Genomic DNA, 71269 nt, shown 5'->3' with positions numbered 1-71269 from the left:
GTTGTTTCCTTCATCAGGACACAAACAGAGCTGTGCTCTACAGACAATTTCCCTCATCATGGTCACAAACCTCCAGTAACCGCCTCCTTCACACAGCTGCCAGAGTTGAAGCAGCATCATCCACTCTGGAGGATGTACTTCAGATCAGATGCTGTGGTGTTTACAGGAAGAGCTCAGCTCACGAGACTCGGAACAGTGAAGACGGACCTTTGAGTGTCTGTCTGGTAAATTCAAATTCAATTCAAAGATACATTATTAATCCCAGAGGGAAATTAGAGTTTCAGTACACACAATTCTGAGATCAGACATACATACATAGACACAAGACAAGAATTGGTGACTGTGGTCATTCGCAACCCTGAGTCGCGCTACCTTAATAGAGATCAGAGGGTTTATATGAGGATTGGGTCAGGTGGAGGGAAAAAAGGCACTTCAGAGTTACCCTCCACAAGGAGGGCAGCTTTGCTATGCAAACAACACCTCAGACAGAAATGCAACAGACTTCAGACATTACACAACATAAGTGTCCACTAGGTGGGGCGGTAGGGTTCGGGACTCTCCACACGTCAGTGCATGCAGCCACGATAAGCAGCACTCCCCACCAAGCACGTGTTTGAGCATTCCAGGCCCATTACTTCATCTGTGATGGGGCCGCTCGGCATCCAGCATGAGTTTTACAGCAGTGGTGACAGGCCAGCCTGTAAAATCCTGTTTAAGCCCATAAATATTAATGAGGCTGAAGGATCCGCCAGCGTTGACGGCCAGAATCAGGAGGGACTCTAACAATGTTTATCCTGAGAGATGGACTCGATGTGAGGACTTGTCCTGACCAGCATCAGACTGTCACACGGCCCAAATGAAGAAAAAAGATCAGAAAGAGGCCGCCATTTAAACCTGCACCAGTTGTGGCCGTGCAATGTGGTGGACAGAAAAAAAGAACTAAATTTAATCTCTGAGCTGATGCCTTCAGCTCAAAAGCTGCATTTTAGCCTCAACTTATGAATAGTTGAATTTCCCAGCTCTCATCAGTCTTATTCACAACCACTGCAGGTGGGTATTGTCAGTGAAAAATACACAAAATCCACACACGTTCCTGCACCAAACAGAGGCGACTAAAAGAAATCAGCAGCCATTATTAGGGGATGAACAGAGAAAAGAATGGCCGCTGAGGAGCTGGGGGCTGAGCTAAGATCAGGGAGAACAATAAGAGTTAGTTGTAGCAACACCTCATAAGAATCCAGTTTCCTTAGGAGGTCATTATGATCATGTCCGAAGGTATTCCTGCATTTTCTGACCCTGATCATGATCAGCGATTTTATTAGAAACAACCTGTTAAAACCCCGAAACTAGGAATTCAGTTGGTTTATGTAGCATCATCTCACTCTAAACACATCCCAAAGGGATGTACAGAAGGGAAAATTTATATCAGAACAGGTCCAGAGTCAAGTCGGGGGGGGGGGGGGGGGTGTCACAAAACAATAAGAGCACATGATGAGGAGGATGGGAGTGTGTGGGAGGACGAAGGGATGGGCAAGCACAGTGATGCTGAGATGTGTGTTTTTGAGAGTTGTGATTTGAAACTTGGACATTGATTTTCTTTCTGCAAGTTACACAATGCAAGGTTGATGTTACATTTCTGATGTTATGTGTTACAAAACATGAATTACATGCTACAAAATGAAAGTTACAAAACACGTTACAAGTTACAAAACGTGCAAGTTACATGTGATATTGTCCCAATCCTGGCTCCACACTTAATGAACACACACATATACTGAACCCACACAAAATGAACATTTTTTTGATGTTTATTGCAACATAACGGTAACAGTCGTTATGATGTCAAATTTGTGGGAGTGCACTTTTCCATTCGAGCCGCAGTAACGTCTGTGGAATAAATAATAATAAAGATAACAAATCCTCCAGTGAAGAGCAATTAGGTACCTGCTAGAACGGCAGGTCCTTCAACCAAACAAAAGCTCTCGACACTCTAAATGTAACCAAGAAGGAGATCTACTTCACAAAAGAGATTAACTCTAAACTCTAAACCAAAATGTAATCCAAACACAAGATACTACAAAAGTTTAATCCCAGTGACTTCCTTCAGTTGCGGTAAAGGCGAAGCAGTGGCTTTGACCACGGAAGTTGTTGTCCGATGCAATTTCTGTTGGCCAACTGAACATGATGATGATGATGATGATGATGACAATGACGATGACGATGATGAAGAGGATGATGATGTTGACGATGATGATGATGTTGACAATGATGACAATGACGATGATGAAGAGGATGATGATGTTGATGATGATGATGTTTACGATGATGATGATGACAATGACAATGATGTTGATGAAAATGATGATGTAAAGATGATGAAAATTACAATGATGATGATGATGATGATGACGACAATGACGATGATGAAGAGGATGATGATGTTGATGATGATGTTGACGATGATGATGTTGACAATGATGACAATGACGATGATGATGATGATGACAATGACGATGATGAAGAGGATGATGATGTTGATGATGATGATGTTTACGATGATGATGATGACAATGACAATGATGATGATTTTGACGATGATGATGATGCTGACAATGATGACAATGACGATGATGATGATGATGATAATGACGATGATGATAATGAGGATGAGGATGATGATGTTGACAATGATGATGGCAATGATGAAGATGATGAATACGATGATGATGACGATGATGAGGATGATGATGTTGGCAATGATTACGATGATGATGAGGATGAGGATAACGAATACGATGATGATGATGATGATGATGATGATGATGATGACGACGATGATGAGGATGATGATGATGATGATGTTAACAATGATGATGACAATGATGAGGATGAGGATGACGAATACGATGATGATGATGATGACGATGATGAGGATGATGATGTTGGCAATGATGATGATGATGTTGACAGTGATGATGATGATGTTGACAATGATAATGATGATGACAATGACGATGATGACAATGACGATGATGATGATGACGATGATGATGAAGATGACAATGACGATGATGAGGATGACGATAATGAAGATGACAATGACAATGACGATGATGAGGATGACAATGATGATGATGATGATGACTATGATGACGATGATGAAGAGGATGATGATGTTGATGATGATGATGTTTACGATGATGATGATGACAATGACAATGATGTTGATGAAAATGATGATGTAAAGATGATGAAAATTACATTGATGATGATGATGATGTTGACGATGATGATGTTGACGTTGATGATGATGATGACAATGACAATGATGATGATGATGATGATGAAGATGATGATAATGATGATGACGATGATGACAATGGTGATGATGATGATGATGACGACGATGATGATAGTGAAAATGACAATGATGATGTTGACGTTGACGATGATGAGGATGACAATGATAATGATGATGATTTTGACGATGATGATGATTATGATGATGATGATGATAATGACAATGTTGATGATGATGATGATGTTGACGATGATGTTGATGTTGACAATGATGACAATGACGATGATGATGATGTTGACAACGATGATAATGATGATGATGATAATGATGATGAGGATGATGATGATGATGATGTTGACAATGATGATGACAATGATGAGGATGATGAATACGATGATGATGATGATGATGACTATGATGAGGATAATGATGTTGGCAATGATGACAATGATGATGAGGATGAGGATGACGAATACGATGATGATGATGATGATGATGACGATGATGATGAGGATGATGATGATGATGATGATGTTGACAATGATGATGACAATGATGAGGATGAGGATGAGGATGACAAATACGATGATGATGATGATGATGATGACGATGATGAGGATGATGATGTTGACAATGATGATGATGATGTTGACAGTGATGATGATGATGTTGACAATGATAATGATGATGATGATGATGACGATGACGATAATGATGATGATGACGATGACGATAATGATGATGATGACGATGACGATAATGATGATGATGACGATGACGATAATGATGATGATGACAATGACGATGATGAGGATGACGATAATGATGATGACAATGACAATGACAATGATGAGGATGACAATGATGATGATGATGATGACTATGACGATGACGATGATGATGACAATGACGATGATGACAATGACGATGACGATGAAGATGACAATGACGATGATGAGGATGACGATAATGATGATGACAATGACGATGATGAGGATGACAATGATGATGATGATGATGACGATAATGATGATGACAATGACAATGACGATGATGAGGATGACAATGATGATGATGATGATGACTATGACGATGACGATGATGATGACAATGACGATGACGATGAAGATGACAATGACGATGATGAGGATGACGATAATGATGATGACAATGACGATGATGAGGATGACAATGATGATGATGATGATGATGACAATGGCAATGACGATGATGAGGATGACAATGATGATTATGATGATGACTATGATGACAATGACGATGATGAAGAGGATGATGATGTTGATGATGATGATGTTTACGATGATGATGATGACAATGACAATGATGTTGATGAAAATGATGATGTAAAGATGATGAAAATCACATTGATGATGATGATGATGTTGACGATGATGATGTTGACGTTGATGATGATGATGACAATGACAATGACGATGATGAGGATGACAATGATGATGATGATGATGACTATGATGACAATGACGATGATGAAGAGGATGATGATGTTGATGATGATGATGTTTACGATGATGATGATGATGACAATGACAATGATGTTGATGAAAATGATGATGTAAAGATGATGAAAATTATTGACAGTGGAAGTACTAAGTGGGCGGAGGAGTGAGCATGCGCCGACGGCCGATCACCGGACACACGGCAGCGTTTGAAGCTGATGGCAGCTCGTTAACAAACATCCACAAACAATTAAGACACATTTTTGCCTAATTTATTTACTGACAACGCAAAAAAATAATCTGGTAAGTATAACTCACTCAATCTGGAGGTAAGTGAAGAAAATTCAGAAAGTTTACTAAATTATATTGACGAAGTTTTTGAGTTATTCGTCATGGGTCCGAAGAAATCAGCGGCTGAGGCTGAAACACCTGCTGGGACCAAGAGGAGCCGTCCTCAGGACTCGCCTGAGGCCTCATCTCCCCGGAAGGACATTTTAGAATTATTAGATTCTATAGATAAGTGGCTTCTGGGATTTGAGGGGCGACTTCATCTGCTCGAGGTTCTTCACCAGGAGTTTCAGAACCTCCGAACATCTCTGGAGTTCAGCCAGGATCAGGTTGAGCGGCTCGCTGCTGAGAACGCGTCTCTGCGGAAGTCCGTTTCTTCCCTGGAAGAGGGAATAACGCGGATCACCCAGGACAACAAAACTCTGAAGGAGACGGTTTTGGATCTTCAGGCCCGCAGCATGAGGGATAATTTGGTGTTCGCAGGTCTGCCGGAGCAGACAGGAGGGGCAGAGAACTGCGAGCATACAATAAAGAACTTTCTCCAGACAGAAATGAAGATACCCGAAGAAAAAGTTAAAAACATCACATTTCACCGGGTACATCGCCTTGGAGCCAAAAGAGGAGACAGCAGAAGACCTCATCCCATCGTGGCTAAATTTGAACATTTTAAGCAGAAGGATCTTGTTAAAAGTAACGGAAGAGAGCTCAAAGGGAAAGATTTCAGCGTCATTGATCAGTTCCCGAAGGAGATTCTGGATCGGCGCCGGGTCCTCTTTCCGCTCCGAAAAAAGTTTATCCAGGATGGGAAGAGAGCTGTCATCTCGGTGGATAAGCTTTATGTGGACAATAAACTTTACAAGGAGCGAGGAGTGACTGACTGGCTGTATTAGCCCAACATCAGGTCAGACATTTATTATTCTTATAAGGATTCACTGGGTTTGATCACGTCAGGATTAAACAGCTGCTAAATCCGTTTTGTAGATGATAAGATCACCTGTTAATCACCACTTCACACCCGTACCACCTTTTCTTTTTAGTTCTTTCTTCTTTTTTAACCTGTATCTGTATTTTCCCTTCCTCTTTACCTGCTTCTGTACCTTTACACCTGAATGGCACAACCACACAACTTTCCAACACTGCGTCAGACTCGACACACACACACGCACACACACACACATGCACACACACACGCACACACACACACACATGCACACACACATGCACACACACACACAAGCGCACGCGCACACACACACACACGCACACACACAAACATGCACACACACACGCACACACACACACACACACGCGCACGCACACACGCGCGCGCACGCACACGCACACGCACACACACACACACATAGATATATTAAATTCACAGCACAATATCATAATTTATGCGTCAAATAATACAACCACAAACACTGTTGGATCTTTATTATTATTATTATTATTATTATTTACGTTTTTATTTATTAACATACTATTTATACATTTATATACTTATTCCATCTTATTCACATGAAGGCGTCATATTTTAGCTACTCACCCACACATCTATGGGTGCACTAAGGTTTGTCTCATGGAACGTACATGGGGCTGGCGCTAGAGAGAAGAGATTAAAAATTTTTGATCAGTTAAAGAGAGTGCAAGCAGACGTAATATTGTTACAAGAGACTCATAGATCTGCCACATCCGCAGATGAACTTAAGACACGTGAGTTTCCCAGCATGTTCTCTGCCTGCTATAACTCTAGGCAAAGAGGTGTAGCCATTTTAATACACAAAAACATCAATTTCACAGTATTGGACACAGTTTATGATCCAGAGGGTAGATTTATAATGTTAAAATTATCTGTACAGAACCAACGCTTATGTATCGTCAGCATATACTGTCCAAATATTGATGACCCTCCATTCTTTCATAATTTTTTTCTCTGTACTCTCCGAACACTTGGACTGTCCACTTATACTTGGAGGTGATTTTAATTTTTGGATGAATTCCTTAACAGACAGGCTCAGTACAGCTGGGACTCAGCGCAATTGGCAATCCACTAACATAGTTAAACAGTACATGAGTGATTATGGGCTTTGTGATGCATGGTGATCTCTTCATCCTAACCGTAGAGAGTATACTTTTTTATCACACGTCCATCACTCTCATTCACGTTTGGATTATTTTCTAGTCAGCAGCTCATTGTTGGCTGACATTTCAGACACTGAGATACACCCCATAGTTGTCAGCGACCATGCTCCGGTCTCATTAACTCTGGTAAATAAGAAGACAATCCCACCAAGCAAAAACTGGAGGTTTAATACATCACTGCTTAAAGACGAAGGTTTTATAGAATTTTTTTAAAAGGAGTGGGCTTTATATTTAGAACATAATGACCTGCCTGGAACATCAGCATCTATTCTTTGGGAGGCAGGAAAGGCAGTGATGAGAGGTAAAATAATCTCTTTCTCATCACATAGGAAAAAAACAGAAAACAAACATATTCAGGAGTTAGAGGAAATCATTAAGTCTTTAGAGGCGTCCACAGAAGAAGAGTTAATGAGCAAATTACGTAAAGCTAAATTAGAACTTCATGGAATTATTGACAAAAAGACACAATTTTTAGCACAAAGACTACGAATAGAAAACTTCAAACATAGTAATAAATCAGGTAAATTCTTAGCTAGCCAATTAAAAATAAATAAAGAGAAAACTACCATATCTGCTGTTAAAGACTCAACCGGGAATATAGTTAATGACCCTGAAAGAATAAACAACACCTTCAGAGACTTTTACCAAACTTTGTACTCACCACAGATAAACCCATCAGATAATGAGATCAATGAGTTCCTTGACAGGATAACACTTCCTAAATTATCAGACAGCCAAGTTACAGTCCTGGACTCTCCACTAACATCAGCGGAGCTCCAGGAAGCCCTTAAATCCATGACGAATAGGAAAGCTCCAGGTCCAGACGGGTTCCCAGTAGAATTCTACAAATAATTCTGGATCATTCTGGCTCCAACATTTTTCAGAATGGTGAGGGAAATCGAAGAGAGCGGCAGATTACAGCCAAACATGAATTCAGGCAATATTAGTCTCTTGTTAAAACCAGGCAAAGACCCAGCATTTCCAACCAGCTATCGCCCAATTTCTCTTATTAATGTTGATCTCAAAATAATTTGTAAAGCCCTGGCCAAAAGATTAGAGAAGGTAACCCCCTTCATAATACACCCTGACCAAACTGCTTTCATCAAGGGTAGACAGTCATCCACAAACTCACGTAGATTACTTAATTTGATAGATTTCTCTTACAGTAGAAACATAGAAACTAGTATATTATCTCTAGATGCAGAAAAAGCTTTTTATAGAGTTAACTGGAAGTTCTTATTTGCAACTTTACATAAATTTGGTTTTGGGAACTTCTTCATAAACTGGCTACAAACATTATACAGTTCACCAACAGCACGTGTCAGGACGAACGACCAAATATCAGCTAGCTTCTGTCTTCAGAGGGGGACCAGGCAGGGATGCCCACTCTCCCCCTCACTGTTTGCTATCTTTATCGAACCACTAGCAGCAGCAGATAGGCAAACAACAGATATTAAAGGGATAAAGTGTAAGAAAACAGAACATAAGATCAGTCTTTATGCAGATGATGTTTTACTCTTTCTCCAGAATTCTCAATCCTCTCTCTCCCAAGCAATAGAACTGATAAACTCTTTTTCAAGAGTTTCAGATTACTCTATAAACTGGTTAAAATCCACAGTTCTACCAATTAATTTCTCATTTGTCAATTGGCATAATTGGAGTCAGGGAATATCACATACCTGGGAATTAATATCTCTCCCAAGTTAGCAGATCTAACCAAACTAAACTACATCCCACTTTTAAGGAAGGTGGAAGATGATCTTGCAAGATGGAAATCCTTACCAATATCACTCATGGGGAGAGTTGCTACAATTAAAATGATGGTCTTACCCAGAATAAATTACTTATTCTCGATGATCCCAAACAAACCACCAGCTGACTGGTTTAAATCTCTGGACTCCTCAATTACTAAATTCCTTTGGCAAGATAAACCTCCACGAATTAGCTTAAAAACGCTTCAGAAGACCAAAGACAGAGGAGGACTGGATCTACCCAACTTTTATTATTATTTCTTAGCCAACAGGCTGCAATATATACCAAGATGGTTGCAAGATAACCCACTAGATGAGTCCTGGTTAGATATAGAACAGACACTTTGCAATACGATAGAGCTTTCAGACTTACCATTTATTAGCTCAAGCATAAGAAAACATGAAGGCTTCAAAAGTATTAGTATCAGCACCTCTCTGACAGCATGGTGGGAGTATCTTAAAATGACCGAGTCTTCACTAGTACCATGCAGACGCACACCTATCTGGAATAATCCTGACATTTTGCAAAAAAACTAAATGATGAACCTTCCGGACCGGAAAAATAAAGGAATCCTATACCTGGAACACATATATGAAGGATTGGACTTCATCCCATTTAATCAAATAGTCTCCCAATTTGGAATGGATAAGAATAGCTTTTTAGAATATCACCAAATTAAATCTGTAGTCAAACAAAAATTTAAGCTCAATAAAATAGAATTACAAACACCACCAAAGGTATTAGACTTCTATAATCTCAACCCCCCAAACTACTGTCTAAAGTATATAAGACACTGTCCAAAATAGACGATAAAATTGCAATCCCTATTGAAAAATGGGAGGTGGATCTATCAGTTAGCTTTGACCAGGACTTCTGGTCCCAAACTTGTTTAAAAACTTTTAAAATGATCAGACACCCCAATTTACAATTAATTCAGTACAAAATTCTACACAGAGTACACTATACAGGTCATCGGATGTTCAAGATGGGGTTTGTGTCGTCCGACACCTGTACACACTGCACAAACAACATTCCTGACAATTACATTCATGCACTGTGGTCCTGCCCACCTGTCCAGGAATTTTGGGGTAGAGTATGTGAGGATCTGTCAAAATGTCTGAAATGTCATATCCCAACTTCCCCCTCTCTTTGTTTACTGGGAAAGCTGGACGATGTCCCGATTGAAACATCTTTGGTTCACGTGGTTCTGACTGCCATATGCATCGCTAAGAAAACTATCCTCTTGAATTGGAAAAATAAAGAAACTCTCTGCATTAACCAGTATAGAAATCTTTTGTTAGATCATATTGCACTTGATATAGCCTCTGCTTCCACTTCAGATGAATCTCTCTGGGCTTCTTTGATCGGTTCCATCACTTAGCGAAGGTGGGGGGCCGTTGATGTTGTCCTGCGGGATGGTGTGGGTGGGGGGGTGTGGGGTCTGAGTTCTGAGTATCCGGATGTTCCCTGGAGGTGGGTTCACTGGGGGTGTCTGGGACTGGGGGGCCGTTGCCCCCCTCTGGAGGTGCTTGGGTTGCCTCGGGGGGTGGGCTGCTGGCAGTTGTGAGTGGGGCCCCTTGGGGATAGTGGCGGCGGCCATGGGTCACTGCCTGGCGGCTGCAATGCCCCTGGACGGGTCTGGGTGGGGGCCTGGGGGCTCGGGGTTTGGGGGTGGCCGGCCCCGTGTGGGGATCTGGGCGGGGCCTTGGGGGTCGGGTCCTGGCAGGTATGCTGCCGGGAAGAAGGCAGGAACACGCAGCAGTGCCAGGCCCGGGTTCGGGGGCCTCAGGTAGACATTGGCTCCTCTGCCATTCCATCACAGGGGAGGGGGAGGTCCAGGAGGGGGAGGACCCAACCTTACCTGGATGTCCCATGTTTTATATATTCTGGAAGTTGTGCAAATGCAGGGATGGGCATAGATATTCTGCTGGGGTGGGGCTGGGTTGGTGCCCTCGGACTCCGTGGGGCTCTGTAATGCTGCTGCTTTGGGCCCTGGCAGGATGGGCTGGGGTCTCCATGCCCTGGGTGGCGGTTTGACAACAGAGGTGCCTATTGAGGCCAGTAGGGGAGCTGGCTCCCTGGAGGGCTAAGCCTAACCAGCCATTCCTCCCCATCCCCGCATATTTCTCTCCTCCTGCTCCCTCACATCATCACACAAACATACACATAGGACCTTGGGGGGTGGGCAAGTCAGGGAGTGCGGGTATGGACCCCATTTCCGCATTCCTGTGGCAACCTGCCCCCCAATTTTATTTGCACCTTATACACTTCCACTGACGACATTCCACACAAACACACACTTAGGGCCTTGGGAGTGAGCACATTCAACGGCATTTGGCAGGGGGATATTTCAGCCTCCTCCCGAGTGCCGGTGCCCACTTCCAATTTTAAACCGCACTTAGACACTGATGGCTGAGGGTGCAAGTGGGGTGGTGCGGTGGCATCGGCTGGCATAGGTCGGATGATGCCCGCACTGCCCACTCACCACAGCCATGGAATACACCTCATGATCACACAACACTATATTGGAGCAGGCGGAAGGAGACTAGGGGTCTTAGCCACCTCTGTTGTTGCTAGGCTTCCTGGGGCTGGAGGCTAGGAAGGAGATCTGGCCGTCTGGTTGGGGTCTGAGGTGATGGGTTGCTGTGCTCAGCGTTGGGCGGGGGAGCCTGCTCATCAGCACCCCAGCAGAAAGGGTCAAACTCTGGTTGCCGGTGATGGTTGTACCCCATGTGCAGCAGTACCGGGACCAGAGTGAACAGGGTGTGTATGGGGAGCATGAGTGGGTGTCCTGCGTGCATTTTTGTAAGTCTTGGGTTGTATGTGCATGTGTGAGCATGAGGGAGGGAGTGTGTGACTGTGTTTGTGTATGACTGTATATGTCAGGTGGGGCCTTTGACTCCTCCCCTCTCATGGAACTTCTCTTGATGATATAGATCTTTGTCCCCCCTCCCCCTGCCACACCTGGTGTGAGGGGTTGTGCCATGGTCTGCCTGAGTGTTCATGGCAACCGGGTCTGGGGGTTTAAGGTTTTGGCATCTGCCTGATAGATCCCGGTGGCTGCCTGGTGGGGTCTGGGTCCCTGGGCTCTGCTGGGTCCCCGGCGGGGATGGTCGACTCTGGGTCCCGGGTCGCTGGGTCCCGGGCTCGGCCGGCTAGGGGGTGGGAGGCTGCGGGCGGGCCTGTGGGCTTGCCGCTGATGTCTCCCGGGACTCTGCCGGCTGCTGGTTGTGGCCCCCCGGGGCGATCCTCTGTGCCTCTCGAGGGGGGCGGGGGCCTTCCTGGTTGCAGTCTCCTTGGGGTTCCTGTGTTCTGGGGCAGTGCCTAGATCTCTGGGACTTGGAGCCCCCCCCCCCCCCCCCCCCCCCCCGTCTCCTGCGCATCTTTGGGGGGTGGATCTGTGGTCCCTCACACTCTCTATTGGACGCTCCTATAGAGAAACCTTACATAAACAAGCGCGTGTACACACACAGGTGCTCACATGGTGCTCTCATAAGTATGGGCATGGGCACGTTCAACACATGTCTTAAGACTATGGTGGGCACTTAATGCACTGTGATTTATTATCGTGATTCTTCAGTTAAACAATGTTGATTATATATTTTTTTCATCAAGTTGACGCAGTGATAGCTAGATCTTGTTGTATTGTTGTTGTGTCCTTTTTTTGTCCTGTTGTTTTTTTTTGTCTTTTTCTGCAGGTCTAGAAGCAGACTCTTGTTCATTGTTTAATTTTGTGGAACCCCCCCCCCCCCTCCTCCTCCTCTCTCCCCACCTTTTCTTTTCCTTTCTCTTTCACCTCTGTCTCCGTGTCTGGTCGGAATTACAAAGCATTCAACAACAGTAACAATAAAGTTTTAAGTATCAGGCGTGACATTAAAAGCAGACGCTTTGATGCTCCACCTGAGAGTAAAACTGTAAGGCTTGTTACCAGCATTCAGACATCAATTCTGCTTACTTCACAGCCAGACAGGACACGGTAAAAAAAAAAAAAAAAAAAAAGATGATGAAAATTACAATGATGATGATGATGATGTTGACGATGATGATGATGATGTTGACGCTGATGATGATGATGACAATGACAATGATGATGATGATGATGACGTTGACGATGATGAGGATGAGGATGTTGATGATGATGATGTTGATGATGATGATGATGATGTTTACAATGATGATGATCACAATGATAATGATGATGATGACGTTGACGATGATGAGGATGACGATGATGAGGATGATGATGTTGATGATGATGATGTTGATGATGATGATGATGATGATGTTTACAATGATGATGATCACAATGATAATGATGATGATGATGACAATGGTGGTGATGATGGTAATGACGATGGTGATGATGATGATGATGATGATGATGATGATGTTTACGATGATGATGATGATGATGTTTACGATGATTCTATGCTCTGATCATGCGTATGAACAGCATCTAGTGGTAGAACAGGGGACAACAATTCTGAAGGTCTCAGCCATTCATGCATGCTCCTCATTCACACATGATCTTACTCAATAAGTAATTATGTCTGTGAAGAAACAGCTTTACCACATAAGTGATGTTAGAACCTATAAAAGACACGTGTGACAGACGGGAATTTGATGTTGCTCCATATCACTGATTGTTGGTTTAAATCTGTGTTGCATCTTATAGTTTAGTCACCATCAGCACCTCAGAGGTGTGCTACTTAAGGCTGGACTTGTTATTTTACAGCACCTTAGAAAACAGAATGTTTTTCATGATTTGTCACTTCTCTTGAATGTTTCAGCTTCACTGAGGCGTGACCTGGACTTGAGGAGGACGCTGTGACATTCACCATCTCAGGCTGTGTTTAGTACGCTGGGCTGATCACTTTCAGTCACTTTAACAGCAGCTAGAACACCAAATCATCATGTTTCTCTGTCTAATAGCTTGTGATTTTCTCTTCCTCTAGCTCCAACTTCTAGTTTGTGGCTCTGGATTGAACTTATCATCTCTGAGTTTGTTTCTGAAGAAGTCTTATTTAGGTGGAGTAGGTTAATATTGTGCTTGCTGTTGATCAAAATGCTGCTCATAGGAAACATGTTTCTCTAAAGAACCCAGAAAAGACTTTTACTTGTAAATCAACACCTGACACTTGACACAAAGCAATAGTTTATAGCTCTAAATGGCATGTTTGTCATCATTTAAATGGTAATTTTCTGAGAAGGTACTCAAACTTTGAGGAAACAAATTTTTTCTCAAATCAATATGTAACTAAAAGCTTGGCATTCCTCAGGAATGCAAATCACCTGCAGCTATACCACAACATATTAAATAATCAGCTTAGAGTTTGTGTTGTGAATGACTCTTAGCTACTATTACTTGAAACTTAAGATCAGTACCTGTAACATTGACTGACAAGAAGTACTTTGTGTTGGTTAATGTGGCGTAGCTGTGGTGACCATCTAAATCAAATCAAATCAACTTTATTTATAAAGCGCTTTCACATTCCCAAAGCGGACAAACAAAGCGCTGTACACCAATAAAAAACAACACAGCAATAAAACAAGCAAATATAACCATTAAATACAATAAGAATTCCCGAGTACAGTTTAGCAATCCAGATCAGTCCTGTTTCCAGAATCAGATCCAGAAACTTTACAAAGTGATGATCTAAATACTCTTTTCTTGTGGAACCTAATAGAACACGTCACTCTCAGACTGCAGGTTTACTGGAAACAGGATGGGAGGCAGATCTTTTAGTTATCAGGCTCCTCTCCTGTGGAAACAGCTCCCAGGTTCAGTCCATGAGGCAGACACCTTGTCTACATTTAAGACTAGGCTTAAAACATTTTTATTTGATAGGGCCTATGGTTAAAATCTGATGTTAGCCTAGATCTGGACAAGTGGGGGAGTAGAGGGAGGTGGAGTGTACAGTCGGTAAAGACGGCTCTCCCTTGCCCTGCCTCCAACATGCCTCCATCTAAATAGGATAGATTATCCTGAGTTATCTCTGTAGTTATGCTGCTATAGCCTTAGACTGCTGGAGGACATACTGACCACTTTTCACACTCTGCTACTTTCTGCCACGACTTCTTTCTTTTGCATTATTTTCCTGCCATTTCAGCTGTTAACCCTCCCACTGTCCTGACGGGTGTGACCCTCACGAGGAAAGTTGACCATTGAGCAGGGTTGATGGTGTACGGTTTGGTAAATTGAGCGCTTAAAGAACTCAATATATATATTACCGGTACCTCTACTTATGACCAATAAGCTGTGATACTCTATCTAAATATAGAATATCACCCTGCCTTGTCTTTATTGTGCTTTAATCAGAAGATTCTAGGATTCTTTATTTATTAGGGGATTGTACACACTTTGTTTTGATTCAGAAAACAGTCAGATTTATAAAAGTAAGAATTTATTTTACAAACAATTAAAACATGACAAGTTAACTAACATTTACTGTGATGGATGGAACTAGATGTGATGTATGGACCTATGTGTGAATGCGATGTTAGTCAGAACTTCCGTATCTAGGAGAACTGAGTTCTGGATGTAAAAGAATTTGGTTTGCGTTAAGCTATGAAGTTGATTGTTATCAAAATCACATCCAGATGCAATCTCACTGTGTTCTACGTACCCAAGTGGAGACGCCCTTTTAAGATCCGAGATGTCAGAGGGGGTCGGAGGCCCCCAGGTACCGAAGTCCGTAGATTAACTGCAGTACGACCAGGTCAGTCCAGAGTCATCTCCAGGTAACGACAGTTGGAACTAGTTTGGGTCTCAGGAATAACTCTTAAGGAGTTGAACAAATCAGCTTGTTCTGCAGGAACTGTTTTGTTGTGTCAGCTTCGCAGGTGCAAAAAGGTTTAGGCGACGTGTCAAAAGCTTTGGTGGGTTAAAGAGGTTTTTGCTTCAGGTGGCCGGCCTGAAGCTTCTCTAGAACTGAAGAATCACCAGAGTGATCTGGTTTTAATGTTCTCATGTTATGATTGTGTAGCCAACCAGAGGTTGACAAGTTTGAGGATATTACCAAGAATCTCAGAAACACGACGCCTTCTTTGATCTGGAGGCTCTGATCTGGGGCGAAGGCTAATTATGTGTCATGGATTTAACTTTACCTTCCTTTGTTCTTGTGTGAGTGCAATATGGTTATGACCTTGTCAAGTAAACATGCTGAAACAATCACTGAGCACAGATTAATGAACATTTGCGGGGCGACAGTGGCACAGGAGTTAAGGGCTCGCCCCGTAATCGGAAGGTCGCAGGTTCGAGCCCCGCTCAGTCTGTCGCTGTCATTGTGTCCTTGGGCAAGACACTTAACCCACGTTGCCTGCTGGTGGTGGCGCCAGTGCTCGGCAGCCTCGCCTCTGTCAGTGCGCCCCAGGGCAGCTGTGGCTACATTGTAGCTCATCCCCACCAGTGTGTGAATGTGTGTGTGAATGGGTGAATGACTGATTGTGTTGTAAAGCGCCTTGGGGGGTTCCAGGACTCTAGAAGGTGCCATATCAAATACAGACCATTTACCATTTACAAGGGAGCACCAGACTATCTCCTATGTGCCCCCGCAGGCCCGTTTAACAAGGCAGTTGCCTAGGGCCCCGAGCTGGTCACTGTTTATGAAATAAACGCAGTAACAAACTGTGTAAGCTCGGCGAGCTGGCCCTTTTACGCACACCTTCCAGAATGTTCTGATTTTCCTGTCAGAACACAGAATATTTACCCTTAGGGGTCAGTAAACATGCTACTGAGGATTTGGCCTTCAAAGTCCATGGCGCTTCGGACGATCTTGGATCTTTTGTTTCTTCAGAACGGAGCGTGCCGTGTTGCTCTTTGAGATCTTTCACCCTAGTTCATGTCGTCGCCCGGGTTCTGCTTAAGTTATCTGGTAATACTGCAGATCTGGGTGTTTCTAAAAACCTCAATGAGTTAAGTGATTGGTCAGCTGGGTGGGGGCGATTTCCTTGGTTTGGATTGCAGATTTGATTTTAACATTTGAAAACAGAACTTTGCATTTACTCTGGCCTGTTATGAAACATGAGAAAGCACAAACAGCTTGCTCTGTGCTGGACTGTAGCAGTTCTCCTTCTTCCAGCCACAGGATGGGTTCATAAGAAGCGGATGTCTCCAGGCTGAGCTGGCTAGCTTCCCGCACGCTTCGGCCTCGTGTCAATCCCGTGCGTCTGTGCAGGAATTAGAAAATATTGCAGGAACAAAGCTAACCCATCTAGACACCAAATCAAGACCGTATCAGAGCGGTTATGTGGAGGTGGGCTGGGATTAATTAGGATTTTAATTACAGTCTGGATGCACCTTCCCGGTTCGGAGTTTAACCACTAGGGAGCGCCGTGCTCTGAACAATGCAGCAGGTGTCTGATCAGCAGTGAGTGGTCTAAACTCAGTCTGTTAAATCTGCTGTAGCGCCGGAGATTTCAAAGTAAGAGCCTCTTTTTGCAAGACAACAGGAAAAAAAAGAAACCCTTTCAGCCAGCTGATAGCCATCACGCGTCGCTCCTGCTCGGTCTTGCTGCACCAACTGATGATGTGAACTTTCCAATAACATGGTCTCTCCACACCGAGGGGAAGCGTGAGCTGTAATTACACACCGCTGGGACGTAGAAAATGAGAGGGTGGGCTGTAGTGTCGGCAGAAGTAGAAACAGCTGCATCTAGTGGAGTAATTCCGTTTCCGAGCTCTGAGGGAGTCCAGGGCACGAGCGCTCTGGATGTCGACGCTCCACTCGGGAAGCTCACTTCCTCTCCTGGCGGCACCCCAAACCCGAACAACACATCCACATGGACACGACTCGTTCAGAGCTAAAGAGCTGATCAGAGAACGAACCAGAGTTGCAACTCCTTTATTATCATGGAAAATAAACTTACAAACAACAGAAATACTACAAACTGTACCACTTCATTAGCTTGGTTAGAAGTATTCAGCTCTACAGTCAGACACAGGCTTATTCCCTCCAATCAGATCATAGAAAACTATTTCCAAGCTTACTTCTGAACGTCGTAAGCACACTAGCAGAGACGTAACCTCAACAGAGGCACCAGAGCTGGACTGCTGTATCTGTACCACTCATGAGTTCCACAACGGTTTACAGGAATATCAAACTTCATAAGAGTGGCCGAAGCCTAGAAGACCGAGGGACTGAGAAGTCTCCCAGCGGTCTAGCTGATCTGTTGGGGTTCAGACGCTGGAGCTGTAGGTGTAGCATCGCCAGGAGAAACCTCGCCTCCGTATCTGTCCTGCAAAGAACGTCCCAAAAACTGCCAGTACTCCTTACGAATGGTGTCTTTTTCCTGCGCCAGAAGCTTGCAAATCTGCAGGATTGAGCAGAGGGATCAGAAAAGATGAGCAGAAGTTTAGCTCCAGCATCCAAGTCTGCAAAAGTTCTTCATCTACTCACCTCTAAAGCCTTTTCTAAAGTTTCCTGACAGCCTTGGTCCAGACTGTCCTTCGGGACGCCGTTCTCTAAGGCGTCCTCGTAGCAATCGAACAGAAAAGCGAGAAGATAAGGTGAGCAATGCGTCTCTTTCAGCTCCAGGACCTTTTCCAGCAGACCTGGCTGAGATGAGAGACCTCTGTCTTGCAGCATCCTTGGGGGAGCAGAGACAGAAGAAGAAATATTGTCATTGATTTTTAATAACTAAATCTCTACTTTGTGAAAGCCCCTGTGGCTTGCCAGACACTGGGTATGAGCACCGAGACCTCACGCCCAGGTGTTCTCTTTACTCAGAGGGAAAGATGTAACATCAGAGCAGAAACGTATCTGAACAGCTCGTTCCTTTTCAGGCGTTAAAAAGGTTTAAATCTGTTATTTTCTGCATCTTACCCTTTCAGGTAATTCCACACACTTTCATTGTGAGGAGCTTTCCTGATCTGGTTCAGACAATACCTTCCAAAACATGAGCAGAGTCGTTAAAAATAGAAATCTGAAGACTCGGACACCATCGAACTGTCCGTGTTTGAACTCACTGAGTCTCTCGCTCCACCACAGCTGGTTCTGAGAATCCTGTAGTGTGAGAAATAACAAAATGTCTCTGGTTCCACGCAGAGTTGTTTCTCACATCGTCCTCCAAAAGACTCTCCACAAACGCCAGCTCCTTGTCCCACAGCTTGTACTCCTGGAGATAAATAAGAGCAAGCGTTGGACGTGACCATGAAGCAAACAGGATCTGGTGTGTGGGCGTGGCTCCTACCTGGATGACCCACTGCCTGTGCTGCCACGCGTGGTAGTTCTTTGCATCTTGGCTGAGAATTTGTGCGATGAACTCCAGTTCCTCTGAGGGGTCACCCAGCCACTCCACCACCATACGTCTGTGATGCCTGGAGAGAATTTACAACCGGAGGTGTTCATCTGAAAGGTTCTCAGTCATCCAGGTCAGCGTCTTCCTACTGAGGTTAAACAAATGTCCTGAAAGGAGCCACTCGTCAGGAAGGAACTCAAAACTCCGGGATTCACGAGTGCTTTTCGGTTTTATCCATCGTCTTTCAAAGTTCTGAAATATTGTCGCTGAATTCAAATAAGGTGAGTGTAGGATGTGTTTCCATCAAAGAGCACGTTCACTCGTTTTTAGTGGTGGGAGAGGAAGAACAAATGCTTTGTGAGTCGATCTCTGTAGGGGAGAAAACGCTCTGTTGCTCCTGCTTCAGGAAGTGGAAGCGAGCCAAAGAAGATGGGAGAAGAACACGGCAGGATTTGGGAGTCTTACTTCCTGGTATGTGGACATCTCTCCTCTGATTGGCTAAGAGCAGCACAACTCTCCCACCGACTCGGTTTGCTCTGCAACGTTGATGTTTTACCGCCACAAATAACAAGTCTGGAGGAGTTCTGCTGTGTGGTGGAGTTGCTAATGCCAACAGTTAGCTTCTACTAGTCGAGACGTTCTCTGCGGTTTCCTGAACGCTAAGCCAACGAAAGCCTTCCCCGTCACGAGTCAAGACGGGACGGGTGAGTCCATGAATGTTAATTTTCTTTGTGACGTAGACCTGACTGGCTTTTTAAATCCGAGCGTTTCCCCGTCTATTAGCTTTTGTTGACTAATACAGGAAATGGGGTAGAAGACTATTTACATTCAGCCTGCATGTGAAACTCGGTGACTGAGCCGATCAAAAAAAAAGTAAGAAAAAAAAATGGTGAACTTGCTCTTTAAAAACAAAACAGTTCAATGATTTCGCAAATAACTTAGCTAAAAACGTTAACAGAGAATGTTGTGCAAATCTCACGTTCAGCATCCCTTTGTGCTGCGATGAGTCTCTAAACAGTCCAAACATGAAAATGCACCCGTCCTGCTGCCAGGGTTTAGCTCCAGGAATTATTTGCCTAAAACAAGACGTTTCAAGCAGTGCCTTATTGTGAGGTCACAGACAGGGAGGGACCCCGGCATAGAACCCCCTATTCACATTAAAGTGACAGAGCCCAAAAACGACTTATTCTGGAAGGTGCTGAAAATATCAAGGATAAAAGTGCTGAGATTGCTTTAATTAATCGTGTTGTGTATCAATCGCAGGACTGCTATAACCTTTCCAAAAGTTATAACAAGTCTACTTCAAAGGGTCATATCAAGGAAACCCTAATATTTGGAGCTTTTTACCTTGTGGTTGTGAAAATTGCCCCCAAACCCATGTTTGGCTGCTTCATGCATTTTCTTTTCTCAGCTGCAAGTTTTCAGATTTGTGGAAAAGCCTGCAAAAGCATCGATGTACACTAAAGGCGTCACCAGGCCCAGCTCCTCCGCCTGAACTAGTCTCTCATCTGAAATCTGCCTCCCCTGGAAGTAGGTCACTAACGCCCACTAGGGCTGCTCAATAAATTGAATTTTAATCCCAATCACGATCTGAGTTTTGAACCATTATGAAAATAAAACGAGCTGATTTGCTCCTCCCGCCTGTGCTGCTCCGAGTGCAAATCAAGCGTTCCTCCCACAGCGTTGCCAAGTTAGCAACTTTTGTTGCCATTTCCCCCTTCTTGACTTTTTAAATCTTAAAAGTACCTAACGGACACCCCAGTAACATTACTGATAACCCTTAGCTACTTTCTGTGTTGACATTTCCAGCAGGTTAGAAAAAACTCCGCCCGCGCTCCGATCCCGCCTCCAGGAAATTAGGAAAGGGAATGATGTTGTGATGTGTCGGTCACAAAAGAAATGGCTCCCTCTTGAATTAACCGGAGTGAGTGACACACACTGTACCTGCAGGCTCCTGAGCCGCTAAAACCAATAGTGTATAGCGATGCCCTACTCCTAAAAACGACGACATGTGCGCGACTGCGCATGCGGCGCGCTAAACACACGCACAGCTTCCCCTGGATTGCTGTGAGACTGGGTTGATGGGTTGCAGGCCCCCTCTTATCGCTGTGGCTGGCACAATTATTACAAGATGGGACCTGTAAATAAATGTCAAATCAAATCAATCAATAGTTTATAAATAGAAATAAGTTCCTCACGCTGATGAATAACAATGAATCTCTCTGAGGACACGTTGCTAGCGTACGCTCTCCTACAGCGTCGTGACAGGACTAAATAAATGCTCTGAAACATTTAGTGAAGTCATTAAAACATATGTGTTTGTATGCTTTTATGTTAGAAATACCACTGTATAATTCTCTGTCAGTATTTGCAAGATATTGGTTGGATATTTGGGTCTGTACTGGTCAGGCTTAAATGACTTAAACTATGATATACCAGCCTGTTTATACTCATGAGTTTTTTATGTGATTATCTTGTTTCTTTTTCTTACTTATTTTTCTCCTGGTTGTTTATTTATTCGGGTCAGGGCACAAACACATAAAAACAACATTTATTGAAAAATCGAGATCTCAATTTCAGTCACAATAATCGTGATTTTTATTTTTGCCACAATCGAGCAGCCCTAACACCCACTTTCTCCTGACTGCGGGACCAGTGGAGGTTTGATTTCCTGCTGCTGTTGAGAATGTGACCTTCATGTGACAGACGACTGCTTTAAACCTCCGCTGGAACCAGAGTGGAAATTCTGCACTGGGGACTAAACACTGCCCGAAAAGCCATGCGTCCTGTCCACACAGATGGTGCTTTTACACAGATATTCACCCAAACATTTAACTGAGGATGTTTTTCTCCCCAGCACCAGTCTCCTTAAACCCAAACCAGGTGCGTTACCCTGTCTTCTTCACGAGCGCGTCTCCATCCACCTGCTGCAGAAACAGAAACCAGGATCCGTGCTGCAAACCCGAAATGAATCTGCGTGTTTCCAGTAAAGACTTGGACACGTTAGTTGAATGATTTGTGCAATAATCAGATTTTTATTTTACTTCCACAAAATGCAAGTTCTGGATTAGATATGACAGAAACGGGGACGGCTTACCATCATATTTAAAATGTGGTGCTGGTTAATTAGGAGTGCTTTTTTTAAGTCAGGTAGTCTAAATGAAGGCGGGGAGGCTCGCTCGCTGTTGCACACATGCACAGTGGGCATTATTTTCCTCCAACAATCCGAATAGCTGTGTACATGCACGTCAATCGGAACGACGATCGGACAAAACCACCTCTATCAATCGGATTGAATTTTCATTCCATTCGGAGCGAATAGGATCATAACATTCCGATTGACATGTTTACATGCAGAACTTTTGATCTGATTGGGCGTTCAATCCGATTAAATGTGCGCATGTAAACGTGGCTAACGATGCATGTTAATCACAATATTCTCTGTAAATAACTGATGCAAAAACCAGCGCAAGGTGAAAGTTCATAAACAATCTTTGGAGGATTCTCTATAGGAGACTGGGGCTACAGATTAGTCTCGGTTGCTTCTCATTAGTACGCTGTTTCTCCAAACTAAAGTTGATCAAGACGGAAGATCAGAATGCCAAAAGGCTAAAACATCGTTTAAACATTTGCCCCAAGCAATTCCACAGTACAGCTAAACAAGGGACTGCTCATCAGAAACAGCAAGACTGTTTTTGGAGTGCACATCAGGGGAAATAACTCACCAGACTTGGTAGTTCTTGGGTTGCTCCTCAATGATGTTGGTGATGTACCTCATCTCCTCCCTCAGGTCTTTGGATAACGCCTGCAGCAGGACTCTCCTGTAGTGCCTACACAGGTCCACATCAAGAGTCAGCTGGGACCATACCACATGCATTTATCGTACACAAGTAGGGGTGTAACGTTCACACGGGGAGGGGTGGGGGTGGGGTGGTGAACCGTTTCAGTGCTGCCTGTTCAGTTCGGTCCACCTGCGTACCGTTTTGTATTTTTCCCTGTTAAATAATGAATTTTAATTTATTTGTGTGATTTAAAGAGCAAGTCACTCCAAATCAACTTTTTTTTCTGATAAACTATATACATGCGTGTCTAATCGTGCTGCAGACACGTGTCGTCAATAGTTTTGCACAAATTTAACTTTTCTACCTAAAACTGTCAGTGTTGCGCCGTTGTCAGGTAAAAACTCAGCACTGCATTTGAATTTAAATCTGCCATCGTTATTGGCTAAGAGGTACCCTAGAACATTAGCGGTACCATATGATGTCACAATGTCATTGTGAGCCTGTGTGTGTGTGTGTTTGTTAGCGGCTCTGCCCTCTCGGTCTGCTAGGCAACAGCATTTGTTGCATTTATCAAACAGGAAGTGGGAGTGGAGTAATACTCTGGGGGGTAGGGGGGTGACTTGCTCTTTAAGTGCAGGGGATAAAAGTTCCTAGGTGAGCTTCCGCATGGACGCTGTATTGAGTGACGCATGATGGCTGCACGTGCCCAATCTCCATTTAAAAATGGTGATCTGCAAATTCTGATCAACGCCTCTCAGAGCGGATCAAACCAGCTGGCCGTCGCTGCTACTGGAGCCTGTGGAGACGCTGAACGGAGCGTTGCGTCGCCCCTCCCGCCCTTTTCTCACACTGTGCACGCCCGCAGCGGCAAAAATGTAAACAAACACATCTGCTAAACTTTTCTGCTGTGACAACTGATGTAAAGTTTTACTTCTACAATGGAAAATACGGACGGAGGAAGCTCGTTATTTAAAACGAGTTTTAAAGAAGAAACTCTGGGCGGTGTGAGGTGAGTTTTTAAGGCTGGCTGCTGAAATAAAAACACGGAGCATCAACAGTCAAACACAACTCGTCTGTATGAGCGTGACACTCATAGCTGCACCAATAACTTGTGAAACAATTAAAGACATGCTACATCAGCAGCCTGTGATGACACCTGGTTCTGTTCACTATAGTAGCCACTTCAGAAATTAAATAAATATAATAGTAATAACAATAACAATAATAATATTGTGGCAAGGTGGATAAACGAGGGCCCGGGCGGGATTCGATCCCCAGACTCCCGGGTGAGAGTCATACGCTCTAACCAGTCAGCCAAAGGGACATCCCCTTGGCCAAGTAGCCAGGGCGCATGATCAATCGGGACATTTTGACAGGACACTCACACTGTCACAATATTATACCGGAAATTAATCAAACAGAGCTCTTCAAAACACTGAACCGAACACGATTTCAGCATACCGTTTCACCCCTAGTTACAGGTACTTTTTCACCCTAACCACCCACATCATGAGGTGTAACTTTACACGGGTGGTTTTAAATATTCTACAAAGCAACTCTCTGACGTCTATTCTTAATTGTGAACTTCACACAAGATCCTTTCAGCTTTCATTCAGTCATAAGCTCCTTCTCCCACAGGGAGGTAGTGCTCACCATACTGTGTAATTAGCAGCGTTCAGCTCGATGGCCTCTGCAGTCAGTGCAAAAGCTCTCTCACTTCGTTCATCTTTTTTCAGGAGTGCACGGAAGTAGTCATACACATCTGAAACTGGAGAGGACAAAAGTCGTTTTTAGGTGATGAAACTTCTGAATCTCGTGTTTGTCGCACAGCAGTGACCGTTGGGGACCGTGTGATAATCCCAGTGTGTCACTCTGGCGTTTAGGATGGCTTACACTTCTCAGAGTAGGCGATCTTCACTACAGGGTTTGGTCCATCATCTTGTGGAACTGGCTCCAGATCAGCCCACTCCTTCCGGTCTCTGAAACAGAAACATACAGCTGCATTTCCTGCTTACGTACGGGAATGATGCTACAGCAAACTTAACAAATAAATACGGCGACACGTTTCTATTGGGAACTACAAGTAAACGGCTGCTAGACCCGTTTTTTCCTCCAAGTGTTATAAATAATACAGCTAACACTTAGCAGAAGGCTACTTACCCATATCAATGTTTAAGACTCCACACACGATAAAAATAATGCTAAAAACTGAGCTCGGATAAGCTAAATGTATAATCGAAAGACATTACAACTGGAGACAAATAACTCGTTTGAACAAAGTTAAACAGCCAGTCGACAAGCTACCGATGCTAAGTTAGCCAGCACTCTGAAAAACAACCGAACTCTACCTGTAAAACATGTACTGAGTGGGGTCAACTCCATAATCCCCTCCGAACTGGTCCTCGGTTTCTACATCAAACGCGTTGTCTTCTTTCACCTCCGCGGGCTCATTTGAAGTCTCTTCAACACTTGCCATGGCTAACTTTTTTTTAGCTAAATCTGTTTATCTGCGAAGAAATACGTCACATCCGGTGTGGTGAATGCTGCGTTCGGGTACTGCGGGAAAAAACAGCTTCCTCTTCCGCTCTTCCATTTTAACCCATCTAAGCAATTTTCAAATGCTGGGCCTATGTACAGATGACGATGGTCATAAAATTAGAATATCATGACATTTGATTTATTTTAATAATTCCATTCAAAAAGCGAAACTTGGATATTCGGTTCATTCATTACACTGACTGAAATATTTCAAATTTGTATTTCTTTGATTTTGATGACTATAACTGAGAACAAAGGAAAATCCCAAATTCAGTATCTCAGAACATTAGAATATCATTTAAGACCAATGCAAAAAAAAAAAAGAAAAAAAAAAAAAGAAAAGGAGTTTTAGAAATGTTGGCCAACTGAAAGAATGAGCATGTACAAAACTCTATATTTAATTGGGGCTCCTTTGGCCCAGATTCCTGCAGCAATGTGGCGTGGCACATCTGTGTCACCGCCCAGGTGTTAGGAGAGCTCATGTGACTCAGCTCTTCTGAATGGTTGGGTCTGGCAGATTGCATCTTCCTCTTCACAATACTATATTCTATGGGGTTACGGTCAGGTGAGTGCTGGCCAATCAAGAACAGGGATGTTTATGTATTTAGCAGACGCTTTTGTCCAAAGCGACTTACAAGTGATGATACCATGGTGCTTAACCAGACACTGGTAGCTTTGGCACTGTGTGCAGGTTTCAAGTCCTGTTGGAAAATGAAATCTGCATCTCTATAAAGTTGGTCAGCTGCAGGAAGCCTGAAGTGCTCTAAAACTTCCTGGTAGACGGCTGTGTTGACCTTGGACCTCAGACAACACAATGGACCATTGCCAGCAGATGACATGGTACCCCAAATCATGTGGAAACTTTACACTGGACCTCAGGCATGTGCAGGAGAGGCAGAGCGCTGAAGCACCTGCCCCTTTTGCCTGAAGTGCCCTGCTTCCAATCTTCCATCAGACTTTACCGTCTTAGTTGTAATAGGTCTGCAAAGATTTTTCCTTTCATGTTGCTTCGGTCAGTGGGTTTACGTGTAAACATCTGTGGAGCGCTGTAAAACATCCGATGCTATAATTTTTCTGCTGAATTTTGGGACAGCTGAGCCTCAGTGAGAAGAGACTTACTGTTACTCTCCCTTATGTGACAGCTTTGACAAACAAACACTAGAAATAAGCACATTTTACATCTATGAGGACAACTTGGAGATAAAAAGCATCCACATGTTCTCAATCCTGCATAAAACTGGATTTATGGATCTATAAACTTTGTTTTATTCTTTGATGACATGCATTTTAAATATTCACATATGCTAGAAATGAATTCTTCAAAGCAAGGTCAAGCTGAAATTTATTTTCATCAACAACTCTGGACATTATAAAAATAAATAGATGATTTACAGTCAGTGGGTTGTTGTACAAACTTATCAAAATTATGCGTCGGTCAGAATTAAAAACTAAACACATGCATAACCAACATTCCATGAATGTGCACATGTTCTGAATACTTGTTGCTAACATTTGCAAAATAACTAAATCTGCTTTTTCAACAGAACCAGTTGATAGAATAAAAAACCCATTCATGGCAGACTGAGACATGTTTAATATGCTTCTTCCTGATCAGCTTTGCGTAACGGCTTGACCAAACGTTTGCTCAGTGATCAGCATCCTGCTCCAGACCGTGCTTCTCTGTGTAACGTCTGGAAGAGAGACGAGATTCCACAGTTATGAATGAGTTTATAGAATTTGGCCTTCTGCCTTTACAGTAAATGTGAACACATCCTAAAATCTGAACTGGATGTGTTAAAATTGTCTAAGGCTATAGTAAACTCCTGAAAAATGACTGAATCTCCCCTGACTTGGAGCTCAGTTATTCTTGTTATATATTTGTACAATTTGACCACTAGGGGGCAGCAAGACCAACAAATAACAGCTGATTAATTTCATACATTTCTAGGTTTGAACCCGGTTAAGTCCGGTTCTTTACGTGGCGGGACATGATATTCAGGTAGATCCACAGATAGCTGTGCAGAAATGCCAAAGAACAAGGCAGTTCTGAGTCAAGTCCCCATGAGCCAGATTCAAAGTGTCACGGAGCCACTTTCATCAGCCTCGAGGCTCATGGCGTTAATATGGATGTGAAACAAATAAAGATAGGAGATTAAAAACTCCTTAAAAACATTAAAAAGTGATAAATCCTTTCTTAGACCCAAGATTTCAATAAGCCTATTATTAACAATAGTTTCCTTCCAGTAGCAAACCTACACAACTTCAGCAAAGTTACCTTTAACCTAAAAATAAGTCAATATCTTCAAAACCTCAATACCACCATGATCCGTGGGCGTTGTTGTTGTGTTCATGGTTGCTGTCGCCCTGCTACGGTACGCTGAGGGGGGGCTGCATACTGGTGCACACTGGTGCATACTGGTGCATACTGGTGCACACTGGTTCAAACTGGTGCATACCGGTGCAAACTGATGCACACTGGTGCACACTGATGCATACTGGTGCACACTGGTGCATACTGGTGCACACTGGTGCATACTGGTGCATACCGGTGCAAACTGATGCACACTGGTGCACACTGATGCATACTGGTGCACACTGATGAATACTGGTGCACACTGATGAATACTGGTGCAAACTGATGGATACTGGTGCATACTGGTGCAAACTGATGGATACTGGTGCATTGCACACTGGTGCATACTGGTGCAAATCGATGCAAACTGCTGCAGACTGGTGCACACTGCTGCAACTGTTTACAAACACTACTAACTGGTGGAGCTTTAACTGTGAGTCGAATATGAGTTTAGCAACAGATGAAATCCTGGGAAATTATTCAGTTAAGCTTTGAGAAATAAAACTTTGTATTAAAAATGTTCATTTTCATTTAAAAACTGCGTATAGCCACCACAGACTACAAACCCCCTTTCAGAATGTTGCGTAACAAAGAGAGAGAGAAAAAAAACAATCATTTTACTAATAATTTCCTCACCTTCGTGCAAAATTATACAGGGCTTCCTTTCGCTGTTGGAGAGACAAATGTCTGTCATACGGTGATTTTCCAAAGCTTTTGGCCGCTGGCTTTAATAATAAGACAGAAAACACTTTTATTAAATAATGTTCAGCATGAAACATTCACTGTTAGGTCTAAACACCACGATCACCAGTGACAGTAAAATCCTCAGACCTTTATAGCTGCAGGAGAGTAAGAAGAGAAGGAGCCAGTGTTGGACGTCCCGGTAGCTTCATCCTTGTTCTCCAGCAGGTTTGTTATGGTGGTGTCAACACAGCTGGTCTTTGCTGAACAAAGAACAAAACGACGTCAGGTGTACGAAAGAATCAAGCAGGAATATTCTAAAAGAATTTTACACAAATGGAAAATGCACAGCTAAAAAGAATTACTCCTCTTTTCATTTTTACTTTACTTCTACCCTTTAGTTCAGGACATTAACGCATCACACAAAGTCTAAGACAGGTTTCCAATTAACGGTCCAGGCCTGACTCCTGCTGATGGAAAACAGTAACTGCACATCATTTTCTAATTGGAAATCCATAAGAGGTCACTAGAAAACCTGACAACTACATCGTTTGTGGATGTTCTGCTTTTAAAGCACATTTATGTTTAAAGGAGTGGTTCACACATTTTATCAACACATATGCAGAGATCTCTAGTAGGAATGAATACCTTGTAAGTCAATCTCAGACCTAAAAGTTACCCATGTCACAGCTGAGCTTCAGACGGCAGGTGTTAAGAGTCGTTTTTCCTGATATTTGGACATCTCTCCTCTGATTGGACAACAGCAACATGACTCTATCATTGACTTGCAACAAGGGTGTTGTATCTCTACAGCCTGGAGGAGTTCTGCTGTGTGGTGGAGTTGCTAATGCGGTTAGCTTAAACCAGTGGTCTGACATATACCGACAGAGGATCCGCATGCGCACCACCACCCTCTCCATATGTAATAATACTTTTTAGGAATTCACTCAAACTATACAAATATGAAGGGATAGAAAATTAAAACACTTGGAAAACTAAAGTGAACAAAGACCACTGGTGTGCAAACGGGAGCAACCTGCATGTGATGCACTTCATGTCCCATGATGCATCAGCTCCTAGAGTGACTGTGGTTTAGATAATGTTATATTACACATGCCTGCATTCATATGAGACCAGAACAGTAGTGTGAGCTATAATTCCTGGGTACTTTTTACTACATTTAACAACATTCTGGAGTAAAAACAAGTACCCACAGAACTTATGGTGCACGCCCCCTCAGATTGTACAAACGTAACCACTCCTGAATGTTAATTTTCATCAGAAACATTCAATAATGTTTGTTTTATAAACTCAAGTTCTTGAATGTTTTTCTTTCATGATAATTAAGGATACTCCATTGGCTTTTTTTTTTTTTTTTTTACCAACATACTGATAAAGGGTATCTGCAGGGTTAAGGGAGCCAAATTTAAGACTTTTTAAGACCTTTTTTGAGGCCACTTTGACCAAATTTAAGCTACTTTTGAAATTAAATTTAAGCTATAATTTCTAGCTATTGCCTGGAACCGGTGCTAACCACATCGCAAACGTGGGATTAGCCATCCAGTTACCATTAAACTTGCACTTCCCCATGGCGCAAGCTCCCACTAGCTTAACCAGCTAAAACTAGTCCCCTTTCACAACCAACCGCTTACGCCAACATCGTACACAAAAAATGCTGAACACTAACTAGAAATTCACAAGATTTCATAGAAACAAAATAATCTTGTTTATTGGGTCTTTGGTAATTTAAGACCTTTGGAAACTGTATTTAAGGATTATTTGTCATTTTTAAGGATTTTTAAGGCCTTAAATTTGGAAAAGCTAATTTAAGACTTTTTAAGGACCCGCGGATACCCTGTGATAGTCTGACTCTTGATACCCGATACATGCAGGGTCCCCCAAAACAACAACAGCAAATAAATAAATAAGCTAAATCGTTTTAGGATGCCAACATCAAACATCTCCCATCATGCATGCTTGGGCTTTAAACATTATCAGTGCTTAATGACCAATACTTAAATTTAGGTTGGTAATAGGCAAAAGTGTCACGTGTCTCAAACAGCAGCTGAATGACGTTCTCCCTGAGAACGAAGCCTCTAGATCAACAAGGATTATTAAGTTCATGATGGGGAAAAAGTTAGATTAAGATGAGTTTACATAATAAAAGTAAATTCATGCTAAAAAGGTTCAAATGATTTGGGTTTTGAAAACAAATCAAAGTGAGACATCACTGTTACAATCTTTGTTACAGCGTCTGTGCAGAACTGTGGCAGAGTGAGCGTTCTCAACTCAGAGCTGCTGCGTACAAATCCCAGAATCACCTAGCATAAAGCTATGTCCGCGCGGCAAAATTGCATCATTTTAACAACCACGCCCCTCCACCGCGCCTCCGCACGGCCCAAACTTTCCGCACCGCGCACCTAGGAAATTTCCTAACCACGTGGACGGTCGGACACGGAAAAACATGGCGGACTGGCAAGAACTAGTATGGCAGAGGTTGGTAAATACAGACATTTGTATGATTCAGCTCTCAGAGATCACCGTGATCAACATGTTGTTAATAATTCTTGGAGAGAAATAGCTCGCACTGTCGGAAAAGACGAGGACGCTGTTAAAAATGCTGGAATGCCGTGTTGTAAACAGTAATTTCTACTTCTACTATGGTGTAGTGTTGGATGCATGCCGTAGAGCTCCATGCTGCCCCCTACAGTTTGGGAGAATATTGACTCACCGCAGAGACGAGCCGCATGAACCATAAACGCTGCGAGTTGTGAAGCGCGTTCCATCCGCGAGCCGCATCACCAAGCGGAAAGTGAATGCGACAAGCATAAACCAAGCTTAAGAACGTCATCGGAGACTCGGAGAAAGGCCGTTTCAGTGGAAGGACCCTTACTGACCTTTACCTGACTGGAACTAGAAGCCAGGATGTCATGCTTGTCTAAGGCAGTAATTAGTAGTTTTGGTACAAATTTTCTCCAAAAGCTGATTAAGAACAAAAGAAGTTGGCCTGAAAGTCTGCAGGTTTGTGTTTGTGTACAGCTCTCCTAAAGCACTGGTCTAGCTTTCATAAATAAATAAAACTTTAGAGCTGTAAAAGAATGCATTTGTGCCTTATTTAACATCGGGGCTGCTTATGGACACGCTTAACAAAAACGCTGTCCTACCCAAGTCCTTTGTGATGACACTCAATGGGACATGTGGCAGCACGTCCTTCACCTGCTGGGCCATTTTAGCAATCCGATGGTCATCTGTGCCCAAACTCTGGGCCATGAAGCCAAGGCCAATAGGACTGGGTCTGATGCCTGTGTTTACAGAACACAACAGCTGACGTCCTTTCCAACCCAAATGCAACAGGTGGAACGTCAAACGCGTCCAGTTAGATTTACTCACTAGTAGCCGTTGGTGGGACTGTGTGTCTTTTCCTTTTGATGTGTTCGACTTTGTCGGCTTTTGTGATCTTGGTGGAAATGAGACCAAGTTCAGCTGCAAGAAGCTGAAGAAGAAGAGACATTAGAGACTTAAACTTACACAGAACAGGCAGAAAAAATGTGTTTTATTGGTGTCATAAACCTGGCCTTGCTCTAAAGATTAAATCCAAATGCTAGTCACTCAGCTCGGATTACAATTTCCATTTAGATGTTTTTAAACATATGAACACAACCAAGTGGCAGATGTCACCTCCTGGACTTTGTTGGCGAACTCCTGCGTCGACTCACCCTCCTGTCTGGAAACGGGAGGAAGCCAGCTGGAATAAAAACAAGAAGCCGAGTGAAGAACTCCCGGAGAACCGAGAGCTTACAGCCTAAAATTCTCACTTAGTGTTACCACCATTTAGAGCCACAGCCTGGTCGTTATTATTGTTGAATAAAGTAGATGAACTTTGATTTTACGTGTTTTTTTGTTTCTACATTTTACAAAAAAAAAAAAAAAAACTTATGCAAAAAAAAGGTAAATTTCTAACTGAATGTAATAAAAAATAAACTAAAAGGCAATGAATGAAAGAAAAAAAGACAAATTATTTACTACCTTACATGGTACGCTGTCCATGGAGCAAAAAATGTCCATGCGAGTTCTGTCAGCCAACTAGACCCCAGCGTGCTCTGTGGAACAACAGCACATAATAAAGCCACTGTATTAGAGGAACCTCACTGTCCATTTTATTCATAAGACCAGTTTAAATGTTGTTACCAAAGAAAGCAGCGGTCTGGTCACTCGTAAGGCCACAGGTTGGATAGATCCAGTCAGGGAGAACGGCCAGGAGCTGTGAGGAAAGGAAAACCCGCATTTATTACATCCAACTGTTGCTTTTTAGACTGTAGGAACAAAACAAGCATGGCTAACTTTTTCCCTTCGAGACCCAAACCAACCTGAACTTGAGCAGACCGGCTCGGCCGTTCGTGGTGTCCTCCTCAGGAAACAGGAGCAGAGGAGGGGTGCCGTCGGTAGAGCAGTACCTCTGAAGAGTCTCTTCCACTGCTTCCTGGCTAGAAGCCGAGTGGATTTCCATGAAACCTCTGGCCCAACACACAAAGCCTGTGGAGCCTTCTAACTGGGGCTGATGGGCAGAAAAACACTAAATTCACTCACACTAACGAAACGAGACAAATGCAGCAGACGTCATTAAAAGACTGAAGAGACAGAGACCATGCTGTTTCTTCCATCTACAACAGCAACAAATTAAAAACTTAAAGCCACATCACCATCATCCTGGCAGGTGAGACTAGAAATACTTTCATGCATCACTGCTCACATGTTCTTACTCCAAAAAAGTCTCCACGTTCTGCCACCAATCACCTTTTGACACAGGCATGATACATTTGTGTTTTACCTTATTGGGGTTCAACAGCTGCACAGATGTGTTAGTGACACAGGACAGATCGAAACGTTCATTACAATACTATAAATATTTAATAGAGGAATAAATTAACAAAAAGAAGTATTTGTGTATGATACTAAAGCCATGTGTGTGTGTGAGACTGTTCATGTGCTTTGAGTCAACACAGCTGATGCAGCCCAATACCAGAATATTTAATGGTAAATGGTAGGAATGTAAGAAAATATCGACATAGCAATATATCGCGATATTTTTTCCTGCGATATTATATTGATGTTCAAAAGCTGTGTATCGATTTTTTTGGAAGAATTTACGTGCAAACATTTGTGTATTTTCTTTTCTTTTGGTGCAAATCAAATGCCGTCCGCTAGTCAGCAGTAGGGTGCAATGGAGTTGGTTTCCACCACTGAAATGTAAATCCCTCTATTACGGTTCAGATACCTCATGTTAATCATGTTAAGTATCAGTTTGGACCATTTATTGAATTTTCCTACAATAATTTTAGTCTTAAAAAAAATCGCTATAATTGTCCGACTGAATGTATCGCAATATATGGTGATATATCGTATCGTCTCCCCTGTATCGTGATAAGTATCGTATCGCCAGAATTTCACCAATACTCATCCCTAGTAAATGGCCTGTATTTGTAAAGTCAGACATGAAAACATCTTCCTTTAGAAGAAAGGCTTTTAGCGGTTCTACTTGTGGTTCTAAAGACATGTCCAAGTCATTTAGAACAGAGGAGCAGCTCTCAGCTGTCTTAAGGTGGGCCCGAGTTCCACGGCTCTGCGGCTCCGTGTTTTCCTTGCTGCCGGAAACGGGTAACAATGGCTCTTTGATGGGAAAAGGTTGCCGACCCCTGCCCCAGTGGGTAATGTTGAAGCTGGTTAAACTTTAAATGCCGGCCTCACTCGAGGGGCCGCACGCCATCCAGCAGGTTTTAGTTGTTTCTCTGCTTAAACACACCTGGTTTGAATATCTGCTGGTGATTAACAGGCTGCTGCAGAGCCTGATGAGCTCCTGAACAGGTGATTCATCCAGGAATCAGGTGTGTTGGAGCAGGTAAACAACTTAAACCTGCTGGATAGCGGCCCTCAAGGACCAGGATTACCAGCCCCTTGCTCTAGTTTCCGGGTTTTTCTTCACGAAGGTCGGTTCATCCACAGGATCAGGATAAAGCAAACAGCTGTGCTGCAACTGCGTCTGCAGCAGTGCCACCAGACTGTTGGGTGTGGTTTATACTAGAATAAACCTGTTTTCAAGACTGAAGGTGGAGCTACAGAGAAAATATTTACTGCCACATAGCAAAACACCGTCAGAAAAAGTCAGGCACTCTTTAAAACACAAGCAATCACAAAAAAATCTCTATTTTAGTCTGAAAACGGCTTATTTTAATGGCTCTCTACCGCTGAGCGTGTTTGTGTCCATGAATCACGAGTCAGTAATTACTCACAGCTCTTCAACGAACGTTGAAAATGTGCAGGACAGTATCTACAGACTAAAAGGTAGAGGATGAACGTGAAGCACTCACGGTACTGCAGGAGGTCAGAAGGTTGATGATGTTGTGATCGAACTCGGACACATGATTGCATATGTACAGCTTGGTATTTTTGTCTCTGGAGCGAGGGTTTCTCTGTCTCACGTGCATGCCCAGGACCGAGCACATAACTCTCACAATAAACCTACAGACAAACAAAGAAACACCTATTTAATATCTCCAATTTCTATAACTAAGTTGGTCATTTTTAATCAGCATATGGTTAATGATGCAGCAATCGCTACCCCGGCTACAGTAACATGTACTAATAGATGCCTACCTTCGAACAAAACTTTCAGGAAGGGCACAGCTGACCAGGAAGATGTGAACACCAATAAAAATCCGTATTAGCATCAAACAAATGCCAACTGGGAAGTAAATCAGCAACAGCAGGAGAAGCACCGGATCTTTGGGAAACCTGTGCACAGAACAAACTCAAGCTGTAAACACCAGTCTGCTTCATATGACACTTCACACACTCACTAGCCACGTTATTAGGTACATATGTTCAGTTTAATACAAACAGCTCGTCAGCCGATCATACGGCAGCAGTTCAGACCGGGTATCAGAATGAAGGAGAAAGGAAATTCAAGGGACTAAGGTTGTTGGTATCAGGCAGGCTGGTCGGAGGGTTACAGAGGGTGGTGAGCTACTGGGATTTGAACCCACAACCATCTGTAGCATTTACAAAGATTGATTTGGAAAAAAATAAATAAATAAAAGAAAATCTCCAGCAAACAGCAGCTGTGTGAATAAATTGTTTTGTTGATGTTAGATGAAAACAGTCAGGAAATGACTGTTTTGTTTCCCGTTTTTTTACATCGGCTGATGTTTATCCCTAGTAAAGCTGATTTAAAGTCAGGCACATCCTCGGGCAGCCCGCTGCTGTTATAGATTTGACATTTATGTTTATGCTCACTAATAACATCTGCATATTAAACGCTCTAAATGAACTTTAACACTGAGCGGTGGGGTTGCAATGATTATGAATTTCGTTGGTACGACTATAGTCTGAGAAATCACGGTTTCACGATTATTTTACATGAATTGATTTCACATCTGTATTAACATAGATAAATCACACACTCTATGAATTACTGATTAAGACATGATTACATTCTATAAAGGCTTTGAATCCCTGAAATATCTATTGTTCCTTTGCAGAGACTTTGCTTAGAAAATTCACTCTACTACTGGTTTGCAACGTTGATGTTTTATCTCCACAAGTGCCACAAGCCTGGAGGAGTTCTGCTGTGTGGTGGAGTTGCTAATGCTAACGGTTAGCTTCAACTAGTCGAGACGTTCTCTGCTGTTTCCTGGATGCTAAAACAACAACAGCCTTCTCTGTCATGCATCAGTTTGGGTGAGTCCATGAATGTTAAGTGACAGTGTGACGTAGATCTGTCTGGATTTTCGAATCCTAGAATTTCACCTTCTATTTTCTATTAGAAGCTAATGCAGGAGATAGGTGTAGGAGACTGTCTTCAAGTTCAGCTTCATGAAAAACTCAAGAGTGACGGATTATCAGAAATAATCATTAAAATGTTTTTTAAGTGTTCCACACCTTTAATTATATTAGCCTTGTTTTGAGTTTCTGTAAAAAGACAAAAAGGTTTAACTGTTGACAACTGGTCAGGGTTAGCACTGAAGGACGGAGACATCATCATGAATTAAGATGCTAAATTAGTACTAGCGCAGTTGTTATTATGAATATTACTTATTACTTAAATGTAATTTCTACTTGTTCAAATCTTTTCAATCTCAACAGTAAGAATTTTATCTGGTCAAGGATTAATTATATTATTGCTATGTAGAACAGGAATTAGAGAGGAGATGTTGATTAAATATTAAAATGGCTTGCTGTACCATCTTGGTGTAGACAGACATGGGGGAAACGTAGAACAGCACAACATGAACCATCGTTAACTGGACTTTTCTAATAATTACTGCTTGAAGCACTTCCTAGGTGGAAAGAGCAGTCCTGGTGGTTGTTGACCGCAGCGTTTCACACCATGGTTAATAGTCAAACCGGTTAATCCTTGCAACCCTACTGAGCGGTGCACAAAGTCAAGATTTAACAGTTAGTTAAATCCAGAGTTAACAAACTGATGCAGTTTCAGAAATGTTGTGCATCAACTGATGTTATTAGTAACATGTTTGCATGAAAACAATGTAGAAAATGTTAGGAAATCGGCAGTAAATATCGGCCATCGGCTGACCATCTCTTCTACTTATTGAAATAGAAAAACTGGTACTGGTTGACCTCTAACTCAAACCAAGCTCTCAAGCATCAACATGTAGAACCTTGAAGCAGATGGACTCTAGCAACAGAAGACCACACCAGGTGTCTCTCCTGTCAGCTAAGAACAGGAAACAGAGGCTAGAATTCCCACAGGATCTCCAGAACTGGACCAGAAGATACTGGAAAAACCTTTCCTGGTCTGATGATTCTGGATTTCAGCTGCAACTTTCAGTTAGTTTGGTCAGAATCTGGTGTCACCAACATAATAGCATAGACCCATCCTGCCTTTTATCAATGCTTAAGCATGGTGGTGGGGATGTAATGGTATGTGTGTGGCACTCTTGTCCCACTTTGGATCCCTTATGGCAGGTTTACACCTGGAATGACATCGATCCGCCCTGGTAGGTTGTACTGTGTTCACATCTGGGTTTCCCGTGCTCAGCTGGCCATTTTTTCAGACCTCCTTGCCTGGCGGTATGCTTTGGACTGAACTGACCCAACACACCCACTGCTGACTGACTGGCTGGCTGAAATTCGTGCCTATGTTTACAGGGAGCCTCCGATTGGTGGGCTCCTTATCACACCAAATGCTGGGGAGTAAGCATTTTTCTGACTGCAGCTAAGAGCTGCTGCTCCAGTGCGAGGACAGACTTCTTTGAAGAGCACAATCACTCGCAGTCTCAGTCAGCACACTTAAATGCACACTGACTGACATCTAAGTCGATCCAGATCGATCTTATTTTAATACGCTGGGAGTCTTTATCCTAGTTTACATGCGCATTACAAAAACGGCCTCTCAAATAAAGTTGGTTCCACTCTGGTACAGTAGGTGGCGACATGCCACTTTTCATGTCAGCATTTTTCCGGTTAGCTTATAGCAACACAAGTAGTAAACAGAGGCTGGCGGGAGTGAAGCAGATGGAATTGAAACAGGATGTGCACAATGGCTGAAGGAATGCACAACAATAACGCTGCAGCACAGCTTATTTGGTACGTACTGTCCTGTTTCATGGTGTTACAGGTGCTGCTTTGTAATGATGGTCTTGTCAGAACTTCCGCTTTCGCGATCTTGTCACTTCCGAATCGCGAGCGTTCTACCGGTTTATTTCGGCTGAACCATTTACATGCAGAATGTAATCTGATTGCTACTGCATCATCTGGGTTCTTCAGCTCGATAAGAACCAGCTCACCTTCAGCCCGACTAACGCGTTCACGTGCATTTTAAAAATTCGGCATTGTTTTGCAAAAATGGCTAGAGAGATCAGGAAGCAACATCAGAGTCTCCAAAAGCAACACTGCTCACGGCCACCTTTGTTTACTTATGAAGGGACACCACAGACTTCTCCACATGTCTTTTGCCCCTCCCGTGTGCTCAGAGATTTCTACATTCTCAACAAGGCCGATTGTGACTGGGCTGATGCTACCAAGACCAGACTGGGCCAAGTACCCTTGGATGTCCACCTCTGCCCAATACTAGTCCCTGCAGTCAACAGCCGGGACCTTCTTGACAGGGCCAACCCAGGTGTGAAAACTACATTAATCCCACCTGGGCCTGGTTTAAACACCACAGCCTAAATGAGTACTGTTGGGATGTGGTGGAACTGGAGATCATCATCATGATGATGTCATCATGTCAATACGGACCAGAACCTCTGAGGAATGTTCCAACAACTCGTTTATTTAATGGCACACAGAATTTAGGCAGTTCTGGAGGCAAAGGGGTTGAACCCAGCCCTAGCAAGGTGGAACTAAGGAAGTGAGCCGGTGAGAGCACTAGAATTTTAATGCAGTGTTTGATAGAAAAAATAACGAAACTGAAATGCGTGACAGAAACAAAGTAGAAGGGTTTAAAATGTTTTACAGTGTTGGCTAGTCTGTACTGCGTCTACAGAAACAAAAACATGTTTGTGCGTCCTTTACAAATCTTTTAAATGTTTACAATCCCACTTAAAGAGCAAGTCACCCCCTACCAGAGAATTACTCCGCTCCCTCTTCCTGTTTGAAAAATGCAACAAATGCTGTTGCCTCGCAGACCGAGAGCGTGGAGCCGCTAACAAATACACACACAGGCTCACAACGACATTGTGACATCATATGGTACCAGCTAACATTCTAAGGTACCACTTAGCCAATATCGATGGCAGATTTAAATTCAAATGCAGTGCAGAGTTTTTACCTGACAACGGCACAACACTGACAGTTTTAGGCAGAAAATTAAAATTTTAACTAAAATGCACTAAAGTGAAAAACTATTTACGTGTCTGCAGCACGATTAGACACGCATTTATATAGTCTACCAGAAAAAAAGTTCATTTGGGGGTGACTTGCTCTTTAATCAATGCTCATGAGAAACCACCCAGTGTTAGAGATATTTTTAACTTTCACTTTCAATACTTTACCATACTTGTCACTACTGGCATGAACTTGTCTGACAGTAATGATTTAACAGGCACTAAGGGGCTAACTTTACCCACATTCAGCTAAGCGACCATACTTCACTGCATTTTTTACTTAACAAAGGGACTTATTAATTACACTAACTACAGCGCCGATGCGAGTGTTTGAGAAAATAAAAAATTACTTTTAATAGGCACTTAACATTACACATCTCATTTGAGTGTAGTGAAATGAGGTCTACGTGTTTCTAGCAACACGTTTCGTTAACCTCTACCACCAGCAGCCTAATTAGCTCCTGTTTCGAGAACAGTTGTGTTATATGTTCTAAACGTATACCGCTACTGGAGATCCTTCCTGCCAACAGCCAACAGCCATTGTAATATACAACAACTCTTTGATCACTTGATTATTATTATTCTGAGCAACTACATCAATCAATTTCCCTCTGGGATTAATAAAGTATTTTTGAATTGAATTAGCCAAAAAATATACATACATAAATACATTAGCAATTTAAAGTTAAGAGAATCAGTAACAGCGCCAACAATGCAGCCAGCCGTTCGCTTGTCCACCATTGTTGGCTGACTTACCGACGAAAGTCAAACATGTCCTCAATCCCCCGCGTCTCCATGTCTGCCTGTCGGACTTTGGTAAAAGCTAATGCTAAGAGTACAGCCTGATTTTAAAAAGCAGACCAGTCATAACGTTTACGGCAGTACGCTGGTCATGCGCGGGGTAAACTAGCAGCTAATTTGTGTTATTGTTTAGCCAACAGACTCGACTAACTGTGAAATATAACACGCAGCATATGAAAGCTATCCTAAAAGGTTAGCATAACGGTTATCAACAGATGTTTCTTCCTGTGGTGCAAATACACTTCCGGTTTGCACCTTCTAGTATAAAAGCGCCATTTCTTGAAACGTTCTTAACTAATATAGAGAAACGTTCATTTTGAGCATGTTAGCAGTAATCACAGTCTGCGTCTATTTTTCCTCTCTTTTCTGTGATTAATGGCTGAGTTGAACAATGCCAAACGCCAGATGCATCTAGTCATCACTATTGCTTTCAAAATAAGGGCCGAAACATTTAGTTTGTCTCTCGTATATGTACAGTCTATGGTCTCTCTCTAGTGTTAAAATTTGATTACTTTAGACAGTGAAACAATATTATCAGAAACATTTAAATCCAATCTAAAATTCACTTTATGGCATATAGTATGATTTCCTCCATAATTTCTGCTCCCTTAAAATAACTTATTAAATTATTATATTATAATAACTTACAGTTTATTGTATTGTACTGTAAAATATGTATTTTTGTACAAGCTAATCAATCTTAAATTACCTCACAGACACTGTCAAAGCACACATCAGTACTTTTGATTTCAGTTATGTTTATTTATGTAGCATATGATTGAAGTATAATGATAATAAAATGTTTGATTCATGGCGTAAGGCAAAGCGGAAAATAGTTTTTACAGCCCAGTTCATTTGCGTTCATTTTCTTCTTCGTTGCTGGGAGCGTGATTTGGAATCATAGGATGTCCAAGGAAGATCCCGCCTTTCTCGCCTCTGATTGGCTAACAGGGCTCTCTTACGATTGGCTATTTCATTTAATAGCAAACCGTCTTCCCTGCTAAGTGCAGAGTGCAGACTGTCATCCTGCCACCAGCAGAACAGCTGTTTTGGGTTCTGTAAAGAAAATGCGAACTTAGCGCTACAATAACCATTCTGTTCTGGTTTGCAAAATAGTTTTTTTTTCTGTTTTTAAGGGACCCATGAGGTGACCGGAAGAGGATGAGACTTGGAAGCCGTGTCTAACAAGCCCCTCCCACTAAACTCCTCCTCTAATCCAGCCCAGTTTGTTTGACAACAAACGTACATCTTGTGTAACCGCTGCTGTTAAACTAATAACGATTTTGTTTCCACGAAAACAAATAAGACGCTTTAAACTGAGTCCCGACTGAACGTCGGACCCTTTTCTTTTTGACAGCACAAGAGAAAACATCATGCGGGTCAGGATGCGCTGCTCTCCGCTAATCCCCTGGCTAGTGTTGGCCTCTGTACTGAGCTCGGTGATCGGGTTAGGTGAAGACCTAGACTGGCCTCTGTTCGGGCCCCCCGGCACTCCTATCCGGCTGCAAGAGTCCGACCTGGGATTAAAAAAGGCCCTGCTTTTCGCTGAGGAGCGGTACAACCATGGCTCCAACGCTATACACCTCCGCAGGGTCAGCCGGCTGATCTCCGCCAATAAACAGGTAAATATTTTAGTATTTTTTGCGTTTATTTATATTTTATATGGTCTTACACAAATAAATGTAAAAGCACGTATTTCACTGTAAGAATCAGCTCGTTTTTAAATGATCTGCGTCAAGTAATTAGCAAAGGTTTAGCTAAGCTTAAACCGGAAATATCAAAATAAAGGCATACATGTTACAAGCGCTATATTTACCTATCTATGTAAATAGGACCTATTACTCCTCACCGTTTCTCATCAACAGTTAATTAATGTTCTAAAATTAATTTCATTTTTCTTAAAGCTTATAAAAAGATGCACGCTTATGACCTGACCGGAAGTGGAATGGCTGCTTCTAACCTGACTTGATGGCTCAAAACAGCCATCAACCAGCGCAGATCTATGAGTAAAACCGCTTATTCACTTTTTTGTGAAAGTATTTGAAATTTTAGTACAGCGCTTTAAATTCCAAATGAAATCGATTAAAATACAATAATTTTTCAGGACAAGGAAGATAAATAATGACCATTAAGAGCATGTGTGGCAGGTTCAAACCCCTGCTACTGCTAATAAACATGCATGTATTAATGATCACCTCTAGAAAATCTTTGGGGGGAAAACACATCAGAAGTCTTTTAATTAGTTATTTCGACAGATTTGTGGAAATCACAATTTTAAGCCCTATGTTCATTTTGGTGGAAACTAAGATTTAAGGTAACATTTTTTTAAGCAGAACAGATCCAGACCAGTTTTGACCAGACTGACATGTGCGCTGATAAACTCTGAGCATGACTGAATATATTTTCCTTAATTTTTTCTTTTTATTAAACTTTCTAAAACAGTCTCCCTTATTAGTTCTGCTGCATTCCTAAATTCTGTCATTTCCTGTGTGTTTGACCTGTTCTCCAGTTGGTTAAGGGACTCCGTTACACTCTCACCGTGGAGCTGAGCAACACTCAGTGTAAGAAGTCCACCATGCTGCGGACGTGTGACTTCTATCCTGAGCCTCACAAACTGAAGGTAGGATGTGTGTGGGGGCTCTAACTGAAGCAGCGTGAGTGTTTGGGGTGGTTACAGCACATATAAAGTCTCCAGTAAAGAATGCCTCGTTTATTATTGGTGCAGACGGAGTGTGTTCAGTAGAAATTGGACTAGTCATCTGGTCTTGTGACATGGAGTGTGTCTGAGCCTCATGCCCTCTCTCATCCAACAACAGCAAATCATTTTTCTGTTTAGCCTTCAGTTATCACTGCAAACTGAAAACCTGCAACTGAACTCATTTAGTCTGTTTTTACATGTCCTCTGTGTGCTTACCTTTAACTTTTCCCTCTATTGTTGAACTTGTGATTCTGCTTGTGTGATATTCCTCTTCTGATCTTTCTTTGGATGCTTTTTCATATTTTAGACTGAGGTGTGTGTGTTTGAAGTGTGGGACATTCCCTGGCAGAACACTACAACCCTCCTGAAACAGAAGTGCCAGCCTAAAGGTCAGTCACCCAGATCGATCAGAGTAGTCCTTCAACCCGAAACCATTTCCCTGCTCTGCTGTTTTCCCAAAATAACTTAAGGCCATAATTCTCCTTGACTCATAGTTTCACAGTTTCCGTACTGGCACCACATGATACATCCCTACTGGTGCGAATAAAATCAAAAAGTCCATTTTATTTCTTCTGATGGACTCTGATCAGACCAGACAGCCAGTTTGTTCAAGCTGAACTTTGTGTTACGTTTCTTTGGTGTTTACTGATGTGGTTGATAAGTTGTACCAATCTGAGAAAAAAGAAATCAGGTGAAAGGCGCTTCTGACCAGCTTGAGGCCTAGTGGTATGGGTGTCCTCCCTGAGACTGGGAGATCGTGGGTTCAAATCCACGGTCGGGTCATACCAAAGGCTTTAAAAATGGGGCCCAGTGCCTTCCTGCTTAACACTCAGCATGAAGGGGTTGGATTGAGGGGTTATATGGAGTTAGGATAGGGACAATGTTACATACAACTTGTACCAATTTTTGTAACGTGTAACATGATTTGTAACTGTAACTTTCATTTTGTAGCCTGTAATTCATGTTCTGGAACACAAAACTTTTGTTTTGCAACACGCAATTCTCGTTTTGTAACATGTAACCTTCGGTACGTAACACAAATCTTTTGTTTTCTAACTTGCTGAAAAAAAATCAGTTTACAAGTTTCAAATCCCAACGCTCAAAACAATCATGTGTCTTGGATTCCTGTCCAATCGTGGCCAGAGGGCAGAGAGCTGTTGCCAGGGGCGTGGCCAGGGAGTGGCCTGGGGTAGCAAATGCCACCCTTGGAATCTGATTGGCCACCCCCAGGTGCCACCACACAGAATTCCCTTTAAATAGGCTTTTCATTGTCCACAAAAGACTTGGGGTAAAGGGGGGAAAAAAGCATAACCATTGGTGCCACCCATGCACAAAGTTGTGCCTAACCTGGGCCACCCCATTTGAAAAGATCTGGACACGCCACTGGCTGTTGCACTCCTCACAACCACACTTCTTACATTCTCTCACTTCACCAGTAGGTGGCAATCATTTTACACATATTAAACTGCTGTAAATAAAGAACTTACATTTTTAATTAGAGCAGGACCTCATATCCAAGACACACGATTGGCTGATGAGACAAAGCCTGTCATTGGTTCTTTGAGAAGGAAGCTAGAATTGGGACAGAACGTTTTGTACGCGTAGACTGGATTTTTGTTGACTGAGATCTGTGTTTTGAGAGTTGTGATTTGAAACTCGAACATAGATTTTTTTTCTGCAAGTTACAAAATGAAAGTTTCATGTTATGTACCAAACGTCGCATGTTACAAAACGAAAGCTACGTCTTCCTAAACAAGAATTACATGCCACAAAATACAAGTTACACATACAAAACATGTTACAAGTACAAAACGTGGTACAAGTTACTTGTAATAGTGTCCCAATCTTAGTTCCATAGGGTTAAACCACCAAATAGTTGCCGTGACATGTCTGCAGCCCCCCCCCCCCCCTCCCCGTGATGGGCCAAATGCGGAGAACAAATTTTGCCAGTTTGAGACGACAGATGGGACTTAAAATTTATATAAGGTCATTGAATCATTTAGACCTCATGGATCAGTTTTCATTTTCCACTTGTCACAATAAAAATGTTCATCCTTTTTTTACATTTTTCAGACATAATGATTAAAAACAATAACCTAAAGTGATTTTATAAAACCTTTCTTATTGAAATTGGGCATTTATGCATAAAAAACGCCACCAGCAGCTAAATGAAGACCTGTTGTATCCTGGGGTCAGGTGTAGCAGGAACATTCTAATAAGTTAGTTCAATTAAATAATAAGATCATTAAAATGTATTTACTTATAAACATTATTCAAAACACTCAGTATTAGCTATTTATAATTATATTATAATTAATAATTTAGATGGCAGCTGGGTCCTTTTAGCTGCTGCTGAAATATTACATGTTAATAACCACATAATTCCATATAAATAACTGTGTATTCTGAAGTAACCCTTGAGTGAAGGTTCATGAGCTGTTTGCAGTGAACTGCTGCAGAAGTTGTTGCACAGAAAACACACATCAAAGCACCTGAAAGATCTCTTTAATGTGTCTGTTGTCAGCTGATCCTGAGGTAAGAGAGACCAACCAGGTGGAGACTTCAGCCGTCACTCAGCCGGTGCAGGTGAGAATGGTTTGGTTTCAGACTGAAAACAAATCTGTAAACGACACGATTAGTTCTGTTTTGTCAACATGTTTATCTTTCGGCAGCCTCTGGAGCTATTGGGCCAGTTTAAGGAGTTCATGGTCAAATACAAGAAGGTGTACAGCAGTCAGGAAGGTGAGGTGTTGTTTTTGTTTTGTATAATCGCTGTGCTACATCCCGCTGTTTACGTGACTTAGCTGTTGCAGCCAGGAAGAGTTAACCTGCTGTAGATGAACATCTAGCTAAGGATCCGCTTTAAAGACCAAGTTCACTCGTTTTTCAACACATTCGCAGTGGTCTCTGGTACAAACGAATGCCCTGGGAGTTGATGTCTGTGGGGGGAAAAGCTCTGGCGCTCCTGTTTCAGGAATTAAAAACAGAAGAAGCAGAAAACGGCAGGATATGGAATCTTATTTCCTGATTTTCTGATATCTCGTCTCTGATTGGCTAAAAGAAACACGGCTCTGCCACTCACTCTGTTTGCTTCGCATCATTTATGTTTTTCTCCACAAATAAGACAAGCCTGAAGAAGCTTGTTGTGTTGGAGAGTTGCTAATGCTAACGGTTAGCTTCTGCTAACCGAGGTGTGCTCTGCTGAGTGAGTCCACGATTGCTGATTTTCAGTGCGACATAACACTGACTGGTCTTCCTAATCTGAGTGTTTCCCCGTCCATCTTGATTCTTATTTTACGATGAAATCAAAATATAAACCGATCCTGTTATTCTAAAACGACTTTGTTCTTCTGGTGTAATGGCAGAGGCCGACCGTCGTCTACGCATCTTCCACGAGAACCTGAAAGTGGCTGAGAAGCTCCAGGCGTTGGACCAGGGATCTGCTGAGTACGGGGTCACCAAGTTCAGCGACCTGACCGGTACGCACTCCTCTGCCTCTGATGAGGAAGTTCATCTTCCCCTTTAAACAAAACTCATCATGTGACACTAAAGTTCAACATCTGTCTGTGCTGATCCAGAGGAGGAGTTCCGCTCCACATACCTGAACCCACTCCTGAGTCAGTGGAGTCTCCACCGACCAATGAAAGCTGCTCTACCAGCTAAAGGCCCCGCCCCTGACAGCTGGGATTGGCGGGATCACGGCGCTGTCAGTCCTGTTAAAAACCAAGTAATAAAAACAAAATGGTTTCTTTGTAAGGCTGTGGTGTCGTGTTGGAATTAAATGATAACAGTTGAGCTTTCACGATGTGCTTTTAGGGGATGTGTGGATCTTGTTGGGCGTTCTCCGTCACAGGAAACATCGAGGGTCAATGGTTCCTGAAAAACGGAGCTTTACTGTCCCTCTCTGAACAAGGTAACACTCTTCTGCTCAGTTCAACAAAAACATGCTGCTAATAAGTTTGCTGCTCCAGATCCATGCGGAGGGTCAGTAGACTCATCCCTATTTTCTCCACAGAGCTGGTTGACTGCGATGGACTGGACCAGGCCTGCAGGGGCGGGCTGCCATCAAATGCTTACGAAGCTATTGAAAAGCTGGGTAAAAAACAACCTGATTCATAAAAAAGAGGATTTCTCACTCTGAGACATTTAATCAGGCTGGTGTTTATCTGTTTTAGAGTAAAAGTATTTGATGTTTGAACTTGAAGAATCTTTTTTTTTACCCGTTCTTTGTCCTCTTTGTGTTTAAGGTGGACTGGAGACAGAAACCGACTACTCCTACACAGGACACAAGCAGAGCTGTGGTTTCACCGATAAGAAGGTGGCTGCCTACATCAACAGCTCAGTGGAACTGTCCAAGGATGAGAAGGGTGAAGACCAAATCCAGCTTCTTATCATTCACTCAGTTATTTAACTGGGAAGGTTTTATACGTGGTTTTTTTCTTCTTCCTGTTTTCAGAGATTGCTGCCTGGTTGGCTGAAAATGGACCAGTCTCCGTGGCTCTGAATGCCTTTGCAATGCAGGTGAGAGGTTTCGTTTTCTGTGTGTTCACGCTTAAATCCAAATCAATTCCATTTCTTTATATAGCAACAATTCACAACAAGAGACATCTCAAGGCACTTTACAAAGTTGAACCTGCTTCTCAGTTTGTTATGCAAGCATGTTGCAACAGTGGAGAGGAAAAACTCTCCTTTAACAGGACCAGCAGAACCTGGCTCAGTATGAGCAGCCATCTGCCACGACAGACTTAACCCTCAGATATCATTTGGGACACTTTTGTCCATATGGGCGATTTTTCCCATTTTGTTTGGGTGCCATTTTTGCATTGTTTGTGCATATGGTACAAAATGTTGTCTCAAAACCTCTCTTGACAAATTTAGAAATTCAATTTGGAATTTTGAAAAAAGACCAAGAGAACACGATGGAACCCTCTTGTCACCTTTGAGGACAAAAACGTCTGCTTGTACAAGTGGCTATAAAAATGTATACATTCATATCTATCTATCCATCTATCTATCTATCTATCTATCTATCTATCTATCTATCTATCTATCTATAGAGAGAGAGAGAGATGTATACATATCTATATATCTATAAAACTATATATCTCTATATCGATACCTATATATATATATATATATATATATATATATATATATATATATATATATATATATATACAGAGAGAGAGAGAGAGAGAGAGAGAGAGAGAGAGAAAGAGAGATGTATACATATCTATATACCTATAAAGCTATATATCTCTATATCGATACCTATATATATATATATCGATACCTATATATATATATATATATATCGATACCTATATATATATATATATATATATATATATATATATATATATAGGTATCGATATATATATATATATATATATATATAGAGAGAGAGAGAGAGAGAGAGAGAGAGAGATGTATACATATCTATATACCTATATATATATATATATATATATATATATATATATATATATAGGTATCGATATAGAGATATATAGTTTTATAGATATGTATACATCTATATATATATATATATATATATATATATATATATAGAGAGAGAGAGAGAGAGAGAGAGATGTATACATATCTATAAAACTATATATCTCTATATCGATACCTATATATATATATATATAGAGAGAGAGAGAGAGAGAGAGAGAGAGAAAGAGAGATGTATACATATCTATAAAACTATATATCTCTATATCGATACCTATATATATATATATATATATATATATATATATATATATATATAGAGAGAGAGAGAGAGAGAGAGAGAGAGAGAGAGAGAGAGAGAGAGAGAGAGAGAGAGAGAGAGAGAGAGAGAGAGAGAGAGAGAGAGAGAGAGAGAGAGAGAGAGAGAGAGAGAGAGAGAGAGAGATGTATACATATCTATATACCTATAAAGCTATATATCTCTATATCGATACCTATATATATATATATATATATATATATATATATATATATATATATATATAGAGAGAGAGAGAGAGAGAGAGAGAGATGTATACATATCTATATACCTATATATATATATATATATATATATATATAGGTATCGATATAGAGATATATAGTTTTATATATATATATATGTATACATATCTATAAAACTATATATCTCTATATCGATACCTATATATATATATATATATATATAGGTATATAGATATGTATACATCTCTCTCTCTCTCTCTACATATATATATATATAGAGAGAGAGAGAAACTCAAACTCATAAAAACTTTAATTATTTTGAGGATTTTAACCCTTCAAATTCCAGTTTGATTACTCAATGGCATTGCTGCAATTTATAAAAAACACAAAACAAGAGTTATTTTTAAAAATGCATGTTCTGCCTGGAGTATTTATTACACATCAGTCTTGGTTATGTTACGAAACGTTAAGAATCTTATGAAATACACAAAAATACAAATTTAGCATCAATAGTTTTTGTGTGAAATCCAATTTGGAATTTTGAAAACGTCCAAGGCAAAAAATGAAAACAATTAAATAAAAAAACACTATCCTCTTGTGACTATCGAGGACAAAAGCGTCCCATCGACTTCCATTCAAACCGCAGTTTTTGATCCTGTAAAATCTGCAATAAATAATCATGCATTCTGTGATATTAGGGTTTCGTTCAGAACTATAGCCGCCAGGTTCGTGATTTCTCTCCATTAGTGGCCCAGGCGAGAAACGCTACACGTTTCTTTAGATCTTCTGCTGTTTGTGTGGAAGTCATCAGGTCAACCTAACCTCTGACAAGTAAATAAAGCTGTTTCGCTCTCTTACTGGACTTCAGAGTGTAGAAAACAAAAACAATCATTACGTTTATGCGCCTGGCTGGAGGTAAACAGGTTTTTCTTAAAACACATTGTTTTGTGTTTGTGTTTTTTCCCCCATAAGTCACAGCAATGGCATAGAGTAATCAAACTAGATTTTGAAAAGTGAAAATTCTCAAAATGACTGAAGTTTTATAGATTTGAGCAGGACTGAAGAACAAGAAAAGAACGTATACATATTTTATAACCACTTTTGTGAGCAGACCTTTTTGTTCTCTAAAGTCACAACAAGGTACTAAAGTAAAGTGGCGCATGGTTTGGATCATTTTGCTTTTATATTCTGTGATGTTCATTTAATTCTTCGTGGTTCATCTGTCTGTCTATCACCACATTCTGGATTTGTAGTCATTACAGTACCGACATAAACAGATAATAACCTGTTAAACAGATATTTTTATTTAAAGGGGAAATTTGATGCAAAGCTAACTTTTTGCATCTTATTGTGCTGCAGTGTGGGTTTCTTCCACCTCTAAAAACACTCCAAACGCAAATAAATCATTCATTTTCTGCCAGATTTTGATTGCATGAATCATTTGCTTCTACAAGCAGCTTGAAAATGTCCTGATTGTGATCTAACAATAAGGAAAATTACTGCATGCGGGCTAGATGTCATCTCATTAGAGTTAAACCACCACTTTTAGAAACACTAATCAAAAAACCTGAAATGACCCTTTGACCTAATATAACTTGCTTAAAAAGATATAAAATGCTCCCTTTAGACGACCTTGTTTCTGTGTTCAGTTCTATAAAAAGGGCGTGAGTCACCCATGGAAGGTCTTCTGCAACCCCTGGATGATTGACCACGCCGTGCTGCTGGTGGGATACGGCGAACGTGAGTGTTGATCCACCTCTGGTCCATCAAAGGACAGAAACGACACATTCTGTTGGGTTTAAGGTGATAGCTCAGATATTTTAAAGTGAAGTTTTGTGAAACTTTGATAAAGAAATGGAGTCGAGCATGAAGATAGTCATCGAACACGCCCAATTTGGAGACATGGAGTTCATCAACAAACTGATGCTAAGTGGGATCAAGACCAACTCTTTCCTCAACTTGAAAACTGCCTGAGCTATTGGTTAGATGAAAGAAGAATGCGTCTAAGGACTGTGGGTGTTTTTGTGTTTTCAGGAAATGGAACTCCATTCTGGGCCATCAAAAACAGCTGGGGGGAGGATTATGGAGAGGAGGTGAGAACAAACACAGTAGAAGAAACATTGTTTATGAGCATTATTTTACAGTTAGTTCCTTCCTTCCACAGGGCTACTACTACCTGTACAGGGGCTCCAATGCATGTGGCATCAACAGGATGTGTTCTTCGGCTGTTGTTAACTAAACAAAGTTACACATCCTTCCAAACAAACGCACATCTTCATACAACTTGTTATGTTACTACCTGCCGGCCTCAACCTAACAGGCCCTTAAATGCACAACGATCAAAGTGAAACATTTAAACTTCTGCTAATGCTATTGCTACCGTGAAACCTGTTTTACCATCATATTTCACAACTCATGTCACTTTACTAACTATACCAACAGCGATTAAAGAGCAAGTCACCCCCTACCAGATTCTTACTCAACTCCCACTTCCTGTTTGAAAAATGCTACAAATGCCTGGCAGACCGAGAGGGCGGAGCCGCTAACAAATGCACACACAAACAGGCTCACAACGACATTGTGACATCATATGGTACCAGCTAACGTTCTAGGGTAGCTCTTAGCCAATAGCAGTGGCAGATTTAAATTCAAATGCAGTGCAGAGTTTTTACCTGACAACGGCAGGAAAATTAAATTTTAACTAAAATGCACTAAAGTGCAAAACTATTGACTACACGTGTCTGCAGCACGATTAGACACGCGTTTATATAGTTTATCAGGAAAATACGTTGATTTGGGGGTGACTTGCTCTTTAAATAGTACCAGCTCTAATAAAGCTAGATTTGATGTGATACAGAAAACTTTATTCAATGTGTGTGTGTGTGTAGGCAGTATTAGCTGTCACTTAACAGCGAGTAGTCCCATGCTCAGACTTCAAACTATAGGTAGATGTCCGTCTTTAGTGTTTGTGCTGGTGTTGTAAACCAGGAGTCATTTTTCCCCAAGACTGAACCACATTGTGTGAAAACTGCAACGTATCAGTTATAACTGCTGTAAGGAACACGAACAATACAAACATTGAATAAAAAAACATAAATTTTTAAAGTCTAATGTCTGCATTTTCTTTAAGTTTCTTTCCATAACTCTTCCTTTGAATCTATATATAAGCAAATACACTGAAAAATATATATAAATGCAACACTTTTGTTTTTGCTCCCATTTTTCATGAGCTGAACTCAAACATCTGAAAAATTACATACACAAAAATCCATGACTCTCAAATATTGATCTGAAATTTGTCTACATGTGTGTTGGTGAGCACTTTTCTTTTACCAACCATCCCACCTCACAGGTGTTGCATATCAAGGGCTGATTAGGCAACATGAATAATCTACAGGTGTGCCTTAGGCTGCCCACAATAAAAGGACACCCTGACATGTGCGCAGAATTGCTTTATGGGGGTTGATGGGGCAGAAAACCAGTCAGTATTTGGTGTGGCCACCATTTGCCTACGCAGGGCAACACATCAATGGGTGACATGTTTGGTGAGTATGCTGGCCATGCAAGAACTGGGATGTTTTCAGCGCCCAGGAATTGTGCCCAGATCCTTGCAATATGGAGCCGTGCATTATCATGCTGCAACATGAGGTGAAGGTCATGGATGAATGGCACAACAATGGGCCTCAGGATCTCGCCATGGTACCTCTCTGCATTCAAACTGCCATCAATAAAATGCACCTGTGTTTGTTGTCCATAACACACGCCTGCCCATCCCAGTACCCCACCGCCACCATGGGCCACTCGTTCCACAATGTTGACATCAGCAAACCGCTCACCCACATGATGCCACACACGCAGTCGGCCATCTGCCCTAAACAGTATAAACCGGGACTTATCTGTGAACAGAATGCCTCTCCAACGTGTCAAAAGCCATTGAATGTGAGTGTTTGTCTACTTAAGTCGATTACGACAACAAACTGCAGTCAGGTCCAGAACCCGATGAGGATGACGAGCATGCAGATGCGCTTTCCTGAGATGGTTTCTGACAGTTTGTGCAGAAATTCTCTGGTTATGCAAACCGATTGTTGCAGCAACTGTCCAGCTGGTTGGTCTGAGGCGATTATGGAGGTGAACATGCTGGATGTGAAGGTCCTGCGCTGGTGTGGTCACACGTGGTCTGATTGTGTGAGGCCGCTTGGATGTACTAGTTGGATGTACAAATTCTCTGAAACGCCTTTGGAGACGGCTTATGGTAGAGAATGAACACTCGTTTCATGGACAACAGCTCTGGTAGACATTCCTGCAGTCAGCATGCCCACTCCCTCAAAGGTTGCAACATCTGTGGCATTGTGCTGTTTAATCAAACTGCACATTTCAGGGTGGCCTTCTTCTTCTTTGGGTAAGGCAGGCTGGATGCCTTGCGGCGTATTGCTGCCACAGCAGCACTAAGCCTACAGCCAAACCTGGCTACAGCTTGTCATAGACTCCAACCGCCCGTAGAAAACATAACGCCTCCACCCTGCGCCACTCCGCAACCTCCAATAATGTCCTCAGACTGAACAGTAACCTCCAACGCACCCAAAGCCTGAAACAAAGTCTGCCACTCCACCACGTATCAGCTGAACCTCAGAAGAACATGCCTAACCGTCTCCAGATCTCCACACTCCCACCTGCCATTTGGGTACTTACCAACCAGAAACAACTTCTCCCCTCAGGCAGCTATGTCCTAGCCGCAGCCTGGTCATGACCACCAGGCTCACCTCTTACGGAAAATATCCCACCCACGACCAGCCACTCGTCTTTGTAAAACATTATAGAGCCACCCAGTGCTCCCCACATCCCAGGAGGCCTGCCACATCCTCATAGCCACCTGACCAATATCGGAGGGACACTCCAGAGGCCCCAACTCCACCCCGAAATCCACATCCTGTGGGTGTCCTTTTATTGTGGGCAGTCTAAGTGTGACGGAGTGGTATGGATGATACCCCATTTGTCCCTTTAATATATTTTTCTATAGTCTGAAGGTACTTTGGTATGTGATGTTTTAACCAGATTAAAATGTGGCTATTGCACTGGTTTTGATGTAATGGGTTTTCATTGTATGTTCATGTAATTACCCTTTTGAATTTAATGTTTTTCTTTGAATCCAGAGTAGGCTATTGGTGCTGATTTTTCCCAGGTGTCATGTTTTTTTTCTTTCTATGTTATTTAAAAGAAGCCATGTGGAGGCTTGAGGAGATTCTTTTTCTGACTTAAAGGGCAAGTCACCCCCAAATCACCTTTTTTAGCTGATAAACGAAATAAACGAGTGTCTAATCGTGCTGTAGACACGTGTCGTCAATAATTTGGCATTTCAGTGCATCTTAGTTAAAATTTAAATATTCTGCCTAAAACTGACAGTGTTGTGCCATTGTCAGGTAAAAACTCTGCACTGTATTTTGATTTAAATCTGCCACCGCTAATGGCTAAGAGGTATGCTATGATGTAAACTGGTACATTATGATGTCACAATGCTGTCGTGAGCCTGTGTGTGTATTTGTTAGCAGCTCCGTCTTCTCGGTCTGCCAGGCAACAGCATTTGTTGCATTTTTCAAACAGGAAGTGAGAGTGGAGATAGACTCTGGTAGGGGTTGACTTGCTCTTTAACAAAAAGCAATGAAATAAAAGCCTGGGTAGCATATTGGCTCCCAAGGAAGAAAAAAAACTCACTGTTCTGCAGTTTGCCTCCAATTCTTTCATCTTGAAGACCTTCTGGCTACACTACCTTCTTCTTCGTCGTGTTTATTGGCGGGTGGCATCTAACTTCTAGGTGCAGCTACACATTATTCATGCTGTCTAATCAGTCCCTTGATATGCCACACCTGTGAGGTGGGATGGATTATCTTGGTAAAGGAAAAGTGCTCACTAACACACGTAGACAGATTTCAGAACAAAATTTGAGAGTCATGGGTGTTTTGTGGGTGCAGAAAAAGTTTCAGATGTCTGAGTTCAGCTCATGAAAAATGAGAGCAAAAACAAAAGTTATGCATTTTTTCAGTGTAGTATTTGAAATTTATAAATGCATATCTGAGCTTTCCAGTAATCGGGTTTTTATGTTATTTAGTATTATTGATTTTTACTAATGTGATGACACATTTTAAAAGGTATGGTAAACTAAGGTTATGGACATATTTCAATGAAACAGGAGTGGTTAGGGTTTATGCTGTAGTAGCAATGGTTATAAATGTGGGTGATTGTGAACGTTGCTCATTTTAAAATAAAACTCAACCGTCCACAATTCAAGCCACATCAGCCCTGGAAGAACTAAATAGAGATTTTTTTTGGGCTAACAAAATAAAAGGTTTTAAATCACACAATTACCCACCTTAGTAAGACAGTGGCTGTTGGCTGATTTGTAAACTACAGTTTGATTCCTACTGTATTCATGTTTATCAGAAATCTTTCCTGTTACACGATCATTAGGTGGGAAACGAGTAAGACTCAGAAATGGGTGCTTTTATTCTGAAAACATAAGCCCCGTTAAACACCGGAAATTCTTCGGCGTGTTTCCAGATAACTCAAACGCATGTGGTTTCGCTCATATAATTAAGAATAGACTTACTAAGCTCTTTTTTGCTATACTGTTTGCTCCTACAGTCTGCTTTGTCTCACAGGACAGCATTACGTCTTCGTTTTCGAGGTAAAAGCGCGACCCGTGTAAAATATGTTACAGCGACGTAAATGCTAGCATATCCAGCTAAAAGTCACATTAATGTAAAATAGAGTAAATAAGAACACGCCAGCTCTTAAAGATATAGATCAAAAAGGTGGTTTTATGTTTTCAACGACAATTGAAAATGTGTGGTTTACGTGGAAGTTGAATACCCACTAGCTTGGTTTGAGCTAGCTTTGCTAGCTTCGCAGCACTGTTTACTTTCGGAAAACCACGTCATATTAACTAGTTCGACTTTTATGTGGCATGTTAGTATTTCACAAGGATATGTATAATGTTTCGTATTTGTTAAGTTTAAGGGTGAACATACACATGGTAAAATGTGTAAGAAGTCTATTCTGCTGATATTAGCTCAGCTAAAAGCCAAATGTAGATCAATTCTATTACCTGGTGTCTGTTTAAAGTGTGCGACAAACGTTGTCTGTATCACATAATTTATTACTTGCCTTTTGACCTCTGTCTTCATTCCTAGCTGGCTGAACTGTATAGATCATGTCACAGGCCACCAAACGCAAACATGTTGTCAAAGAGGTTCTGGAAGACTTCGTCACCCCAACAGAAAACCAGCAGATTGTAAAGGTAAACCATGTTTGCTTTTGCTCCCAGCTGCTTTAAAAACTACTCAAAGGTACCTCTCTAACTCGGATCTATATTTTGTACCTGTGCACATTCTCAGGTTATTGGTACTCGTGGTAACAACCTCCATGAAACAATCACAGCTCAGGGCGAGACCTTCCTGGTGAGCATGCCCACCAAGTTCCGTAAGAACATCTGGATCAAGAGAGGTAACTGATGAGATTTTTAAAATAAAGAAATAAATACACCTCACGCCAGTTTTGAGCATTGCTACTTGTTCCAGGAGCAAATATTTTTTTTATTCTCTGAAATCTTTCCTATTTCTCAATGTCTTTCATGATTTTTTAATGGCAGATAGGTTTTCTTTCTTTGTGTGTTGAGTCACTGAAATAACCACTGTCATGGTAATTGGTAATCAGGTTGCAGGTTTGAGCCCTGCTCAGTTTGTCGCTGCTGTTGTGTCCTTGGGCAAGACACTTAACCCTCTTTCCTGCTGGTGGTGGTGGGAGGAACCGGTGGCGCCAGTGCTCGGCAGCCTCGCCTCTGTCAGTGTAGCTGTGGCTACATCGTAGCTCATCCCCACCAGTGTGTGAATGTGTGTGTGAATGGGTGAATGACTATGTTGTAAAGCACCTTGTGGGGTATTCAAATACAGGCCATATACCATTCCCATGGGCTCAAGCAAGACTGGCAGCTGGCTTGAATAATCCCCATTTTTGATTTTCCTTTTTGTTCAGATTATTTATTGAAGTCTAGGGTGAAAAATGAAAGGAGGCAAAGAAAAGTAAAACAATGATTACTCAATAAAATTACATAAGGTAAAAATAGAGGTACAATGTCAAAAGGAGGGATAATGGAGAAGAAAACAAGTCTTCAAACAATAAAAATATTTTAAAATATATATATAAAAACAAGTCAAGTAATTATACAAAAATGGGAAAGAATTAAATACACATGTAAGTGCAAAACAATATAAAAAACAAGGAACCACAATATAAATGCTGCTTAGTAGAACGGATAAAAAATCAACTGGAGTGTTTATAATTCAATGCAAGTGAAAACAGATCTTAAGTCAATTCTCTTTATGCCAAGTTAATGTAGTAAATTCTTACTTTTGGGCAAGTGGAGTATTGAGTTAATTCTTCCACAACTTCACTTAAAGGGGCATTATGGAAGTGTGACAGCCAAAACATGTGTAGAAATAATAAATGTCTTCTTCATACATTCTCCTGCAATGCCCTGGTCCTGTAGAATGAGCCCTGGCATTTTTACTGTGATTGCCTGTTTTTCTGTAAAATCACAGAAAAAGAGAGATGCTCGGGTCGAGCAGGCTGCTTCATGCGCGTTCACGCTCAGGCATCGCCCTCCGAACCGTTCTTTGAACGTTGTTTCAGCTGTACAGGATATAAATGTTACAGATACAAAGGACGTCACTGGCGCTTTAGCACACCTAGTAAGATGTCTGACTCTCCTGCAGAAGACCTGGGTTCGATTCTGGATGTGAACATAGTTTATTTAGAGTTTCTTTTTTACATTGATATATTTTTTACAGTAAGACGGCCAAATTTTTATTTGAGACTCGCCGAACGGCATTGAATTCACAGATAAAAAAGATGTGGGTTCAACTTTTCACTTTGTCTGCTGTGCTGAAGAGAAAGGTACAGAACCAAATTATTGAATTAGCTGCGTGTTCTCCTGTCCTCTGTCCTCCGGGCCACACACACACACACACACACACACACACACAAGGGACTGTCTCAGCTGTTATTTTCGTTAAGGAGTGTGCACGTACAGCATGCGCGCCTCGTGCACGAGCCTACTATTGAAGCTGCCGTTCCGCTTTTGGCCTGAGGGGGCAATCACGAGCATAAACATTCAAAACTCCGTAAAGTCCCTTTAAATTAATGTTTCTAATTGTCAGGTTTGTTCCTGCATTTTGTTTTTCTTAAATCTCTGCTTCAATTAACCAGATTAGGTTTCTTCATGGAAAATAACAGAGGTGTGTGTGTGTGTGTGTGTGTGTGTGTGTGTGTGTGTGTGTGTGTGTGTGTGTGTGTGTGTGTGTGTGTGTGTGTGTGTGTGTGTGTGTGTGTGTGTGTGTGTGTGTGTGTGTGTGTGTGTGTTGTTTAGAAATCACTGTCAACTCTGCCCAATCGGCATGAGTTAAACACAAGTCCCGCCCATTGGTTCTATTGGGCCTTTTGCAAGTCCATTCTCCAAGGCAGGCACTAATGTGGTTCCTGAAATGGCCTGGCAAGTGTTCCTGTTGGAGCTGTGAGACACGTGCGTGCCGTGAAATGTTCTGTATTACTACAGAATAACAGAAGGGGTTATTATAAGTTATTTCTAATCCTTATTTAAATGTTAGTAATTTTATTTATATTAAATAGTGTTTGAAATGTTGTTCTCCAGGTGATTATGTGATTGTGGATCCCATTGAGGAGGGGGAGAAGGTGAAGGCAGAAATCAGCTTTATTCTCTACAAAGATCATATTCAGCACCTGCAGAAACAGCAGCTTTGGTAAGCAGAGCACAAATAAAGATGCAAAGCATACGTGTTCTGGTCTGATGATGTCCTCCACCTCCTCTTAGGCCAGAGGGATTCACAGAGAAGTCATCACAAGACAAAACAAGCCACAAGCGGCAAGAGGAGCCCGAGGAGAAAGAGGAGGATGAGGGTAGTGACTCTGAAGATGATGAGAGTGACCTCTTTGTAAACACAAACCGCTGTAACTACCAATACAGCGAGAGTGAGGAAGATGACAGCGAGGAGGAGGAGGAGGAGGAGCAGCAGCAGGGAGGACGAAGGACAGAAGGTGGATCTTAGCTGCAGCTGTGAGAGGACAGCAAGCCATTAGCTCTGAGTCACAGCCCCCTCTACTGGCCACTGTGAGACACTGCTGGAGGACTTGAACTTTCAATAATAACGTTTCCTGATTTACTTTAAAAATAGTTTAAGCTATCAAATATGAAGATGTGATATACTCCTGTTGGCTTTCAGATTCCTGCTCAGGCTGTCTGGGACTCGCCCTGCTTACTGCTGCGTACTCACCACTAGCAGTAAAAGCATCTGAGTCAAAGGGTGGTGATGGTAGAAGTCTTACTGGTTCACTAAAGGCTTTGGTGTAACATGCAGGAACATTGCTGCTCTTCTCTAAGCTGCTGTAGATCTTCACAGCCCACTTTCAAATTAAAGCTGCCATTAGCCTCCGTTTCATCCGATCCTATGTTGCTTTGCACGGACCACTGGGATCCATTCACTGGTTCGGACTGCTTTAGCAGGTGCTGTAGCTTAGTGGCCAAAGCACCTGTGCTAACAGGAGATCCCGGGTTCAAATCCCAGCAGTGCCTCTGAGTTGTTTCTGGCTCAATAGTTGTGTGGAAGCACAATGATTCCTGGATGTAAACGATCAAATAGTTAACATGACATTTGATGTACAGATGACTGCTTTTGGCTGCACAGTGGCGCAGTGGTTAGAGCTGTTGCCTTGCAGCAAGAAGGTCCTGGGTTCGATTCCCAGCCTGGGATCTTTCTGCATGGAGTTAGCATGTTCTCCCTGTGCATGCGTGGGTTCTCTCCGGGTTCTCCGGCTTCCTCCCACAGTCCAAACACATGACTGTTAGGTTGATTGGTCTGTCTAAATTGTCCTTAGGTGTGTGTGTGTGTGTTGCCCTGCGATGGACTGGCTCTCTGTCCAGGTTGTACCCCGCCTGATTGCCCATTGACTGCTGGAGATAGGCACCAGCCCCCCTGCGGCCCTACGTGGACGAAGCGGGTTCAGACAATGGATGGATGGACTGCTGGTGGCGGGGTTGGAACACCGACTACTCCACACCTTATTCTGTGACCATGCTTCTCTTTTAGACAATGCAACATTCTGTCCCCAATATACCGTATTTTCACGACCATAAGGCGCACCTAAAAGTCTTAAATTTTCTCCAATGTACGCCGCGCCCTATGGTGCGGTGCGTACATTGTGTTGTTGTGAGACGCAAACGTAGTAGAAGACAAGGGGCGTGGCGTGAGCGTGCGGACGTGAGCGAAGACAGACCCCGAGTAGTTCAAAAGTGCAGGTATGCGCGGTATGCTGAACATAGTTCTGACAACCCTGAGAATGGCACCTGCTGAGAGACGCGCCTATGAAGCAGCTTAAACTGCAAGCGATCAGCTACGCGGAGACACACGGGACTAGAGCAGCGGCGAGAGAGTTCACCATTACTGAGTCCATGGTTCGCAAGTGGAGGAAGTTGGAAAAAACTTCAACACAGCGCATAAGAAGAGCACGAGCCGTCAGCGCACGCAATGAGGAAGTGCACGTGTGCTCTAAACCAGGTCTGAACCAGGACTAGACCAGTAGAGTGAAACATGCTTTTGGCTGTTTATAATTTTCACAATGTCTGGTTTGCACTGATATGTTCCGAGTCCCGAGCCCGCTCAGACGTTTAACCGCGCCCTATAACCCGGTGCACCTTTTGTAAGTGTCACATACCAAGAAGACAACTGAAGCTGCACCCTATGACACGGTGTGCCCTATGGTCGTGAAAATACGGTACTTTCTAAGTCTTATTCAAACATTTCTTTTCATCTAGAAGGAGCTTCACTATACGGTGACACAATGACCATTCACTCGCCTAAATCCTTGCTGCGATGCTGAACATTCCAAACGCCTGTTGGGCCAGTTCAACTGGAAAGTGTTGAACAAGGTTCTGGATTTGTTAGCAGGAGTACTTGGAAGCTGCGTGCTGCCAGTGCTGCCCGCCTGCCTTCAGATAGGTGTTGGGAGAAACCAAACCCTTTCAAAATATTTTCATTAGAACGACGGTTTCTCGTTTTTAAACGGAGTGATGTATGTGTTGAATTTAAATATTTACAAATGTTTCCTATAACACTAAGCCTGAAGTTCAGTGTTTTTGTCATTTTGTAATAAAAACCGTTTTGGAAGCGTCTCGTTCTCGTCTCTCTGGTGCAACAGCTGGGTGTGGGCTTGGTGTCAGACCGTTGGGCTTCAACAAAGAAGGCGCTGATGTTTCATGAGTGAAAAGAACCTATGAGGTGAACTCACGGAGCCCGTCATGGAATAACACGCTGAAGTAAAAACAACCGTCAGGAATGTCAAAAATCACCAACAGGACCATTTTGGTGGGTGGACTTGCTGTAACTTTTACTTCATATAAAACTGGTTTAGGGTGGTTGTCTTGTGAGATCCAGCCCCGGTGCAGCTTCAGCTTTGCCACTGATTCCTGGACATTGGTCTCCAGAATCTGCTGATATTGAGTGGAATCCATGCGTCCCTCAGCTTTAACCAGATTCCCAGTCCCTGCACTGGCCACACAGCCCACAGCATGATGCAACCACCACCATGCTTTACTGTAGGGAGCAGGTGTTTTTCTTGGAATGCTGTTATTTTGCCTCCATGCATAACGCTCCTTGTTCTGCCCAAATAACTCAGTTTTAGTTTCATCAGTCCACAGCACCGAATTCCAGAATGAAGCTGGCTTGTCCAGATGTGCTTCAGCAAACCTCAAGCAGCTGTTTGTGCTGTGGGTGGAGAAAAGGCTTCCTCTGCATCACTCTCACATGCAGCATCTCCTTGTGTAAAGTGCGCTGTATAGCTGAACGATGCACAGTGACTCCATCTGCAGCAACATGATGTTGTAGGCCTTTGGTGATGGTCTGTGGGTGACTCAGATTGTTCTACCATTCTTCACCTCTGTTTACCAGAGATGTTTCTTGGTCTGCCACTTGGAGCCTTAACTTGAAGTATACCGGTGGTCTTCCACTTCCTCAACATGTTCCTAACTGTGGAAACAGACAGCTGAAATCTCTGAGACAGCTTCCTGTTTCCTTCCCCTAAACCACGATGGTGAACCATCTTTGTTTTCAGCTCACGTGAGAGTTGTTCTGAGTCGCCCATGCTGCTGCTCTTCAAAGAGGAGGGAAACTTACAATTGTCCCCCTTAAATCCTCTTTCTCATAACTATATACACCTAAGTATAGAGGTCAAGGGTCACTGAGCTTACCAAACCACTTTTGAGTTCCAGTAATTAATTCTAAAGGTTTTGGGATCAGTAAAATTACAACAGTGCCCACATTTATCCACCTGCCTAATTTTGTTTAAAAAATTATTGCACCCTTTCTGTGAATCCTATAAACTTTGTTACACGTGTGTGTGTGTGTGTGTGTGTGTGTGTGTCCTGTATGATGTATTTAACAGAATTTTTAAATCACAACAACCAATCATACAGGAAAATCACGAAGATTAACAAGGCTGCCCAACCGTTTGCAGCCGGGGTTTTGGAGGACGATGCTTCATCTGGATGGGATGACAACAAAAGCTTTACTCATGTTTGTTTGTTTGGCAGACGCTTTTATCCAAAGCGACGTACAACTGTTAACCTGTAGGGCATGTTGTGATCTGTGGGGGAAACCCACGCATGCATGGGGAGAACACGCAACTCCACGCAGAAAGGCTGCAGCCGGGTATTGAACCTGCAACCTTCTTGCTGCAAGGCAACAGTGCTAACAACTGTACCACCACTTGCTTACTTTAGCCCTTTGATGCATAACGGTCGCTACAGTGGACAGGTACTCAAAATTGTTATTTATTTGTTTTTGCTATTAAGCACAGCTGTTGAAGACTTTATTGCATTTGAGCCCCTCCATTTGGACTTCAGTGAGCCAAGCCAACATATTTCATGATCAGAACGCACGCTGTCCACTGAAGTGGACATGTAATAAATTATTTGTAAATTATAAAATTTTACAAAAAATATTTGTTGAAATTTGTTTCATTCACACCCAAATATGAATGAAAAAGCTGTTAAAAAAATCATGGTTGAAGATTTCATAATTCATGCATCACAGGGTTAGGCTGCTAAAGGTCAAGACTAGAACTGTGTGTGTGTGTGTGTGTGTGTGTGTGTGTGTGTGTGTGTGTGTGTGTGTGTGTGTGTGTGTGTGTGTGTTGTTATTGCTAGATCAGGAAAAACTCGTCACTCTTACAACACATTTGAAATGAGGCCGTCTTACTCCAGTCAGACACCTTTAAGTGACTCGTGATGCGAAGCCAAATGTTTTTTTCCCTCTTGCAAACATCAAAAAATGGTTTTAAAAAGGCAAAATGAACACAGTCATTACTGTCAGGTTATTTTATTAATAAATAGTATAAAACATTGCCATTTAGGCCAGCTGACAACAGTAAAACCGTTACAGTAACAAGTCAGAGCTGCACCAAAGTGCCGCTTAGCAAATGTCAAAATAATCAAATCAGAGACAAACAGCACAGAAACAAGGACGGATAATAAAAGGAGTCAAATCCAAAAGAACATAACACAAAATTAAATAAAAAGCTGAATAAAAAGAACAGAGCGTCAGGCCCTAAGGTCGGGGTAGAGTGTTTTTTTTAAATAAGTCATTTTTTAAATATCTCCCAAGCTTTGAGCAGATCTCAGGAGTAACAGTTTCATGGTTTCCACAAACTAACTTCCACACAACCCAGTTATAGCTGACTCAACTGAACACGAACGGTTTCTTCATTTCAGTTATAACACAAGTGGCTCGGTGAAGTCTCAGACCCAGCTGTAAACATGAGTCCAACGAGCCAAAACGAAGCAGATCGTCGGTGTGGCTGAATAACGGGGATTTTTCTGGGTTTCCATCTTCCTGAAAACCCGCATCCACTAACTGGAACTCAGTTTATCATTGCTCCAGTGACAAATGAAGATCAGAGTACGAGGAGGACAACTGAGCTCAGTCTTCTGTAGCTGCAACGATAAATGTGCGGCAGTCTAATAAACACGCCTGTTACTAAAATGTCTACAAGAAACGCGTTTGTACAGGAAAAGTAGGGCCCAGTCTGCTAAGGTCCCGTAATCCTCTACAGACGGGTGTGTTGTTGCATTGCTATTACTGTGCTGATGAACATCTTTCCGCAGTGATGAAATCGTAAAAGCGGACAACACAGAGGTGGCACTACTGCAGCATCACTGACCTAGCTCTGAGATCAGGTCAAACGCTGCCGTTAAACCTCGGTCACGGTCGGGTTTCAGGAGGTTCTCTACGTTTTATTCTTCTTCTTTCTCCGCAGCCCTCAGAGGAACGTCTTCACATTGTTTTTGTGTCTTCTTCATGTCGGCCCACAACTTAACGAGCTGTTTAGGGCTGCGTTTGTGGACCAACAGGATGGAGTGGTATGCACACTGCTCTTCTTCTTCCAGAAAGCTCAGCGTGAGGAAGGCAGAGTGGTGGAGGGGGTGGATGTTAAGTCGTCTCATGCACATTCCTACGTACACATCATCAATGGGGAACAGGTGAACAGCTTTAGACACGTTGTGTAGGCGTCGGGCCAACAGGCCGGAGTACACCACTCCTCCTCCGCCTGCGTACGTGGGGTAGAGCCCCTTGTAGAAGCTCTCAGGGATAAAGTACTTGGACGTCAGCTCTCGGTTGGGGTGGCCGGCTTCAATCACGTCTCCAACCATAAATTCTTCTAAATTGTTGTTTTGCGACTTATTCAGCTGCTGGTGGAGGTAGGTGATCAGCTTTGGGGTGTTGACAAGGACGTCGTCGTCTCCCTTCAAAACGAAGACGGCCTGACCGCAGTGTTGGGAGAACCAGCTCCAGAAGAGCACGTCCTTCAGAGTGAGGTTGAAAAACGTGTCGCTGAAGTCCCACTGCAGAATGTCTCCATACAGTTTATTCTCTCTCCTCAGGACTTCAGACAGGTCTATGCCCATTTCAGCTGAGCTTTCTCTGCCAAGTAAGAACACCCTTCGGACGTATCCTCCAGCTGGCTCTTCATCGCTGCTGTTAATCCTCTGTCCCTTCACCCATCCAGCCCGTCCCCAAGTCCTTCTAATGGCTTGTCGGTTCTTAAAGTTCAGTTCTGTTGTCTTGATGGCCAGGAGAATCAGAGGGGGCGCTATTTCACGCTTCGCTTGAGCTCCACACATTCCATTTGGCTGGATGAGTATCGGATAGTCCCTCTTTAGCATGTTATTTATAAAATCCTGCATCTCATCTGGTAGCTTCTCAGAGTTGTTCCTTTTTTCCCTGCTAATTATGTGAGTGAAAGTTTGCTCCAGTAAGTTATCATCAAATATTTCCCTTTTTGATACATCCTTGGCTTTTTTGGGGTAGAGAATGCCGTTGAAATGGTTGTCAGCGCATTGCTGGAGCTTGTTCCAAAGGCCGTTCATTTGCAGGTTTTCACCCCAGAAACTTTTGGGGACTAAGTGATTTCTGTCAGTGTTTAAAATACCAGTTGCCACAAAAAAAGGCTTTTCCTGGGTTGGGTGGACGACCGCCTGTTGAGTGCTCATGCTCTGCATGTCCATGGTTATCTTGACAGCGAGAAAGATGTACAGAGAGATCACCAAGAAGAACGGCGTACACAAGCAGATCAGCAGACGACGCAAGCGGCAGCAGCGTCTCGCCATTCAGCTGAAAACAAATAAAAGGGGTTTTAGTTTGCAGAGGAACTACAACACCGAGAGAACCAGCGTCTGGTTTGGCGGTCGCGTTTACGTTACATTTTCATTAAATGTTTCATGGTCTAATGTCGCTTTGTGATGTCTTTGGTGTTGTTTTTAATGTAAGCCACTTTGTAAAGCTCTTTATAAACGAACTTCGATAGAAAAAACTTTCTTAAAACTTTTTTGTAATCCCAAAAATGTGTTTTCAATGTGGTTGGTATTTTTACTGTGGGGAGATAAAAAATGTCCAAATGAAGAAATATTAAATCATAAATGTTTTTTAACTGGGTGCTTATGTGCTTAGTTACACTGTGATTACTCCAAAGACTTCTACCAAACACGGCGGTGGCAGTATTATAATGCCTAGACAGGACAAGTACAGAAGGTGCATACAAATACATTTTTCAAAAACATTCGTATCAAAACTGCTTTTAGTGAACTGAATTAAAAAGTAGAAATTGGGTTTTGTTTTCTTACCTGACTTCAACGGACTTTTCCTGATTCACTGAATTCTCGGCAGCTGTTCACTCGCCACAGAGTTGTTCATGGTGAATGAGCCTGGTGTCTCTGCCTAGGTGTGAATGCAGAGAGTCAGGTAGGTGGAGCAGAGATTAAGCCAACCGGTGAGTTCACTGTGGTCCCAGGCTTGCTTCAGCACCATCGCTGTGCACAGTGGATCCGCCCTCTGACCGACAGAAAGCTGCAAGCAGGGTCAACTATCTGGTAAAACGTGATGGTGATAAGATGTTGGTGAAAAGTGCTGATGCATAAAGACAAACACGTTCCTTTTGCTCTGGGCTGTGATGAATGATAAATGACCCGCTCTTGTATGGCCCCTCTCAGAGTAAGGACTCCAAAGTGCTTTACACTACAGTGTATCATTCATCCATTCACACACACACATTGACTGACAGAGGCGAGGCTGAGGGTTTCAGGTGCCACCGGTCCCTCCGACCAGCCGGGATCGAACCTGCAACCTTCCGAATACTGGACGACCCGCTCAGCCTGTTGAGCTACTGCTGCCCTGATAGCTAGCCTCGGGTTGTATCATTAGTCAAATGAGATCGGTTGTCTAGAGTCGGCGTGGCAACAATTTCACATTTGCATTGAGCTGGCAGAAACTGAAGCTGTTCCAGATTTTCTCGCTCTGACATCACTGTTCAGCATTTCCTACCAAAGCGGCAACCTGAGCAGGTTCAGCCGGACCAACCGAGTTACGACACTCATTTGAAATGTTTGTCACGAGCAGTGAAATCCCCACGAGTCGATGTGCTGGAATGTTATGGGAAATGCATCTTGATGATGAACAGCTTCAAGACACGAACTCAGAAGATGAGTCAGTGATATATTTGATATTTGACATGTTTGGCATGCATCAGAACAAAAGGAGTGGTTACTGTTAATTACAGTTTAGAGAAACCGTGTCCAAATCAGAGGGTCCTGGTCAGCCGATGGCCAGTATTTGGATCTTTTCCACAATACAGTGCTGCTGTATTATACTGCTGCACTGTATAATAAAATGTTTCAGTTAAACACGTCATAAAGGAGACACGTGTGAAACAAAGTTTATAGGACTTAAAGAAAGTGTGCAAATATGGGTTAAACAGAATTAGGCATTTTATAAAGTCATTTTATTGACTCCAAAACCTTTAGAACGAATTATTGGAACTCATAATAGGTTTGGTAAGCTCAGTGACCCTTGACCTTTATAGACAGTTGAATCAGTTTATGAGAAAGAGCATTAAAGGGGGACAATTGTAGGTTTCCCTCCTCTTTGAATATTCTCTGAAGAGCAGCAGCATGGGCGACTCAGAACAACTCTCACGTGAGCTGAAAACAAAGATGGTTCACCATCGTGGTTTAGGGGAAGGAAACAGGAAGCTGTCTCAGAGATTTCAGCTGTCTGTTTCCACAGTTAGGAACATGCTGAGGAAATGGAAGACCACCGGTATACTTCAAGTTAAGGCTCCAAGTGGCAGACCAAGAAACATCTCTGGTAAACAGAGGTGAAGAATGGTAGAACAATCAGAGTCACCCACAGACCATCACCAAAGACCTACAACATCATGTTGCTGCAGACGGAGTCACTGTGCATCGTTCAGCTATTCAGCGCACTTTACACAAGGAGATGCTGCATGTGAGAGTGATGCAGAGGAAGCCTTTTCTCCACCCACAGCACAAACAGCTGCTTGAGGTTTGCTGAAGCACATCTGGACAAGCCAGCTTCATTCTGGAATTCGGTGCTGTGGACTGATGAAACTTAAACTGAGTTATTTGGGCAGAACAAGGAGCGTTATGCATGGAGGCAAAAGAACAGCATTCCAAGAAAAACACCTGCTACCTACAGTAAAGCATGGTGGTGGTTGCATCATGCTGTGGGCTGTGTGGCCAGTGCAGGGACTGGGAATCTGGTTAAAGCTGAGGGACGCATGGATTCCACTCAATATCAGCAGATTCTGGAGACCAATGTCCAGGAATCAGTGGCAAAGCTGAAGCTGCACCGGGGCTGGATCTTACAAGACAACCACCCTAAACACTGATAAACATCTACAGAGGCATTCATGCAGAGGAACAAGTAGAACGTTCTGGAACGGCCGTCTCAGTCACCAGACCTGAGTATTATTGAAAATCTGTGGTGTGAGTTAGAGAGAGCTGTCCATGCTCAGAAGCATCAAACCTGAACGAACTAGAGATGTTTTGTAAAGAAGAATGGTCCAACGTACCTTCAACCAGTACTGCACACTTTCTGTAAATCCTATAAACTTTGTTTCAGATTTCAAACATCACGTGTGTGTGTGTGTGTGTCTGTGTGTGTGTGTCTCCTTTAAGAAGATTAACAAAGCTCCCCAAACATTCACATCCCACCCATGCTTTCGTTCTTTTTTAAACACAGAAACAGTTTTGTTTACCTGTTTGTAGCTACAGTTTCGCAACAATGAAAAAACACAACATAAACACACCAACAAAGCCATACACAACAGTTAGAAACAGACTAGTACACCCAAAAGACAAAATATCAGCTGGACAAAAATGTGGAGTCATCTACGAAATCCCATGCAAACTCTGCAATAAAACATACGTAGGAGAAACCGGACGCCAACTCAACACACGAACAATAGAACACAGAAAGGAGTGCGAGAAAGAGGCAAATCGTAAACACACAAGAGCAGCAAAAGAAGAAGCAGAAAACACAATAAAAAAGTCAGCCGTAACAGATCATTGCTTAAGAGAAAACCATATAATGGACTGGGACAGCACACGGATCATAACCACCAAACAACAAAAATACAAAAGATGGATCAAGGAAGCAATCGAGATAAGGAGACGTGGATGTGGGACCATGAACAGGGACGACGGAGTTTACACGCTGGACCACGCATGGGACTGCATCGTCGGAGAGGGGAGAGCGGGCAGTAGAGGGCGACAACGTCCTCTGCTGCCCGCGGATAAACGGAAAAGGAAGTGACGCGCCACCATCAGCGTCAGCCTGAAGAAGCCGGCAGCCGTCGGCGAAACTGTAGCGTCAATAACAGGTAAACAAAACTGTTTCTGTGTTTAAAAAAGAACGAAAGCATGGATTTAGAAAGACACAGCAAGAACACACCTAAGATGTTCACATCCCATGATAATTGAGACTTGTTTATATTTTGTGGAACCCCCCCCCCCACACACACACACAAATGAGTGATTTGTGTTTTGTTCCATTCTCTGGTTGTATTTGTGTTGCAGTTGGAAATCAGGTCCGTTAAAGTTTCTTCAACTGATATTTTGTGGGTCAGAAACTGAAAAGCTTCTTTTGAATTTGGGAAAAAATAGGTCTCAGTAGTTTATGGAATAAAAGCTTGGATGACAATTTCATGTAAATAGCAAAGTTAGCCGAACCGATGTTCACACGGTTTGACCAAAATCTAAAACTTTAACCCTTAAAAATTCCTGTGGTTTCTCATATTAACAGACTTTGTGGATTTCACCACAGACACCCAGAGAAGAGGTCTGCATGCTGCACTACTGGTGCAGCTCATGAATCATTCAGGTTTCTGATGTCAGGGCCAGCTGACGGAGACTAGCGCACCACCCCGTAACCCACCACTCAGTCGGTTTCACAACCTCCAGGAAGTATTGTCATGGAGATTTATTCTGAGAGCTAATCCTGCTCCATGGGCAGGGTGGAGTTTCTTCAACAAAATATGCTTTTAATCTGATTTAAAACACTTAATCTAAACTTACTTCTTTAGTTAGCTGAGTTCATTTATGAGCTTTAAACACTCATTTAAATGAACCCAAGAGCAGGTCATTCTTCCACTTAAGCATCAGTTAATCTGTCATCGACTTCATGGTCTTTTAAAGACGCGCTCTGCAGGATTATTTAAACCTGGCTTTGTTTAGCTGGTCCTTGTCAGTTTGTGACAACGGCTTCTCACATTTCAGATGAATTTTCTCCACCTCAGTGAAACCGTCCGTGGTCTGATCCTGCAAACGGAGACTGCCCGGATAATCCTGCCTGTCAACCACTCATAACATCAACGACATGCACAGGATCTCTGCAGGCATCATGCTGCGATCTTTAGGTCGGCATGAAATTCCAGGCATACGTGCAGAAAGATGAGCGTTTTGAAACTGGTCTGGGGTTAGTCAACAACACATGTTGCAGAAACACACACTAAACAAAACAAAGGCGATATCCCGAGAATACCGTGTGTGTGTGTGTGTGTGTGTGTGTGAGTGTGTGTGTGTGTGTGTGTGTGTGTGTGTGTGTGTGTGTGTGAGTGTGTGAGTGTGTGTGTGTGTGTGTGTGTGTGAGTGTGAGTGTGTGAGTGTGTGTGTGTGTGTGTGTGTGTGAGTGTGTGAGTGTGTGTGTGTGTGTGTGTGTGTGTGTGTGTGTGAGTGTGTGTGTGTGTGTGTGTGTGTGTGTGTGTGTGAGTGTGTGTGTGTGTGTGTGTGTGTGAGTGTGAGTGTGTGAGTGTGTGTGTGTGTGTGTGTGTGTGTGTGTGTGAGTGTGTGTGTGTGTGTGTGTGTGAGTGTGTGTGTGTGTGTGTGTGTGTGTGTGTGTGTGTGTGTGTGTGTGAGTGTGTGTGTGTGTGTGTGTGTGTGTGTGTGTGTGTGTGTGAGTGTGTGTGTGTGTGTGTGTGTGTGTGTGTGTGTGTGAGTGTGTGTGTGTGTGTGTGTGTGTGTGTGTGTGAGTGTGTGTGTGAGTGTGTGTGTGTGTGTGTGTGTGTGTGTGTGTGTGTGTGAGTGTGTGTGTGTGTGTGTGTGTGTGTGTGTGAGTGTGTGTGTGTGTGTGTGTGTGTGTGTGTGTGTGAGTGTGTGTGTGTGTGTGTGTGTGTGTGTGTGTGTGTGTGTGTGTGAGTGTGTGTGTGTGTGTGTGTGTGTGTGTGAGTGTGTGTGTGAGTGTGTGTGTGTGTGTGTGTGTGTGTGTGTGTGAGTGTGTGTGTGTGTGTGTGTGTGTGTGAGTGTGTGTGTGTGTGTGTGTGTGTGTGTGTGTGTGTGTGTGTGAGTGTGTGTGTGTGTGTGTGTGTGTGTGTGTGTGAGTGTGTGTGTGAGTGTGTGTGTGTGTGTGTGTGTGTGTGAGTGTGTGTGTGTGTGTGTGTGTGTGTGTGTGTGTGTGTGTGTGTGTGTGTGTGTGTGTGTGTGTTGGGATGCGCTCTG

At 42.5% G+C, this 71269-nt stretch overlaps 6 protein-coding genes across 7 annotated transcripts in view; 3 read left to right on the top strand and 3 right to left on the bottom strand.

The window, feature by feature from the left end:
• The window catches only part of pigg (phosphatidylinositol glycan anchor biosynthesis class G (EMM blood group)), a 209385-nt gene extending 207946 nt beyond the window's left edge, over positions 1–1439 (top strand). The window contains exon 13 of the mRNA XM_015953332.3: positions 1–1439. This exon is cut by the window's left edge and continues 448 nt beyond it. The gene's annotated coding sequence lies outside the window, so the exon portion shown is untranslated.
• Positions 1440–17791: 16352 nt separating this feature from the next.
• fnta (farnesyltransferase, CAAX box, subunit alpha) lies at positions 17792–25630 on the bottom strand. Its single transcript, XM_015953142.3, has 9 exons — positions 25334–25630; positions 24879–24964; positions 24639–24753; positions 22929–23033; positions 19156–19282; positions 18932–19080; positions 18789–18851; positions 18363–18552; positions 17792–18276 (listed from the first exon to the last, which is right to left on the bottom strand). The coding sequence occupies exons 1-9, from the start codon at positions 25459–25461 to the stop codon at positions 18124–18126; spliced, it is 1116 nt and encodes a 371-aa protein (XP_015808628.1). The 5' UTR covers positions 25462–25630; the 3' UTR covers positions 17792–18123.
• A 1218-nt stretch (positions 25631–26848) lies between these two features.
• On the bottom strand, positions 26849–43213 carry aup1 (AUP1 lipid droplet regulating VLDL assembly factor). Of its 2 annotated transcripts, none has more exons than XM_054737974.2 (12): positions 43117–43213; positions 35209–35346; positions 34923–35073; positions 32925–33112; positions 32746–32818; positions 32584–32657; positions 32236–32302; positions 31948–32050; positions 31722–31859; positions 28708–28820; positions 28513–28601; positions 26849–27214 (listed from the first exon to the last, which is right to left on the bottom strand). In XM_054737974.2, the coding sequence occupies exons 2-12, from the start codon at positions 35280–35282 to the stop codon at positions 27169–27171; spliced, it is 1116 nt and encodes a 371-aa protein (XP_054593949.2). In that variant the 5' UTR covers positions 35283–35346; positions 43117–43213; the 3' UTR covers positions 26849–27168. The 2 variants fall into 2 exon arrangements, with proteins under 2 accessions (XP_054593949.2, XP_015808499.3); XM_015953013.3 differs by lacking the exon at positions 43117–43213 and adding an exon at positions 40158–40428.
• Positions 41429–51273, top strand: ctsf (cathepsin F). The gene is made up of 14 exons (XM_015952896.3): positions 41429–41824; positions 42712–42822; positions 43208–43289; positions 45425–45486; positions 45573–45642; positions 46266–46379; positions 46479–46627; positions 46717–46813; positions 46916–46996; positions 47148–47267; positions 47357–47421; positions 50511–50601; positions 50896–50954; positions 51026–51273. The coding sequence occupies exons 1-14, from the start codon at positions 41576–41578 to the stop codon at positions 51098–51100; spliced, it is 1425 nt and encodes a 474-aa protein (XP_015808382.3). The 5' UTR covers positions 41429–41575; the 3' UTR covers positions 51101–51273.
• Positions 51274–55397: 4124 nt separating this feature from the next.
• eif1ad (eukaryotic translation initiation factor 1A domain containing) lies at positions 55398–59205 on the top strand. The gene is made up of 5 exons (XM_015952785.3): positions 55398–55540; positions 56046–56152; positions 56250–56358; positions 58562–58670; positions 58742–59205. Exons 2-5 carry the CDS (start codon positions 56066–56068, stop codon positions 58974–58976), a joined length of 540 nt encoding a protein of 179 aa, XP_015808271.3. The 5' UTR covers positions 55398–55540; positions 56046–56065; the 3' UTR covers positions 58977–59205.
• Positions 59206–63283: 4078 nt separating this feature from the next.
• Positions 63284–66403, bottom strand: LOC107381105 (N-acetyllactosaminide beta-1,3-N-acetylglucosaminyltransferase 2). The gene is made up of 2 exons (XM_015952676.3): positions 66101–66403; positions 63284–65591 (listed from the first exon to the last, which is right to left on the bottom strand). Exon 2 carries the CDS (start codon positions 65585–65587, stop codon positions 64214–64216), a length of 1374 nt encoding a protein of 457 aa, XP_015808162.1. The 5' UTR covers positions 65588–65591; positions 66101–66403; the 3' UTR covers positions 63284–64213.
• Positions 66404–71269: the final 4866 nt, after the last annotated feature.

This window comes from Nothobranchius furzeri, chromosome 1 (genome assembly GCF_043380555.1).
Source record: "Nothobranchius furzeri strain GRZ-AD chromosome 1, NfurGRZ-RIMD1, whole genome shotgun sequence".
In the NCBI taxonomy this organism is placed as follows: domain Eukaryota; kingdom Metazoa; phylum Chordata; class Actinopteri; order Cyprinodontiformes; family Nothobranchiidae; genus Nothobranchius; species Nothobranchius furzeri.
The sequence above is the reverse complement of the archived record's forward strand: the minus strand, read 5'-3'. Positions and strand labels throughout refer to the sequence as shown.

Coding starts and splice junctions, on each gene's coding strand:
- fnta (XM_015953142.3), bottom strand. CDS start 25,461: ATGGCAAGTGTTGAAGAGACTTCAAATGAGCCCGCGGAGGTGAAAGAA. Junction 18,852..18,931: donor GTGGTGGAGCGAGAGACTCA/GTGAGTTCAAAC, acceptor ATGTTTTGGAAG/GTATTGTCTGAACCAGATCA. Junction 18,553..18,788: donor GTGTGGAATTACCTGAAAGG/GTAAGATGCAGA, acceptor TGCTCCCCCAAG/GATGCTGCAAGACAGAGGTC.
- aup1 (XM_015953013.3), bottom strand. CDS start 40,198: ATGGAGACGCGGGGGATTGAGGACATGTTTGACTTTCGTCG. Junction 35,074..35,208: donor CCTGAAAGTTTTGTTCGAAG/GTAGGCATCTAT, acceptor GTTTGTCTGTAG/GTTTATTGTGAGAGTTATGT. Junction 32,051..32,235: donor TCGCCAACAAAGTCCAGGAG/GTGACATCTGCC, acceptor CTTCTTCTTCAG/CTTCTTGCAGCTGAACTTGG.
- ctsf (XM_015952896.3), top strand. CDS start 41,576: ATGCGGGTCAGGATGCGCTGCTCTCCGCTAATCCCCTGGCTAGTGTTG. Junction 45,487..45,572: donor CCGTCACTCAGCCGGTGCAG/GTGAGAATGGTT, acceptor ATCTTTCGGCAG/CCTCTGGAGCTATTGGGCCA. Junction 47,268..47,356: donor ACTGTCCAAGGATGAGAAGG/GTGAAGACCAAA, acceptor TCCTGTTTTCAG/AGATTGCTGCCTGGTTGGCT.
- eif1ad (XM_015952785.3), top strand. CDS start 56,066: ATGTCACAGGCCACCAAACGCAAACATGTTGTCAAAGAGGTTCTGGAA. Junction 56,153..56,249: donor AAAACCAGCAGATTGTAAAG/GTAAACCATGTT, acceptor GCACATTCTCAG/GTTATTGGTACTCGTGGTAA. Junction 58,671..58,741: donor CTGCAGAAACAGCAGCTTTG/GTAAGCAGAGCA, acceptor ACCTCCTCTTAG/GCCAGAGGGATTCACAGAGA.
- LOC107381105 (XM_015952676.3), bottom strand. CDS start 65,587: ATGGCGAGACGCTGCTGCCGCTTGCGTCGTCTGCTGATCTGCTTGTGT.